General features: G+C 44.1%; 2 protein-coding genes across 2 annotated transcripts; one reads left to right on the top strand and one right to left on the bottom strand.

The window, feature by feature from the left end:
• The first annotated feature begins 15467 nt into the window (after positions 1-15467).
• On the top strand, positions 15468-40532 carry cers2 (ceramide synthase 2). Its single transcript, NM_001097273.1, is given in 11 exon segments — positions 15468-15553; positions 29185-29358; positions 30171-30288; positions 30827-30945; positions 32068-32125; positions 34169-34219; positions 34493-34585; positions 35340-35468; positions 36313-36419; positions 36592-36745; positions 37234-40532. Coding segments are annotated over 10 exon segments (1137 nt in total). The 5' UTR covers positions 15468-15553; position 29185; the 3' UTR covers positions 37369-40532.
• Positions 40533-43146: 2614 nt separating this feature from the next.
• On the bottom strand, positions 43147-69227 carry setdb1 (SET domain bifurcated 1). The gene is given in 22 exon segments (NM_001251835.1): positions 43147-43568; positions 43744-43832; positions 44063-44262; positions 44545-44710; positions 46079-46208; positions 46294-46322; positions 47966-48480; positions 48602-48771; positions 51330-51446; positions 52335-52913; positions 54062-54400; positions 54562-54688; positions 54897-55026; positions 55375-55565; positions 56890-56963; positions 57958-58159; positions 58328-58513; positions 60098-60176; positions 61246-61283; positions 62404-62561; positions 64639-64852; positions 69101-69227. Coding segments are annotated over 21 exon segments (3849 nt in total). The 5' UTR covers positions 64851-64852; positions 69101-69227; the 3' UTR covers positions 43147-43450.
• Positions 69228-72089: the final 2862 nt, after the last annotated feature.

The raw sequence follows: 72089 nt of genomic DNA, 5'->3' as shown, positions 1-72089 counted from the left end.
TAACCAATATCTGATGATCAGCTGATTGGGCAATGCTTGGCCAGCCTTAAAGGGGAACTTATTATTGCAGTTTAAAAATTGGAGAATTGCTAACTACCTTTGCTATCTTTCTTACCTATTAACGCTGGCATTTAATATAAATGTTACTGGCCAAAATATTAGAATAGAATAAACCTTTTCAAATTACCTCTTTGTTGCTGGACTACAGCTCCCAGCATCCCTACCCTGCCTTTAGAACCTCTAAGTTGCAGCCCAACCAGGGTTGGACTAGACTGGAGTAGCAGCCCCGGTTGGCCTCTCACAGCCCAGTCCGACCCTGATTCCAGGGGACCCCACACCCCCTCAGGGACCCCCAACTGCCCTCCAAACAGCTGCCAGCCCCTTCTCCCCCACTGTGTGTATACCTTATTAACTGTGATTGAGGGAGTCATGGCAGCAGGGAACGGCAGCAGTTGGGATCGGGTCTGGGTTTGCAGGCCCACTGTTCTTTTTCCCAATGTTCTGCTGGCCCAGTTCCACCCTGCCTGGAGTAGCAGCCACATTGGGCCTCTCACATCCCAGTCCGACCCCAGTCAAGCATAACATAATGTCTATATCTGGATTGTGACCCAAACAGGTTTAGGGCATCTAGTAAGAGGAAAGTCAGGCTCTGACAAATGCCACCCAGACAGCCCTTGTAGGTGAGACAGAGACTGGGCCAATAGTTCCCCTATAGGGCATAATGTATATAAGTCAGTAGAAGCCTGGCTGCACACACACACCAGTTCCCTGCCACACAGTCCAATCTCCATTGATACCAATTAGGCAGGGAGGCAGTCTGAGGGCTCAGTGCCAGCACATTCCAGGCCTGCAGCCCAGGGGGACAGAGCGGTAGAACCGGTTGGGCCACAAGTTACAGAACTCACACTCTTACCCCGTACAGTATAACCCACCTGCGGCTTAACCCCTCCACTCCCAAGTCTTTTGTTTATGGCTCTTTAAATGTGGCGCTGACGTTGCTGTCACTAAAAAAAGTAAACAAAGCAAAAAAAAGGTTATGCGACTGAAATATAAAGGAGCGGTAAAGCAGTGTTGGGGTTAAGTAATAAAAGGTTTGCCCAGGAGCAGTAACCCATAGCAACCAATCAGCAAGCAGAATTTACTGGTTACCTGTTTTAAATAGGGCCGTATTTATATATAAGCACCCATACAGAAGCACCTATATAAAAGATTTGCTTTCTTTTTAATTAAAAATTCTCCCAGCTCCGGCTAGAGAGTTTTTGCTGAAATCTGGTGCCAGAGCTGGGGGGTGTGAGGGGGTTCACTGAGTGCCAGTGTGACATCACTTGTATGGGACTGACATCACATGCGTGACACGTGTGATGTCACTTCTGCACCTGGGAGGGGCATATTTAGGTCTGGTGCCACCCTAGGTCAGTTTTCAGGGATTATTTAGGGTCCACTCCTTGTCTATTAGCTGTAAAAACTGCTGTGTATGATATCATCATTTCTGCATAATCCGGCCCACAAAATGGACGTATGGCAGCTAACTGGAGGGATTACAGCACAGCAGTAAAGAGAGGACATTTGATTGTAGCTGATACTGAGATAAACCAATTGCTGGCTTGAAAGAGATGTTTAGTTTTACACAGGTAACCAGTATATCTTACCTGCTGATTGGTTGCTATTGGTTACTGCTCCTGGGCAAACTTTGTGCTTTTTATTAAACAAATCCCTAAGAACTGTTAGAAAACCAGTCTATCCAGTTTTCTGTGGGTTCAGAAGTAGCAGCTTGTCATTAGACTTTGTTACCAGCAGGTGGCAGAGTTGCCTCACTAATTGCTCAGAGTACTTGGAAAGGGTTCTGATGTTTTAATCCCATCTCTGCAGGACCAGGATGAAGCTGGATTGTGGGTACCAGGGGAATAGAGAGTTTGCATCAGCAGTGACTGGTCAGTGATATCAGTAACAGAGGATGAGTCCACAAGGATGATAATATAAAAGTGCCCTTTGAAGTTCCACTCTGGAGCTCATTTGTAGCTTTACATTTATCTGTTTTATCAGGACAGGCCGGTTGGAAAGCAGTGAGTTACAGTAGGGTACTGGTGGGTAGAAAAAGAGAAAAGAAGATGTTACAGGAGATAAGAGTCAAGGCCTAACTATACCATCTGAACCCCATTGCACTGTGCCCTGAGTTACCTGTACCCTCAGATTGTAATGGCACAAAGACAAGGCTATGTAGTGAGGCTATGTACAATGAGCCCCTTGTACCAACCACCTTATCTGACCTAGTAAATCATAAATACTCCCATCTATGTTTTTACGGCATTGCAAAGTGATGAGCAGAACATTTTGCAGCAACTGTCAGTTTGGTATTTTTCTGGCGTACAAGCACATTTTCATCTACATGATTGTTATATCATGGGGGAGCAACTGCCATTTTTATACAACTTTCTGAGTGTGGAAATTTCTCAAGGGGGCAAATTCAACCCCTAGACTAATGTCACATGAAGCATTTCTGCCACCATCAGATTTGTACCTGTTGGCTTGCTGGTGAGAGGGGTCAGCACAGCCGAGGATGGATGGGGCCCTAAACCATTACCCTGCCTAGGGCCCCAAATCACTACCCTACATATGGTCTAATTTAAAAGGCATATTCATTTTAATAACAGTTTTTGGCTCATACCTAGACTTGCCACTAGGTGTCACTGTTTCCAATATATTTATGCAGCTTATCTATAGCTAGAGTGGAATCTTGCTTGTCTATCATCTATCTATCTATCTATCTATCATCTATCTATCATCTATCTATCTATCTATCTGTCATCTATATATCTATCATCTATCTATCTATCTATCTATCTATCTATCTATCTATCTAATCTATCTATCTATCTATCATCTATCTATCATCTATCTATCTATCTATCTATCTAACTCTATCACATCTATTTTATGAAGGTTTAATGGTTATTCTGTAGCCCGTCATGACTAAACATCAGACCCTTGTGCCAGTTATGAAACTGTAAGGACTAATGATCTGGGCAGATAAGTCTGTTTCCAAATCTGTGAGGGCAACTGGTTGGATCATATGATCCCTGTTGGGCAATTACAGGATCTCAAGGCTCTAAATGACAGTGAGGGTCACAGGGCAGATCTCACTCTGTATCACATGAAGGAAGAACTTGGAAAGTCGGCAAATACGATGCATTCCTTCTAGGTCCCATGCTCTCCATTCTCTATTCTTCATCTCATACTTTCATTCATTTCTTCTCCTACCCATTCCATTGCTGTTTGCTGCCTTATATTCTGCTTATTAAAGAGATATTATTCTGGCCGGACTTGGTGTAGTCTATTAGATGAACAGAAATTAAGCTGGGTTTAATGCCCCCCCCTTACTTAGGGAGTGAGACCAGGGCTGTCATCAAAGGGGCACGTGAGATTACTATTGGTGCCCCTGGCAATGGGGGGCTCAGGCAGAGGCAGGGTCAGACTGTGTTGACCCAGACCCAATCCCTACCTGTAGGTATTGTTGCTTCTCTGCTGCCTTCCCCCCCCTAAAGTAAGTTTAAGGTGAGTGAGGGGCTAGTGGGGCTTGAGCAGGTGGGTGTCAGGGACCCCTGAGGGGGTGTAGGGACCCATGGAGTGGTAGCCCCAGTGGTCCTTGGACACCCATTTCAATGCTAGGTGGAGTTGCCAAGGGGCACACCTGGTGCTGGCATAGGCAGGGTTTGGGATTTGGGTATTGAATGTGGATTGGGTGGGTAAGGTGCAAGGTGAAGCATGCTATATTATTAAGGTCCCATTTTATTTAATAAGCAGGACTCAGCACCCAGGCCCTGTTCGGGCAGTGAGCTAATAACCAGTACTTTCCCTAGATGTTTTTCTTACCTATTGTGTGAATGATCCCCATATATGTTGTCACTCATGGCTCCCAGCCAATGAAGCCTCACGTTGCAGATACATAGCCACACTTCCTTATTACAATCCATACAGTCAGCTTGTTTAGATATAATTATAATTGCAAGGTTAAGAGATGTATCAAGCAATGAGCTGGTATCTGTCCCGATGCCTATGCCCAGATAAGCATCTTGGAATCAGTGATATAAATCCTTGGCTAATCACAGGGGCCGATTTTATTTATTTACAGTGCTATTCGGCTAATTACATAGGTCGTAGAGGGCGTAATTATACCTTTCAGTGAGCTGAATACTGATTTTAACTTGACTAAATCACAGCAGTGCGCTTCATTTGAACGTACGAGAGGGGTGGGGTGTAATTAGACCTCTGTTATTTTATTACTTCGGAAGTGCCCAATTAGTGCCCGCACTATCAGGCCAATCATCATGATTCATGGAATTTATGGCTGAGGATCATCTTACTTGTCTTTCTGGAGAACATTTATTATGTGAAACCTAATCTTTCCTTGATGCATTGTTACGTTTGTTGGCTGCCCCCATCATAGCTCGATAGGGGTCTTAAACACTGCACTGCAGGGCAAGGTGCAAAGTGCAAAATGTGGGTGCAAACTGCCTCGTTTTTGCTGACTTGCACCATGCTTTCCTTTATTCTGATTTGCTGTAGCTCTTTGAGCTCCAAAATCCTCTTAGTGCTCTAGCACTTGCGTCCATGGTCACAGTGAAGAAGCACAAACCCACCCAAGTCATGATGGTGGTTCATGGCCACCAGATCTACTAGGTTGGGCAACTTCATGCTCTGTAAGTTAGTACATATAAGGGTGAAGACACATGGAGCTACTTAGTAGCAGCTACTTTTTCACGGCTACTAAACACCAGAAAATCCCCTGCCATAGACAAAACTGAGAATTGCCTCTGCTAAAACACATATAGAGACAATTATCAGTAAATGATCAGCATTGTCTTTTTTAGTAGCTGTGACAAGTAGCTGCTACTAGTAGCTCTGTGTGTATTTACCCTAAAGACACACACGGCTACTAGTAGCAGCTACTTTTTCACAGCTACTAAACATCAGAAAATCCTCTGCCATAGACAGTGCTGAGAATTACCTCTGCTAAAACACATGTAGGGACAATTATCAGTAAATGATCAGCATTGTCTATTTTAGTAGCCACAATAAGTAGCTGCTACTAGTAGCTCTGTGTGTCTTCACCCTAAAGGTTCCTGGGGGTAACATTAGCTGGGATTACAATGTTTGTAAATTGTTCATCTGGACAATGTCACCTAAGGGAGGTGGCACATGGGGAGATTAGTCGCCCACAATAAATCTTTGCTATTGCAGGCAACTAATATCCCCGAAATGCCATCCCACCAGCAAGAATGTAAATTGTTTTCCGAAGTCGCCCAAAGTTGTCTCGGAAGGAAAGCAGCTACTTGTCGCGGCTACTAAAATAAACAATGCTGATCATTTACTGATAATTGTCTCTAAAAAAAGTACTGTATATACTCGATTATAATCCTAGTTTTTCAGCACCCAAAATGTGCTGAAAAGTCCCCCTTGGCTTATACTCGAGTTGGGTGCCATGGGTCCCTCCAGACTAGCAGCCTCTGTCCTTTGTGTGCAAATTAGGCCAGCCGCAAGACCCTTGCGTGCCCTGGCCCTCTCCCAAATTCATCTTCATCTACCATCCTCACCGTCCCATTCTGCACTAGACATTGCACTTTATATTCTATATAAACTATATATAGTTTTGAAGAATTTTAACTCTGTGTTTTAGCTTGGTTGCTGTTTGAGCTAAGGGGGTAGTTACCGGTACCATTGTTGATACCATATTGTTTTTGTTGACCCTCTTCTCCACTTACAGAGCTAGTTTTTCTTTGAAATAAATATTTAAAACCATATACCCCACTGATGCCTCATTTAATGTAATTCTTTGGTATTTAATTTGATTATTGAAACTTAGCAGTAGCTGCTGCATTTCCCACCCTAGGCTTATACTCGAGTCAATAAGTTTTTCCAGTTTTCTTAGGTAAAATTAGGTACCACGGCTTATATTCGGATCGGCTTATACTCTAGTATATACTAGCAGCTCTGTGTGTCTTCACCCTAAGGATCAACACAGCTTCTCAGCTTCTGCATTGTGATCAGCATGATGGCCCTGGAAAGCTTTGCAGATAGTATCAGTCTTCCCAACATCTAAAGGGATCCTCTTTAATCGGCATGTAAGGATCCATAGGGCTTCTCTTGTTTAGAGAGCTTCTCTGGATGGTCTAGACCAGTGATCCCCAACCAGTGGCTCAGGAGGAACATGTTGCTCACCAACCCTTTGGATGTTGTTCCCAGTGGCTTCAAAACAGGTGCTTATTTTTGAATTCCTGGTTTGGAAGTTTTGGTTGTGTAAAAACCGGTTGCACTTGACAAATAGAGCCTCATGTAGGCTGCCAGTCCACACAGGGGCTACCCCTGGAACTTTTTTCATGCTTGTGTTGCTCCCCAATTCTTTTGAATTGAATATTTGTGGCTCATCGGTAAAAAGGTTAGGAACCTCTGGTCTAGAAGCACCACTGGCATCTCTCTGAATCTTAGGGATGAGTCTCTAGATGAGTGGAATAGATCAAGTTCAATGTGATTTTACTGGCATAGTAGATATGAGCAAGTTTGTTTTGCATTTAGATGTATGACTGCCATTATTATGGCCAGGTTAGTTCTGCAGATTTATTAGGCCTGTTGTGTTTTGACTGGAACTGAGCTCACAGTGCTTTTATTGATTGAGTGGGTAAGTGCTTTTGCTGCAGGTACGGAATTGAGCAATGCTTAGTGTTTACTAACTTGGAACTTTGAACAAATATCCCAAACAAATTTCTTTCCCAGATGTATAACCTTTGCAATGCTGTAAGAAGATATACAGAATCCAGTGTGGAAGCCTGGTCATACATGACCATATTTTGTTGGGCAGTTTGACCAATTTGGACCATAGTGCCCCACCATCTGAACAATAATCCTGTGATCCTATTGGATGAGAGATTATTGGGTTCTGACACAAGATTTCTGTTGGCTGAAAGTGAAGAAGAACTGACCCAAAGGAACAATGCAAATGTGGGCATGCACATGTATGGCCCCTTTATTAGCCTTTGGAAAACAGTTCTTTAGATTTCAATACCTTTAGGTGCAGGAAAAAGTAAAATAGTTCTATCTGCCATGGAAAACAGTGAATCAGGGGTCTGAAAAGCAGGTCTGACCTAAATACACAAATTGATCTCATTAACTATATGCCACAGACAATGGCCCAAACCCCACATAGGAATGACCACCAAGGGGCCACAAGGGCCACTGGATCAGTGTTTTAAATATAGATGGGAGGGAGAAGAAAGACAAGGAGACCGGAAGGATGCTTGCACACAAAAACAGTTTATTAAGCCAACATAAAGAGAACAACAACCATTGTATAGAACAGACAGGTTAATAAAAGTAAGCAACCTAGTGGCTTGGGAGGAATGGTTCAAGAACAGGCAAAAATACAAGCAGAGTGCAAATTAAATGGCAAGGAATAGGGTCTGGAATCAGAATCAAAAACCAGGTACAGTGATAGTGTGCCAAGCCGGAAAACAGCGACACGGGACAGGGTACCCGGCAATCGGGAACAAGCTAAGCTTTTGGGTGGTTGGAAGTCATCAAGCAGAAAATGTGATTTGTCTTTCATAGAACCTGATGCTACAATTAAATTGTGATGCAGAATGCACTGGTTTCTGAGCTGCCATGTAATGTGAAACCAAATTACTAACCGCCCTTGTGTTGTGATTTATATTCTGTATATACAGTATATGTACATGTACTGTCAATCAGCAGAAAAGAACATGGGGAACTATTGGGGGCATCTTTGGGGGCACAGATCTGCCCTGCTAAAGGGCTTTGGTTGCCTTGGGCTGGTACAGAAGCCAACACGTAATGTGCAGCATTTCTACCCTACTTCTTTAGTTAGGCTTTAGTTCTCTTTAAATAAAATATGAAGAATGAGTTTATATTTAGATTACTTTTAGAATCCAAACGTACATTTGTGCCCATTACGCCGGCGCATTTGACAGAGGGCATTGTTCCAGCATTACAGGGTGAGCTCACACAGGGAGGGGGCCCTTGCACTGATCCTGCCCGGCCTTGCTCACTGTATTGTTTCACGGCACTCTTCCCCTTTCATTCACGTTGCTTTCTAGACGTCATATATTTGCATGAGTAACCCTTGTTTTGGCATGGTGGCGTAACCACTGGGCAACCTGAAGCAAGCTGTCTCAGTCTCAAGCTTCCGTAGCAATGTAAATAGATGCATACAACTGCTCATCTCGTCATTCAGGAACCTCCATACACACGTGATTTATTGTATCTGTCAGAGAGAGAAGGAGAGGGGTTGGTTTTGCCTGTAGAACCGCCTGTGTTTTTATCTCTGACCTAGAGACAAGTCTGTAAACGTTTTAACATCTCAGGTGTAAGGTTGTAATTTTGTAAATAAAATTATATTGCAGACAGGTGATGTGCTTGGTTTCTGTTTAAAGGGAAAGTGTAAAAAAAAAAAAAGAATATCACTGGAAAAGTTGTGCTTTATATAATAAACTTACTGTTCAGCATAGAGGTACAGCAGCCCTATAACAGTAATGATCAATATGCTAATGGCTAGTAATGCTGTATTTTATATACTGAACTTATTGTACCCACCCAGAGGTACAGCAGCCCTATAACAGTAATGATCAATATGCTAATGGCTAGTAATGCTGTATTTTATATACTGAACTTATTGTTCCTACCCAGAGGTACAGCAGCCCTATAACAGTAATGATCAATGCGCTAATGGCTAGTAATGCTGTATTTTATATACTGAACTTATTGTTCCTTCCCAGAGGTACAGCAGCCCTATAACAGTAATGATCAATATGCTAATGGCTAGTAATGCTGTATTTTATATACTGAACTTATTGTACCCACCCAGAGGTACAGCAGCCCTATAACAGTAATGATCAATATGCTAATGGCTAGTAATGCTGTATTTTATATACTGAACTTATTGTTCCTTCCCAGAGGTACAGCAGCCCTATAACAGTAATGATCAATGTGCTAATGGCTAGTAATGCTGTATTTTATATACTGATCTTATTGTACCCTTCCAGAGGTACAGCAGCCCTATAACAGTAATGATCAATGTGCTAATGGCTAGTAATGCTGTATTTTATATACTGATCTTATTGTACCCTTCCAGAGGTACAGCAGCCCTATAACAGTAATGATCAATGTGCTAATGGCTAGTAATGCTGTATTTTATATACTGATCTTATTGTACCCTTCCAGAGGTACAGCAGCCCTATAACAGTAATGATCAATGTGCTAATGGCTAGTAATGCTGTATTTTATATACTGATCTTATTGTACCCTTCCAGAGGTACAGCAGCCCTATAACAGTAATGATCAATGTGCTAATGGCTAGTAATGCTGTATTTTATATACTGATCTTATTGTACCCTTCCAGAGGTACAGCAGCCCTATAACAGTAATGATCAATGCGCTAATGGCTAGTAATGCTGTATTTTATATACTGAATTTATTGTACCCACCCAGAAGGAACAGCAGCCCTATGATAAGTAATAATCCAGACCTTTAAAGTTGTCCACAGCAACTCCCCATCTTCTTTTTATTTCTAAATTTGGTATACAAGATGTAAGAGCTACCATACTACTTGATTAAGCACAGGCATTCTGTATAGACTCCATGGAACAGAAACCTCTTGTGGATAAAAGATAACAGCCCTGCTCTGTTGGTGTCTATTGAGAACAGCTCATCTGACTAGGTAAGCACAATGGCATCTTGTAATACAGACTTTAGAATGCAGAAATGCAGAGAAGCAATGTACTTTGCACACAATAACCTATGTCCTTGCATGTTACTGTATGTTAATCTAATAAAAGATAACCCTACTGCTTGGGTATATTTGGTGTATATTAGCATTATTATTCTAAAGAATGTTTCTTTTAAACTGGCTAGGGCTAGTAATGGGCCCCACAGCATGGGTTCATATCCCCCAATGCTTAAGAAGATGATCTGCCATAAATGTATTGAAACTTTGGGCTTATTTAGGGCCCCCAACAAGCTCTCTGTGCTCCTGGGTTTACTGTTTCTTGTTTATACGCGCGAGGGCTTCCTGGAAGTATATCAGTAGCAGCCCTCAATGAAACATCTGCCAAGTACCCTTCAGTTACTCAATTATCTATTGTGCAACGGGATAAGTGCCCCCTTACACAGTTCTTGAGTTCCGGCCAGATTCCCAGGAACTTATTTCACCTCTTCAACCCATCAGAATCCCTGCCAGCTATTCAACCACGTACATGCTATTGTATTGTGGGCAAATAGAGTACAAATCCTATGGCACTGAAAGCTGTCTAAGGGCTCATATACAATCAAGAGGTTTTCTTAAGTGCCCTTCAGGTGGAGGGGCACTATCTCTATCAATATTCTGCCTGATGTATAAATCTAATCCTTTAATTAAAGGTATGGGATCCAATATACAGAAATCAGTTATCCAGAAAGTTTTGAAGTGTAAAAAAAAAAATGCTAATTGATAGATTTGCTTTTTTTTTTGTTTGTTTCTGTAATGATAAGAAAATAATCGTACTTGATGACTATCAACTAAGTCTTGTTGAGGTGAGTATCTTAATAATTGTTTTTATTTATTGGGCAGATTTTTATTTGGGTTTCACGACTCTGTAAACCGAACAGACAGTTGAGACCCGAACAGGCCTTAGGGTCCCCTTTGACTGATTCGGCAGCTAATCGGCCCGTGTATGGGCAGAAACGAGGGGCTTGGCCGACCGATATCTGGCCTGCAATTGGCCAGATATCGATCGGCCAGGTTAGAAAATTCAGTCGGATGGGGGACCGCACCGGCTCTTTGATGCGGCCCCCGAACCGACTGCCCCTTGCCGCCAATATAATTCCATCGTTTGGCCCCAGGGACAAACGATCTAATTATTTTTTTTTTTTATAACTACATGCTCCCCGATATTGCCCACCTGTAGGTACCAGCAAGCGAGCGGATCTCAGCGTGTATGGGGACCTTTAGAAAAACCGAACTGTTTGGGTCAAAACCAAATAGGTGGCAACCTTAATCCTACATATGCAGAAGGTCTTCTCCTTGTAGTTGAATTTGGTGAGGGCAAGGTAATGAAACACAGAGCCTAGGTGCACAAGATGGCATGTCCTATACCGTAGCTCACTAAGATATGTGAGTGGATCTTATTGCTGGATATCTATTTCACTATTTGCACACACTATGAAATTACATACCTGTCTAACAGTTCATATTGTTCTATTATTTCATAACTTTTTGTAATCTTAGATTAATCTTCCTTCCTCTAATCCCCCTGCTCTGCTCATTATAATTCCTTAAGGTTCATTTACTAAACCAGGGCTGAGTGCAAAGTGCAAATAGGTACGCCCCTCTGGGAAGGGACTGGGGCTGTGGGATAGCAGGTATAGTAGGGAGAGATGGTGCCTATAGTAGCAGTGGGGGGATAATAGCCTCTGGGAAGGGACTGGGGCTGTGGGATAGCAGGTATAGTAGGGAGAGATGGTGCCTATAGTAGCAGTGGGATAATAGCCCCTGGGAAGGGACTGGGGCTGTGGGATAGCAGGTATAGTAGGGAGAGATGGTGCCTATAGTAGCCGTGGGGGGATAATAGCCTCTGGGAAGGGACTGGGGCTGTGGGATAGCAGGTATAGTAGGGAGAGATGGTGCCTATAGTAGCAGTGGGGGGGATAATAGCCTCTGGGAAGGGACTGGGGCTGTGGGATAGCAGGTATAGTAGGGAGAGATGGTGCCTATAGTAGCAGTGGGATAATAGCCTCTGGGAAGGGACTGGGGCTGTGGGATAGCAGGTATAGTAGGGAGAGATGGTGCCTTTAGTAGCAGTGGGGGGATAATAGCCTCTGGGAAGGGACTGTGGCTGTGGGATAGCAGGTATAGTAGGGAGAGATGGTGCCTATAGTAGCAGTGGGGGATAATAGCCTCTGGGAAGGGACTGTGGCTGTGGGATAGCAGGTATAGTAGGGAGAGATGGTGCCTTTAGTAGCAGTGGGATAATAGCCTCTGGGAAGGGACTGGGGCTGTGGGATAGCAGGTATAGTAGGGAGAGATGGTGCCTTTAGTAGCAGTGGGATAATAGCCTCTGGGAAGGGACTGGGGCTGTGGGATAGCAGGTACAGTAGGGAGAGATGGTGCCTTTAGTAGCAGTGGGGGGATAATAGCCTCTGGGAAGGGACTGTGGCTGTGGGATAGCAGGTATAGTAGGGAGAGATGGTGCCTATAGTAGCAGTGGGGGATAATAGCCTCTGGGAAGGGACTGGGGCTGTGGGATAGCAGGTATAGTAGGGAGAGATGGTGCCTATAGTAGCAGTGGGATAATAGCCTCTGGGAAGGGACTGTGGCTGTGGGATAGCAGGTATAGTAGGGAGAGATGGTGCCTTTAGTAGCAGTGGGGGGATAATAGCCTCTTGGAAGGGACTGGGGCTGTGGGATAGCAGGTATAGTAGGGAGTGATGATGCCTATAGTAGCAGTGGGGGATAATAGCCTCTGGGAAGGGACTGGGGCTGTGGGATAGCAGGTATAGTAGGGAGAGATGGTGCCTATAGTAGCAGTGGGGGGATAATAGCCTCTGGGAAGGGACTGGGGCTGTGGGATAGCAGGTATAGTAGGGAGAGATGGTGCCTATAGTAGCAGTGGGGGGATAATAGCCTCTGGGAAGGGACTGGGGCTGTGGGATAGCAGGTATAGTAGGGAGAGATGGTGCCTATAGTAGCAGTGGGGGATAATAGCCTCTGGGAAGGGACTGGGGCTGTGGGATAGCAGGTATAGTAGGGAGAGATGGTGCCTATAGTAGCAGTGGGGGATAATAGCCTCTGGGAAGGGACTGGGGCTGTGGGATAGCAGGTATAGTAGGGAGAGATGGTGCCTATAGTAACAGTGGGATAATAGCCTCTGGGAAGGGACTGGGGCTGTGGGATAGCAGGTATAGTAGGGAGAGATGGTGCCTATAGTAGCAGTGGGGGATAATAGCCTCTGGGAAGGGACTGTGGCTGTGGGATAGCAGGTATAGTAGGGAGAGATGGTGCCTATAGTAGCAGTGGGATAATAGCCTCTGGGAAGGGACTGGGGCTGTGGGATAGCAGGTATAGTAGGGAGAGATGGTGCCTATAGTAGCAGTAGGGGGATAATAGCCTCTGGGAAGGGACTGGGGCTGTGGGATAGCAGGTATAGTAGGGAGAGATGGTGCCAATAGTAGCAGTGGGGGATAATAGCCTCTGGGAGGGGACTGGGGCTGTGGGATAGCAGGTATAGTATGGAGAGATGGTGCCTATAGTATCAGTGGGGGGATAATAGCCTCTGGGAAGGGACTGGGGCTGTGGGATAGCAGGTATAGTAGGGAGAGATGGTGCCTATAGTAGCAGTGGGGGGATAATAGCCTCTGGGAAGGGACTGGGGCTGTGGGATAGCAGGTATAGTAGGGAGAGATGGTGCCTATAGTAGCAGTGGGGGATAATAGCCTCTGGGAAGGGACTCTGGCTGTGGGATAGCAGGTATAGTAGGGAGAGATGGTGCCTATAGTAGCAGTGGGGGGATAATAGCCTCTGGGAAGGGACTGTGGCTGTGGGATAGCAGGTATAGTAGGGAGAGATGGTGCCTATAGTAGCAGTGGGATAATAGCCTCTGGGAAGGGACTGTGGCTGTGGGATAGCAGGTATAGTAGGGAGAGATGGTGCCTAAAGTAGCAGTGGGGGGATAATAGCCTCTGGGAAGGGACTCTGGCTGTGGGATAGCAGGTATAGTAGGGAGAGATGGTGCCTATAGTAGCAGTGGGGGGATAATAGCCTCTGGGAAGGGACTGGGGCTGTGGGATAGCAGGTATAGTAGGGAGAGATGGTGCCTAAAGTAGCAGTGGGATAATAGCCTCTGGGAAGGGACTGGGGCTGTGGGATAGCAGGTATAGTAGGGAGAGATGGTGCCTATAGTAGCAGTGGGGGGATAATAGCCTCTGGGAAGGGACTCTGGCTGTGGGATAGCAGGTATAGTAGGGAGAGATGGTGCCTATAGTAGCAGTGGGGGGATAATAGCCTCTGGGAAGGGACTGGGGCTGTGGGATAGCAGGTATAGTAGGGAGAGATGGTGCCTATAGTAGCAGTGGGATAATAGCCTCTGGGAAGGGACTGGGGCTGTGGGATAGCAGGTATAGTAGGGAGAGATGGTGCCTATAGTAGCAGTGGGGGGATAATAGCCTCTGGGAAGGGACTGGGGCTGTGGGATAGCAGGTATAGTAGGGAGAGATGGTGCCTAAAGTAGCAGTGGGGGGATAATAGCCTCTGGGAAGGGACTGGGGCTGTGGGATAGCAGGTATAGTAGGGAGAGATGGTGCCTATAGTAGCAGTGGGGGGATAATAGCCTCTGGGAAGGGACTGGGGCTGTGGGAATAGCAGGTATAGTAGGGAGAGATGGTGCCTATAGTAGCAGTGGGGGGGATAATAGCCTCTGGGAGGGGACTGGGGCTGTGGGATAGCAGGTATAGTAGGGAGAGATGGTGCCTATAGTAGCAGTGGGGGGGATAATAGCCTCTGGGAGGGGACTGGGGCTGTGGGATAGCAGGTATAGTAGGGAGAGATGGTGCCTATAGTAGCAGTGGGGGGGATAATAGCCTCTGGGAGGGGACTGGGGCTGTGGGATAGCAGGTATAGTAGGGAGAGATGGTGCCTATAGTAGCAGTGGGGGGGATAATAGCCTCTGGGAGGGGACTGGGGCTGTGGGATAGCAGGTATAGTAGGGAGAGATGGTGCCTTCAGTAGCAGTGGGGGATAATAGCCTCTGGGAAGGGAATGGGGCTGTGGGATAGCAGGTATAGTAGGGAGAGATGGTGCCTATAGTAGCAGTGGGGGGATAATAGCCTCTGGGAAGGGGCAGTGGGTATAATAACATCGGCCTGTAAACAGTTTAGACTGTGGCTCTATTCTTCACTGCTGCTCCTGACTCCCCAAACAATGTAGCTAAAGCTAGGTGGGAGGGAGATCTGACTTCTGCTACATTGTTCCAACACAGAGACCAGAATGGGGCTTACAAACACTGCTTCCAATTGAAACGAGGTTTGAAAATAACTTTAAATGGGAAAGTCACTCAAAATACTATTTCCTACCGTTATACAATAGCAATTACTTTTCCCCCTATATCTTCCTATACTGCCCTCAATGGAGCATTCGGTAGGACCGGGAAGCTGCTGTAAGCGCTAGGGCAGCCGTTGCTGTGTACATAGTTCCCTAGCAGCAGATTCCCTATTACAGGGCCCCATATCAATCAGCAGGGATATTTAACCCGTTGTGCCCCGGCTGTGCACTTGCTGACTGTGCGCTCCCCGGGCGGCAGGAAGGTGCGGACAGAGGGAGGGTGGGGACACACAGGGAGGAAGAGGAGTAGCCGAGTGTGCCTTTGCCAGGATTTGCAGGGAGGGGTGGGGTGAACCCGACGTCACACGGTTCGATCTCCAGCGGAGAGTGAGGAAAGTTACCGGGGGAACCTGCTCACTGACTTGTTGGGATCAACTCCCGGCCGCGGAAGGAGCCAGTGTCCCAGCCTCGGAACAAGTGAGTGGCCGGGGTAGGGAGAGGGTAGGGAGAGGGGAGAGGAGGGTGGGATGCCCAGCAGGGGGTACAGGTACAGCGGTTTCGGATTCCCTGCTCACCCCAGGGGGTTGCTAAGTGTCGGGGGATACATGGAACGTTGGACTTTGGGCTCTGATATAGGGGGTTATGGCACAGGGCTGCGTCAGCCTGAGTTGCTGCCTTGGTAATTGCATTATACAGTTTCAGGGAGTGGGGGTTCCGATTAAACACTGTCTGGCTACTGTGTAGCCTCTCGCCATAGAGTCCCCTGTACGTTTAAACGCGGCGCTACCCGCTTGCACCTGTTGGGAGGGAGGACTCTCCCCTCCTGTCTGTGGGAAGGTGGGACTCCATGATTTTAAACTACTGGGTCATACCTATTTGCACCTGTCTATAGGGAGGGGGTTTCTGTGATTTCAACCTGCCTGACGGGTCCTGCCAGACTGCACCTTGCTGCTGGAGGATAAACTGGCAATGGAGGCTGTGTGGGGGTGGTAGTAAGCCGGTCCTTACTTGCCGTGTAGCAGAGTTCCCCCCGTCACAGGGAGCAAGTGTTTGGGGCCACCTGTTGCCACATGGTTTCTCTGTGGAAGGGCTGTACCATCTACATTATGGGAAGGGGCGCTGTCAGATTTCACTTGCTTGGGGGACAGTGTCTCTGCCTTATTTCTCTTGGGAGGGTTTCCATAGGAATTGGGTTCTGCCGGACCCCTGGTGCTGCTGGCTCATGTACCTGTCCCTAATAGTATAATGGGAGGTGCTGTGGCTGGCTGGGGAGAGATATTGCCTTTGGCCCCCACTTTCTCTTTAGTCATTGGGCTTCTGAGCTGTTAGGGGCTACAGGTGGGCCCTTGAGATTTTGCAGGCCTTCCCTTAACCAATGACAGGTGGGTAGGGGTCGGTGGGGGCATGCAGAGTATTTCTCATTTACACTAACTGCAAATTAAAGATGGCCACCACTTGGCCATTAGTGGAGCAGATAGGAAGATGAGGGGGGCACTCTTTAGAATGGGGTTTGGGAGAAGTCAACTGTAGGGCTTTGAGATCCAGGTGGGAAACCTTTTGGGAGAAAGCTAGGTTATGGAGTTTCTTGGTCCTTTAAAAAGAATCTCCTCATTAAGTTGGAGGTTTCATAGGGCCAAGGGGCGTTTTATCTTTCTGACTTTTGTCCTGTGTATGGGTCCGAACTATTCCCCCTCCCCCAAGTGATATCTGGCCAGAGATTGGGTATCGGTCAGGCTGGCAGGAAAATCAAGTTGAACGAGGATCACACTGGGCTGGGGCTGCTGCCGCACTCTGCACCGGGCCCTAATGTTACTGAGCACTCTGCACCGGGCCCTAATGTTACTGAGCACTCTGCACCGGGCCCTAATGTTACTGAGCACTCTGCACCGGGCCCTAATGTTACTGAGCACTCTGCACCGGGCCCTAATGTTACTGAGCACTCTGCACCGGGCCCTAATGTTACTGAGCACTCTGCACCGGGCCCTAATGTTACTGAGCACTCTGCACCGGGCCCTAATGTTACTCGCCTTTGGGCACAAATATGGGCACTAACTAGTTAGTCAAGATCCACAGGTCTAGCCTGTTTAAACCAGGTCTTACAAGGTATTGGTTTTTGGGCACGAATATGCAATTTCTTCTTTTTCTTTTATTCTAAAGCAGCGCCAGACAACTTTGTCCATGCAGCCAGATTTTTTTTTAATTGCAGTTGGTCTGACTCTAGTAGAAGTCACATGTGAGGGATCAGAGTGGCACCGCAGCCCTTGGATCTACTGATTGGTACTGTAGCCAGCTCATGGCATGGCTGCCATTGCAACAATGATCTGATATATATATATATATATAATATAATGTATGTGTGTGTGTAAATCAGTGTTATTGAGCACAATGGTGAGTGAGCACTTTTACTACACAGCAGGTAATAGAATCCTGAGAGAAATTTCCCGATTCGGAATACCAGGAATGCCTCATACCCAGTCCATGGAATGTTGGCTATTTTATAACAGATCTATTATGAACCTACTCCCACCTCTCGGGTGGGCTCGAGATTATCCAGGGGCCGTGATGATATAAACATGGCAACCTTTTGACAGCATTCACCTTGTACTAAGGGTAGCAGTTCAACATCAGTACAGCCACTGTAGGGTTAATTGAGTTCCTGCTAACCCAGAAAAAAATAGTAAGCCCATTTATCTGGTGTCCCTTGGCTCCTACGTGGGCTCTACCAGGTCCCTGGAGGGGTGTAAGTTGATTTAAGTTGCCATGGCTGATGTGTAAGGGGCTAAGGAAACTATAGCATGGGCTGTTGGAGTCAGATTGGGCACGTGTCCCTGGGACATCAGAAGTGGGGGGTCACAGTGATAGGCTGTCTCTGTACAGCCTGCCCAATCAGCAGTAGCGCAGGGTGAGCATTGTGCTATGGACTGGCTAGTATAGTTGGGGCAGTTTGTAGCCCCATCTGCAAGCATCTTGGATGAACCAGCCACATAGGACCATGCACATTGAATTTAGCTGATGTAATTGCTATTGAAAGTTGTATGTGCATGTCACTCCTGGTTCTGACTCTTGAAACATTGTAGCAAAGTCAGGTCTCCTCCAGCCAAGACAGGTCTGTTAATCAAGCATCAAAACCGGCAGAGCAGAAAATACAGTTAAAACCATTATCTGGCTCTTGCTTGTCACTTACGTTTACAGATGGAGAACTCACCCTTCTGCATGTGTCAGGGCCAGCAGTGATACTATAGACGCGGTAGTGACGGAGCCCCCACGCCTTCCTTCCTGCACACACAGAGTACATGCTAAGCAGTCATATCTGCCAGTGAATGTGCGGGCCACTGGGCTGTGGTTGCCTGAGTCACTGTGACTCTGGGCAATGTGTGCATATTGTGTTTCTAGACATGAGTCAGACAGACACACAGGGTCACTGGTATTGTATTGCTTGCTGCTTATTAGAGCTGCAGGGATTCCCCATTACAGGAGTCATGGATCTCTGGTGCTGGGCACTCCCGGAATAACCCCCAGGTTTCTCACCCATGGGTCCCCAGATGTTGCTGGACTACAACTTTCAGAGTGATTGAACCTTGATTACATGTTGAAGGATTGTGGGAGTTGTCGTCCAGAAACATATGGGGGACCCATGGTTAAGAATAACTAAAGGCACCCCCTTATTGCAGTGGTTTCAAAGATGTGGGGCTTAGCCTGAAGGTCATTTAGGGTGAAGACTTGGGGGTACAGTAATTGATTGCTCTTCTAGATACTCCTGCCAGCTCAGCTATGAAGGCAGTTAGGGCTTTCCTGAAACTATTATGAATGGCTGATACAATGATACCCTATAACTATAACCTTGCTATGAGCTGTGGGGGGGGGGGGGGGGGGGACCTTGGGACATTATTGCATACATCCCACACATTCACAGCATATCCAATGGGACACCTTATTACGTACCTCTGTGTTGGTCAATCACAGAATATCCAATGGGAAACCTTATTACGTACCTCTGTGTTGGGCAGTCACAGAATATCCAATGGGACACCTTATTACATACCTCTGTATTGGGCAGTCACAGAATATCCAATGGGACACCTTATTACATACCTCTGTATTGGGCAGTCACAGAATATCCAATGGGACACCTTATTACATACCTCTGTATTGGGCAGTCACAGAATATCCAATGGGACACCTTATTACGTACCTCTGTGTTGGGCAGTCACAGAATATCCCATGGGAAACCTTATTACATACCTCTGTGTTGGGCAGTCACAGAATATCCCATGGGAAACCTTATTACATACCTCTGTATTGGGCAGTCACAGAATATCCAATGGGAAACCTTATTACATACCTCTGTGTTGGGCAGTCACAGAATATCCAATGGGACAACTTATTACATACCTCTGTATTGGGCAGTCACAGAATATCCAATGGGACACCTTATTACATACCTCTGTATTGGGCAGTCACAGAATATCCAATGGGACACCTTATTACATACCTCTGTATTGGGCAGTCACAGAATATCCAATGGGACAACTTATTACATCTGTATTGGGCAGTCACAGAATATCCAATGGGACAAATTATTACATACCTCTGTATTGGGCAGTCACAGAATATCCAATGGGACACCTTATTACATACCTCTGTTTTGGGCAGTCATGGAAAAGCAAATGGGAAACCTTATTACATACATCTCAGTGTTGGGCAGTCACAGAATATCCAACATTTTTTTGCATACCGGGAGTCCTATAAATGTCAAATCTATAAATAGGTCCCTGAGACTGTAAGTTAAAGAACAAATCCGATAAAAATGAAGTCCATAGCCCGAGTAATAACTGTGGAATTAGAATCATTCTTCTCTCTGTGCAGTTGGGTGCTTTTTCAAGTGGCGCCGCTGCTGCCATATTGTGCTGAATTCCCAGTGCTCATGTTATAGTATTAGGATGTGCCGCTGGCGCTGATTACAGAGTATCCAGCTGCCGCACCATACTGTAACAAGGCTTAATGGCTTGTGTGTAATGAGTTAAACCTCCAGGGAAAGCGCTTGTGCTGAGCAAACCACATGCAATAACCCTTTCACTGCTGCATAATAGTGAGCTGTGTTACTTAGCGGCTTTCTACCACAGCTGTGTAATGTGTGCCTAGCCAAGCCCTGGGCTACAGCAACCACTGGCTGCCATCTGCTCTCATTGGAATGCTGGGAGTTGTAGTTCAGGTACAACCGGAGAGCTAAATTCTGTACAAAAGCAGTACAACCGGGAACCCCTCGCCACATAATGTTACTTAAATGTAATAAGTGTAACATTTGCTCCAGTTGCAGTAAGCTCTAGCAACCAATTAGATGCCTGCTTTTGTACATGAATCAAGTAAATGCTCCCTGCTGTTTGGTTGCTATGGGTTACTGTACCTGGGGCAAACTTTGCATGTGTTACATTTTCCCTTTGAGTTTTACACATGGCAGGGAACGGCCTATCAGGTTATGTCCCAGTGTCCCGTTTGCCCAGTCCGACCCTACATACAGTATCCATAAGCCCCCAGTGAGACCCCACTGCACCCTAATGTGTAACCTGGACCCTGGGTAATTGTTAGGCAGAATAAAAATTAGGAAGCAGGGTTTAGTCAGTAGTCAGAACTTACAGTTGTTAGAGAAAGAAACAGCGATTAACCCTTACAACAGTGACATTAAAGAGGGAGTCTGACTGCTTGGGGGTCCAAAGGGCTTGGTTGGAAACTGGATTTTTTCACCCTCAGCTGCTATGTAGCTATCGGCTAAACTGTGGGCAGGATACTCCAGGTCAGAGAATGTTAAATCCAATCGATACCCCCCACTCCGGATTCATGTGCATGTGATTTGCTGCTAATCCTACATAACTGCACTAGGAATGTCTTTCCGGGCCCTAGGTGCTTTAAAGGGCAAGCGCACCTCAGGAGAGTTGGCGTTACATTGCTTAAAGTGCCCGCCCCATATTCTACTGTTGTGCCCCAGTGTCATTTGGGGTGAGTATTGGATATGGGTACTATTAGCCCCCCATTATAAGGGGGAAGCAATATTATTTTTGCACTGACTCCTGTACCATCTGCAATGGGACCCCATTACCGGAGTAGGCAGCAATGATGGGGGCACACACAAGGTAAGTGAGTGTGGGCCCCTGGTGCAGAGGGGTGCAGAAATAGGATTATTTCCTCCCTAGGAGTGAAGCCTCTCTGTTCATGGCTGTTTCTGAATATTTAAAAGGGGTAATAATTTGTCCATATTGTGTGATTTCTGAGAGAGATCTCCCGCTACTCTGCTCAAAGCCTTGCCTTTGTTTTTAATCTCCCTGTAAGATAAAATGGGCCCTGCTGATTGGATGAGCAATTAAAGGGACGGCGCTCCACAAGCTGGCATTTATCAGTATATGGGACCTGTTATCTCTGAGCTCATGTACTGACGCATTCAAAATAAAGTTCAGTGGCCTTGTTTGTTTTGTGTCGGCCCAATCTCTTCTTCTGTCTTAGGGCTCTGGCACACTGGGAGATTAGTCGCCCGCGGCACAACTCCCTGTTTGCGGGCGACTAATCTCCCCGAGTTGCCTTCCCATGCCATCCCATCGGCGACAATGTAAGTCGCCGGTGGGATGGCAGACGTGGTGGGGCGATTTCGGGAAATCGCCGTAAAAGACTCGCGAGTCTTTTTCGGCGATTTGCGCAAAATCGCGCTGCCGCGTCTGCCATCCCGCCGGCGACTTACATGTTGCTTACCCAAGGGTGAAGACACACAGAGCTATTAGTAGCAGCTACTAGTAAAATAGACAATGCTGATCATTTACTGATAATTGTTTCTACATGTGTTTTATCAAAGGCAATTCTCAGTATTGTCTATGGCAGGGGATTTTCTGAAGTTCAGTAGCCGTGACAAGTAGCTGCTACTTAGCTCTGTGTGTCTTCACCCTAATACCCAAGAAATGGAAGAAAGCCATACTGTGGTACTCCTACAGTTACATCCTGTGCCAATACAGTTTTTTAGCCAGCCCCAGTCCCTGGGAATCAATTATAATTACTGGGGAACAACAAACATTTCTTCTTTAGGGTGAAGACACACTGAGCTACTAGTAGCAACTACTTTTTCATGGCTACTAAACTAAAAAACTAAACTAAAAATCCCCTGCCATAGACAATACTGAGAATTGCCTCTGCTAAAACACACGTAGAGACCGTTATCAGTAAATGATCCGCATTGTCTATTTCTGTAGCTGTGACAAGTAGCTGCTACTAGTCGCTCTGTGTGTCTTCCCCCTTAAGTTGCAGTGCACTCTGGCACAAGAGACCCCTGTATTTACACCTACCTTGAGGCAATCCCAAGGTGCTCTATTATATAGCACCCATAGGTGTTGCTCCTGTCACCCGTAGTACTGTAGTATCTGCAGACTGCCACTTCAGTCCAGTTCATTGACCAGAATTTTGCAGCATGAAAATGACCCTAGGGTGCTGAGAAAGAATGTAGTGAATTGCACTATTTTGACTGGAGGTTCTGGGCCCCGTAGCCGGTGACTTCTACATGTTCCAGGCAATGGTTAATAACTTTAACTGTGGGAAGGAAGATGTTTAGTTTCAGGGTTGCGCCAGTGCAAGTTATTTATGTGTGTATTCAGATAGGTGAGTAGTTTGCTTGTGGTTGGCATTGCTTAATCTTCTCTTTCTGATGAAAAAGCCTTGGGATCAGGTCAGTTCTTTGTTCTCTCTTTGTAATCTCTGCTAGCATTACTGTTTGGTAACCATATACACAGCTACCTGCCCACCTTTACTATTATGGGCCCCTGAGCAAACACAAACAGCCAGACCCACATAGCAACCCTAAGCCATGGTAAGCTTTTATAGCAAGCAGAGCCAAGTCCCACAGTTGGGCGCAACGGGCGGTCAGCCTGGATAAACACCCTGCGCTGTGGGGTAACTGCAAGGAGTCAATTGTGACCTCATTTGGCTTTCCTGCCTTAAAAAGCATTTTAGGGATGTTTGGTTTTAGTTTTATATATTTATTGTCTTTTGAGCAAAGTTGGGGGGGGGGGGTCTGAGACAAAGGCTGGATATGCAGGTCGGGGGTCATGGCAAACAGTTCTGAATCCAAAAACAAACAGTAGATAAATAGAAGGAGACTTTTAATGGTCTGCACAGCCCAGTTATGCAATGTGCTTCCTTGGATATGTATTGTGAAGGAATCTCTTTCATGTGTGGTTTAAAGGGGAAGTATAAGCCAGATTTACATTGATTAAAATCATCATTATGTAGGTTTGTCTGTGCACAGAGCCATCATTTTTTTTTTTTTTTTCTTTTTTTGGAAATTTCAGTTTAAAGCAGCCATGATTGCTCTCATGAGGCCATGTCTTCCACAGCCTCCAATGCACAGCGCCCTCCACTGGCCAGATTATTTGGAAACTGGTGGAATGCATGGTTACCCTAAGGGGGCTTTACATGGCCTTATCCTGTAATGTATCGCTCTATTTAGGTTGGGTCACATCAACAAATGAATGGGCAAAGTTCTGACTTTTACTCCCACACTACTTCCTGTTACAGTTGCATTATTTCCTGTCACCTGATCTCTGAGGGAGCACACAACCCATCACAAAATGGCGGCTCATGGGAGAAGATGTAAAAGGGTAGATCCAAGGTTGGCAGTTATATACACTGGACACTCAGATTGGCACCCCTCTTTGTTTTACAATTTTAAAGCAGTAGTTCACCTTTAGTATGTCCCATTTGAAGCAACTTTGCAATTGGTCTTCATTATTTATTTATTTTTTTAATAGGTTCTCTTCTACAGCTTTTTAGTTTTCAAATGGGGGGTCACTGTTCCCGGCAACCCAAAAACTGAGCTTAACATGTTATTATTACCTTTACTTTTTATTGCATATCTTTCATTTTCCAGTCCCTCATTTTAACCATTGCCTGGTTGCAAAGGTAAACAAGGCCCTAGCAACCAGATAGGTGCTGAAATTCTAAACTGTGGAACAAAAATCTGAATAAGGGTGAAGACACACGGAGCTACTAGTAGCAGCTACTTGTCACGGCTACTAAAATAGACAATGCTGATCTTTTACTGATAATTGTCTCTGTGTGTTTAAGCAGAGGCCATTGTTATTATTGGCAGTGTATTTTCTGGTGTTTAGTAGCCGTGTAAAGTAGCTGCTACTAAGTAGCTCTGTGTGTCCTCACCCTAAGTGAAAAACCACAAAAATTAAAAACTAAGACAATATGCAATTGGTTTTAGGGGTAACAACAACCCCTTTAAATAAGCACTATAGTGTACAGCCCATCATCCACTTCATCAGTTGGTCCAACCTGTAGAACTGTGCCAGGTTTTGGGCAGCTTTACTAGATGTGGCTTTGGTCTCAGGCACTTCGGTGGAATTGAAGCTAGGTATAGCAGTGTGGCCCTGTGTATAGATCATATGCTGCTTTGTATCACTTTGGCACATTATTTCCTATAAAAGTTTCCATTGGTGAGTAGGGACAGGGCAGCACTGAACATGGGCCCATGGAGGTTCCCGTGCACTTAAGGAAGAATTGCTGAGCAAATAAAACATCTTTTGTGTTCATAAGGACTCACTTGGTGCAAGCCGTGTAACTGGTTTATTGGGTGTGCCTGATAACTCCAGGACTTTCTGGCATGGTGCTGTGTCTGCGCCACTTTCCCAAGGGAACAGACTTTTCTACATGTTGGTGTGTGTGTGTGTGTGTGTGGGGGGGGGGGGGTTCTCTGTATTTAAGTGATATCCCCATCATAACATATTGTGCAAAGGAGATGGTTAGGGGCAAATACAATAAATGTATGTAATGAATATATTATTTCCTCTTTCAGCCCTCAACCTCCCCTTCCTTCTTCTCCTCCATTATCCTTATGCTCTTCCCACTTTTTCTCTCCCCCATTCTTCTCTTCAACCCTTTTTCTCCCTATATTCCTTACAACCCTCTTTCTCTTTCTGATTCTCTTTACCATTTGCTACTTTCAAGCCTCATTCTCTCCCCCATTAGTCTCTTCTCCCCCGTTTGCCTCTTCCAACCTTCTTACCCCATTATTTCCTCTAGCAAATTCTACTTGTCCTCTTCCAACCCTCTTTCTCTCCCACATTCTTCTCTTCACTCCTCTTTCTTTCTCTCTCCCCTTTTTTACTCTTTTTCAACTTTTTTTTATTCTCCCCCATCTTCCTTTTCCAGAATGGCCCTTAGTGCTCATTTGGGGAGAACTACTGTCTGGGCCCTGGCTGTGTTCTGCACCTTGTGCTGGCAAATTAGGGGGCATATGCCTATATTCCTCCACCCACCCACCATGAATACGGTGCTGCTCAATGCAGGAAGCACTGTATTCATGGTGGCAGTCAGCAGGTTTCTGCTGGTCGGCTTGGTGGGCGGGCCAAGCCGACCAGGTTGCCTAGGATGCTGCAAATATAAGAACTATAAACAAATAATGTCATTGTTAATGTCAAATGTAACATTTCAGCCGGCCAGCGCCTCCCATGTCTGTAGATGATGTAACCGTTGCGGAGAGGGTCAGTGTATGTACATACATTTCTGTGTTTGGTGTAAACAGCGGTTAGTTCTGAGCACACACATGCCCCTCGTCTGCCTTACGATACACTTTGCAGAGCAACTTTTTTTTAGTTTTCTCTGAACTGGGCTCTAAACTGAAATTTAAAGAGGCCTCAATAGGAACATAGCTAGTATGTAAGTGCTTATGCCAGGTCTAGTAACCCATAGCAACCGATCATTTGCTAGTTTCAAACCGACTGGTAAGCTCTACCTGCTGAGTGGCTGCTACAGCTGAACCAACAATCCTCCCTGTTTTACATCCCTCTGGGCTCCCAATTCTGCATTAGTGGTGACACCAGGCCTGGGGGTGAGGCAAAGGCTGGGCAGTATATCATTGCTTGCCCCCCCCCCCCCCCCCAAAGCCCTAGATCCCTGCTGAAGAGATATACAGGTATGCAGCAATGGTGGGGGAACTAAGAAATTAATTTTTTTTAAAAAAAAAGATTTTTTTTTTTTTTCCTTAACTGTGAACTTACACATTTGTTAAAATTAAGAAACAACTAACATGTCCATGTCCCTTTAAATACTGGTTACCCCCACGCATTTTTAATATGCAGGTTAGATTTACCAATATAACTTTAAGGGGGGAGGGGGGGGGCTCCTTTAAAAAGCCTTATGTGATATTCTGTCTTATGTGATATTGGTTTTATTTAATTTCAATGACAAATGGTGGGGGGAATGGGAGCACAGACTAGGGGTAGGCAACAGACCTACCTGCCTGGAGCCCCCCCCCCCCCCCCCATCGTTGTGCCCTAGGCAGGTGCCTTTTCTGCCTATCCCTAGTTCCGGCCCTGCTCTCTGGTTGCTAGGGTCCAATTTACCCTAGCAACGGGCAGTTGTTTGATCCCCTTTCTAAAAAGCTGGAAAGAGGCAGGGGAGTAAAGCAAATAATTTAGAAACTATTTAAAAAAAAAAAAAAAAAGACCAACTAAGAAGTTGCCAAGAAAAGACAATGTAAAGGTGAACTTCCCCTTTAAAAAATCTGATGCAGTATTAGCGAGTAAAAACACCTTGCTATGGGAAAGTGGGTTTCCTTTGCATGCTGCACTTCCTGTTTTGCAGAAGGGGAATGTGATTTTGGCTTTGAGCTGCAAGTCCTTTAACGACAATTGGAAAAATTAGTCCTGGGTGGTTACACATTTACCAGTGAGCAATAAAACTCTGGTTATCTGGGAGCATAGCCATAGAGAGAGCAGATCCAGCCCCCACTGGGGATCAGCATAGAACATCTTCAGCATTGTACAGGGTCTCTAAAAGGTCTGTGTGTGGCCCCTCGGGCCCTCAGTGAACAGATCTGCTGCAGAAGTGTTAGCGCTGGTCTCCTGTGGAACGGCACCTTGAACTCAATCACTTGCTCAGCCCTTATTCAAAGTGACAAAGGGGGGGGGACTTAGTTACTGTAATAATTCCACCCTCAGCAAGCTGAAACCTGCCTAATCCCTGCTGTATTCCGACTCCTGAGCTGGGAGCGCAGCGGCGCTCTGTTGTGCAGCAACACATAGTGCAGGGTATGAGAACTTGTGTGTGTATAGATATATAGATATGCACTCTTTAGGTTTGCTTTTTAAAGAAGATCTAAACCTGCTTACCCAATACAGGTATGGGCTCCATTATCCGGAAACCCGTTATCCAGAAAGATCCAAATTACAGAAAGCCTGTCTCCCATAGACTCCATTTTAATCAAATAATTGAGATTTTCAAATTGATTTCCTTTTTCTCTGTAATAATAAAAAAGAAGCTTGTACTTGATCCCAATTAAGATATAATTACCCCTTATTGGGGCAGAACAATCCTATTGGGTTTATTTAATGGTTAAATGATTCCCTTTTCTCTGTAATAATAAAACAGTACCTGTACTTGATCCCAACTAAGATATAATTACCCCTTATTGGGGGCAGAACAGGCCTATTGGGTTTATTTAATGGTTAAATGATTCCCTTTTCTCTGTAATAATAAAACAGTACCTGTACTTGATCCCAACTAAGATATAATTACCCCTTATTGGGGCAGAACAGCCCTATTGGGTTTATTTCATGGTTAAATGATTCCCTTTTCTCTGTAATAATAAAACAGTACCTGTACTTGATCCCAACTAAGATATAATTACCCCTTATTGGGGGCAGAACAGGCCTATTGGGTTTATTTCATGGTTAAATGATTCCCTTTTCTCTGTAATAATAAAACAGTACCTGTACTTGATTCCAACTAAGATATAATTACCCCTTATTGGGGCAGAACAGCCCTATTGGGTTTATTTCATGGTTAAATGATTCCTTTTTCTCTGTAATAATAAAACAGTACCTGTACTTGATCCCAACTAAGATATAATTAATCCTTTCTGAATGCAAAATAATCCTATTGGGTTTAATAAATGTTGATTTTTTTAGTAGACTTAAGATATGAAGATCCAAATTACGGAAAGACCCCTTATCCAGAATACCATTGGTCCCGAGCATTCTGGATAACGGGTCCTATACCTGTACAGAATAACTGCCAGTTCGCTCCCCAAAGCAGCCCTGCACCCTAGAACCTGCCATCATTACACAGTGAGGTTAATGGGTGCCCCAAGACTCCCTGGCACTAATCGCTGAAAATGAGCCACTCTGCCATATAAAATTATATATTTTTTTAACTTTACGTGATTTCAGTGCTAAATAAAAAGACCGTTTAGAACAGTTAAAGTCTAACCTTGGGGGTTAATAAATGCTGCCTTTTGCCCAACATTGCGAGGCAGCCATAAATAGCATTATTAAGAGTATGTTTGTTTTCATTTCCTGCTCGGTATGTAAATGTAGCTGTAGCCAAATGCCAACAGGAAGATAGCAGGGTAAACAGAACTCTGTTTTGTAGATTGTAAGCTCTTTTGGGCAGGGCCCTCTTCACCTCTTCACCGCTGCGGAATATGTTGGCGCTTTATAAATAAATGTTAATGTAATGTAATGTCCCATTGGCAGGAGATGTGCAGCGCTGGGGGTTATAATATGCACTGTGTATAGGAGTAGGGGAAGGCAGGGCTGACTGGGTGCCACTGACACTGATACATACTATATATACTATATATATGTTTAGGCCTCGACTTGGGGGGGGGGGGTGGAGTTTAATTCATAATGTATGAAGAGCAGTGTACCCCCTGACATTCATTGGCTGCTGCACAGTTCAAACCATCTTCATCTGCCTTTTCTTTGCTGAGTAAAACATCTCAACCTGTTATAGTTCCCCCCCCCCCTCCAAAACTTAAATGGTTTCCAGTTTTTCTAGAAGCCGGCCTTGAGGCTATCCCCGGTCTCCCTTATTTACATGCATAATGTCTAACTGAAGTACAAGGTGTTCACTGAGCTCTCACGCTGCCTGTGTGGGGCCCTTCTCCTCTATCGGTACCAAAATGTACATTAATGGCTGCTTCCCAGGGTCAGTGTCTTCCCAAGTTTCTTGGGGAGATGGGGGTTAGGCCTTTGGCTTCCATTATGTGCCCTAAAAGTGTCAGTGGGTCGGGACAGTTGCGCTGTGGTTCTGCCTGTGTATAACCCTCTCTTGGTTCTGTTCCCTAGGATGCTGCAGACCTTTTATGACTATTTCTGGTGGCACAGGCTGTGGCTGCCCGTAAACCTAACCTGGGCCGACCTTGAGGATAAGGATGGGCGAGTTTATGCCAAAGCGTCGGACCTCTATGTCACCATTCCCCTTGCCTTTGTATTTCTCATCGTGAGGTATATTTTTGAAATGTAAGTATCTTGAATCATTATTCCAACTGTACTGTACAATTAACTATGGGCCTGTTAGTCTTTCTAGACCAGGGATCCCCAACCTTTCTTACTCGTGAGCCACATTCAAATGTAAAAAGACTTGGAAAGCAACACAAGCACCATAAAAGTTCATGGAGGAGCCAAATAAGGGCTGTGATTGGCTATTAGGCAGCCTCTATGCATACTATCAGCTTACAGGGGCTTTATTTGGTAGGAAATCTTGTTTTTATTCAACCAAAACTTGCCCCCAAGTCAGGAATTCAAAAATAACTACCTGGTTTGGGGGCACTGAGAGCAACATCCAAGGGGTTGGGGAGCAACATGTTGCCCCCAAGCCACTGGTTGGGGATCACTGGTCTAGAGGACAATGACAAATATGGGTAATTAAGGCTTTGGTTTGTGCTCCATGAGTAGCTGTAGGACCCTGTATGGATCCTGTATCTGCCATTATCTCTGCTGATGCATGCAATATGGCAACTCGCAGTGCAGAAGGGTAGACTGGGTCATGTGTTTAATATACTGGGCTCTAATGTAGCTGTCAAGCTTTCATGACTAAATTGAATTTTAGTGCTTATGAGATGTACAACTGACTCTAATAGGGAAGCCCTAGACTGTGCCACTACTGGCTATTCTCAGCTTGAAACTGATCACCAAAGTGTGTTTGGGGTGAAAAGCTTCAGTCGGGGTCTCCCATTCAAGTCACCAGATAGTAACGGTACGGAACCAAAGGGAGCAATATCCCTTCCTTCATAGCGTTGCCCTGACCATTTGTGTTTCGTTGGTTTTGGCAGTTCTGTAGCCGGTCCACTTGCAAATGTCCTCGGTGTAAAAGATAAAGTGAGGCTTCGGGCAGGACCCAACCCTGGGCTTGAGAAATTCTACACCTGCTCATCGAAGCACCCCAGGCAGGTATGTTGTGTGTCAGATTTTGATCCGACTAAACCAGTCTGACCCCCATGGTTTCCTTTTTTTTAACTCTACATGCTGAGGTCATTGGTCAGCCTCACCCTTGGCATATGTTCCACCAGGGATGAAAACTCCAGTTCCACTCCATGTTGGTAGTGACAGGCGGTCGCCATTGATTTTACTTACTTCCGGCTCAGGGCAGAATTGGGCAGTATTGGTGTTTTGTCTACTGGCAGAACTTTATCTGCTTCCTCCACCACTATCTGCTGAAAATAAATGAAAAGTAATCTCTGCGCTTTTATCAGCAGAGACAAAAGGTTACACAGGGAAGAGCAGAGAAAAATGTCTGATAGAAGTGTCCAAGGTCCAAGGGGAAATAATGTTTGCCAATCAGTAAAACATCAAGGCTGGAGGAGGCTGTGAGGTTAATGTAGGACATGGAAACACTTCAGGCTAGAATGGGACCTAGGCCCAGGTGTGTCCCCCAAAATGATTTCTGCTGCCATTAAATAGGACTTCAAACTCCCATTTCCGCTTGCAGAGTGATCTGGAGAACCTCTCGAAGGCGAGCAGGCTTACGGTACGCCAGGTGGAGAGATGGTTCCGGAGGAGGAGGAATGAGGACAGGCCTAGTTTGCAGAAGAAGTTCCGGGAAGCAAGGTACGGGGAAAGCCCACTTTTAACTCTAAATTGTGACTTGCTATAATCTGATGTATGAACCATCGACAGTCATTTCCCTGGACAGTGGTAACAATTCCAAGGCCCTACAGTTCATATATTGATTTGAGTAAATACCAAAACTGAAATGGATGATTTTCTCTTTAGAAATGTCAGTAGTTTGATCGGTGGTGCCATGAGCATCTTTTTAGATCACTTATATGGCCATAAGTATTCTAACAGTCTGTCTATGATGACATGTAATAATACTAAATACTGCTCCAGAACCCATGCCCTACGTTCCCTGTACCCACCACAGTGCCTAAATAGCAGTTTGTGTGATGGTGCAATAGCCCCAGCCACAACACCCCCTTCTGGTATTTCCACCACTACCTGCCTAGAGGAGAAATAATGGGCTGTTGTTGTCTTCCATGATTTGGGCCAGGAGCCTACTGTGTGATAACTGTTTGGGGAGGTCTCTCTCCTGTTTCTGCACAGTAATTTCCCCATGCAAAAAGGCAGGTCCATACAAAATGGGTTTGCTGAAATGGAAGTGGGAGAACTTGACTGGCTGGCACAGAGCCCTGATCTCAACCCAACTGAAGGTGGGATGAATAGGAACTCTGCCCAACCTCACTATTTCTCTAATGGCTGAAAGAAAGGAAATCCCACCATCATTGTTCCAACATCTAGTGGGTACCTTTCCAGAAGAACAGAGGGTAAAAATGATATATAGGGAGGAGCAACTTCATATTTATACCATTGGTCTGGAAATGAGATGTTAGACAGGCAGGCGATCAGATTCTTTTGGCCATATAGTGTATTTGGGTTCAACCATATTGCTTTGTCTAGAAAACAAGTGGGTACCTGTAGAATACACTATGAAACACATAGCTGTGGGTATATTCAATGGTGTGCCAGTCCTTGCTTCGGTAGATTGCCTACCCCCAATGTGTTGCACAAGCCACACAGCCGGAAGGGCCCCGACAGTGAATGATGGGGGGGTGGGGGTGCTGCTGCAATCTACCCATGCATGTGGGTACCACTAACTAGGCTGCTAAGCTGACTTGTTCCTGTATGATGAAGCCTGGCCGCTCAGCCGCATCTGCCACTTTCTTTTTGCAGTTGGAGATTCACCTTTTATCTTATTGCTTTCATTGCTGGCATTGCCGTCCTTATAGACGTAAGTAAATTCCTTCATCCATCCACTTGTATTCAGCACTGTATGCTGCCTTAACACTCATATTCTGATTCACCCCATACCCTCTGTGCCTTATTTACCCCAACCCTATCTAATAACTCATTGCTTTACCCTAATAACTCATTTCTTGTCTTTGTGCTCCTCACAGCCTAACCATCCAGCCCTTTACTCCTAGACTTACCCAGACTCTTGCTTGTTGCCTTCTGTCTTACCCCTTCCTTCACTTAATGACTGCATTACCCTGACATTTTCCCAATACCGGTGCTTCGCCTCCCTGCCACTTACCCGGGGCCTTGCCTCCCTGCCACTTACCCGGGGCCTTGCCTCCCTGCCACTTACCCGGGGCCTTGCCTCCCTGCCACTTACCCGGGGCCTTGCCTCCCTGCCACTTACCCGGGGCCTTGCCTCCCTGCCACTTACCCGGGGCCTTGCCTCCCTGCCACTTACCCGGGGCCTCGCCTCCCTGCCACTTACCCGGGGCCTCGCCTCCCCCCCGCGTGGGTCATTTGGGTGATCACTTCCAAAAAATAGTTCTCTACCTGTACTCTACTTGTAATTCTAAAGTGATTTCTTTCATTGCAGTTGCACTGATTTTGCCGCAACACCACTTGATGCATTGGGGCATTATATTAACAGGGGCAACCATTGCTCTGTGTCTAGTTACCTACAGCAGCCAATCAGTTGTTTCCTTTCGAACAGCATATCAACACGTTACCTTCTCATTGGTTTTCTGGGGTAACAGTACCAGGCAAAGTGTCACTAGCAGCCAATCATATCAGAATTGCTGCAGCCGTTTCATTCTCCATGGTAATGTCTTAGTGGGGTATATTCATCATGCTGTGTAAAAAGTGGAACGAACCATTACAGGTGATGTTGCCCAGGGCAGCCAATCCGCAATTAGATTTCAACAGTTCAACCAAAGCAATGCATCTGATTGGCTGCTATGAGCAACATCACCAGTAAAGTTTTACTCAGCATGATAAATATACTCCTTTGTTTTAAATGGTGGGGAAATGAGACCAGACTGCAGGAAAGCTTATGAAAGGAGAACTTCCCATTATATCATGTAAAATGCTGCATGTGTTGCTATAGGTTACTAGATTCAGGGCAAAAGTTGAACCTGTTACTATATCGCTACCAATACTTCCCCTTTACTGTGTATACATGTGTATAGTCTGCTGTTAAAAGCAGTGCCACTAATTTGGCAGAATATCTGGCTTAGGACAGGGGAATGCCTATAGTGATTTAGGTTAATGGTAGCTCTCTGTACAGGCTATGAGCTTAGGGGGCTGTTCCTGCTGAATTGTACTCAGTATGGAGTAGAGTATGGTATGGTATCCCTGTGAGCAAGCTAAGAGAAAAGCTCTGAGAGGTGTCCCTATTGAGAGGAGGGGGGGAGGTTGCAATTAAATCCTGGGGAGGCCAAGGCCCCCCTTATGATTGAGAGGTTCTTGTTTTGTCCAGTTTAACTGGCTACATCACATCTGGCATCACTTTATGGCCCTGGACTGTTGACAGTGCTCTGGCTTTTAATAAGGGGTATGTAACACCATAGGAGGGCTATGGGAGGTTGCTAGCCAGTCATCATAAAGGATATTGTTATCCTAGCAAGGCTGAGCAAGAGAGAGCTTTAAACAAGGCAAGGAATAAAATAAAATGTACATACATAGAGCTTTTGGCTTATTTCCATTTGACAAATCAAAACAGTCTCTAATATTGCACATTGGGAGGAGGTGGGGCCGAGGTGACCCTGCCGTTCCCATTGAATTCCATGCAGCCATCCCTAAACTAACAGCTTCCCACTGAGATATAAACCTTTGCTTGCTTACATAACCTGGAACATGCAAAATGGGACTTACTTGAGTTATTCTCTCCATCTACAGAGAGGAGCCTGTGAGCTTAGGGAGAGGTGGGCTAAATGGAGCTAAGAATACAATGAAAAAAGCCTCTTCAAGTCACTGGTTTTTGCAATTGCTATAATATATTTGTACAAGATGTGACTAATTTGTATTTTGCTTTCTGCAGAAACCATGGTTTCATGATCTCCATGAGGTCTGGAAGGGGTTCCCCAAGCAGGTAATGTATATGAGTGTGACCTCACTGCCATTGGCTGCTTGCCAACCAATCACTAGCAAGCTTTTACTCTGTATGACTTTGCCTTGTGCAGCCCATAGCCCATAACATCTTGACACATAGTCACTTGGACTTCTCAGAGATGATTGGCCGTATGGCTACAGGGCAACCAGAGTCATCTGAAGGGTGGGAGGCAGGTTAACATTACTAATAGAGTAATTACAGTTACTGTACTTTACAATGTCCCCCCCCTCCATTTAATTCTTTCCTTTCCAGACAATGCTACCGTCCCAGTACTGGTACTACATGATAGAGCTGGGCTTCTACTGGTCTCTTCTCTTCAGAGTGGCATTTGATGTCAAGCGCAAGGTAGGTGATTTAGCCACTTCCATTATGTTGGCGCTTTAATGGGCTAGGATGAGTTCTGGGATCACTGCTTTAGTACAGAACCATTTTGGTTCTAGGGATCTGACTAGACAGCTTTTATGAGAACATTTATTGGCTATTGGGCTCATTCTTACTTGCATTTGTGGCCATCCCAAAACTGCCAAACCTGCAGCATTACCCATGGGTCAGGTGGGTTTGGCCAAACAAATGCTTTTTCATCGGGGTGGGTTGATGGCAAGACTTTGGCTACAGCCGTCTCTACCCATGATTTTAGTTTTCCTCAGCCCTTTCAGAGATTCTTCCCTATTGAGTAGGAGGCAACACTTTGATGTTCACTTGTGATACTCTGAATAAGTGCTTTCAACATTCAAATGCTGATGCATTGTATCTGATTGATCAAACAGGAATCCAGTTGACCCCCTATCAGGGTTCGTATGGATAGCACCAAAGTAGGCTTGTAGTTGACCTGGTTTCTTTATACTTCAAGCAATATAATGTTTGCTAAATCATACCTGATGTGTGTGGTAGCCCCCAGGTTGGCCAAAACCCCAGTGAAGTTTGGGTACAATGCCTGTTTGGTCTCATACAGACTTCTAAAAGCCCATATTAAATGTCACGTAGGTTTTAGGAAAGCACTTGTCCTCAATATTCCTATAATTATGGCCCAAGAGAGGCTCTTAAGAAATAGAAGCAAAATAGTCCTTCTGTGTCTTAATATATTGACTGTCCCAAACAGGACTTTAAGGAGCAGATTATCCATCACGTGGCCACCATCGTCCTCATCAGCTTCTCATGGTGTGCCAACTACATCCGGGTGGGCACCCTGGTCATGGTGTTGCACGATGCCTCAGACTACTTTCTGGAGGTAAGGTGGCACAAATCGGACAGCTTGAGGCACAGTTTACTCTGTGCATAGAACATGTATTTGTACCTAAAGGATAAGTAAACCTTTAAGATAAGTTGATGTAAAATTGATGAGAGTGCACTTTTGCAATTTACATCCATTATTCATTTTTTTTTTTTAAATTTAATGATATTAAGGGTTAAAAGTACTGTTAATATGAATGCATTTTGTTATAACAGCGCCCCCTGATGGTCACTTTCTGAATTGGAAGTAGTTGAGCAAGTTGTCTTAAGAAGGAAAGAGGGCTGCTCTGATGGTTTTCTGGCTAGAAAAAAAAAAACCTTTTCATGTCTTTCCTAACATCAGACCAGTACTTTACCCTTTATATCTTGGAATTAAAATAAATAAAAATCAATGTAAATTGCCAAGGAGTATAGTTTAAAGGTTTACTTAGCCTTTAAAATGGCAACTCCCACTCATAGGTTTACTCGACTCCCCTGACATCTTCAATAGAAGTGAATAGAAGCCATATTTCAATCATATACTACTCCTGTAGAAGCTTTGAGTTAAACATAGGAGGTCAATACCATTGACATTGCCACCCCCTGGTCCACTAATTCAGCCTCTGTTAGTGGGGGTATAACACAATAGGAAGGTTACGGGAAATGCTCAAGAACGATGAGTCATTGACTTCATTAAAGTTGGGGGTGGGCATAAAGTTTTATCTATATATATATATATATATATATATATATATATATATATATATATATATATATATATATATATATATAATATCTATAATATCCTTTTCTCAGGGCATATAGAATATATAAAATAATTTCCAAATTGTTGTCTTCTGCAGTCGGCCAAGATGTTTAACTACGCAGGATGGAAGGAGACATGCAATGGTATCTTCATAGTCTTCGCTCTGGTGTTCATAGTCACCCGAATCATTATCTTCCCTTTCTGGTAAGTCAGTGCCAACTTCCAGCTGGAATGATATAACAATGGCACCGGTGCTGGAATTTCCATGAATTCATTCCCGCTGGAGTTTTGTGCACAATGGTGTTTGTGTGTCTCTACCTTGTGATGTAGCAGCGACTAATCTATATGCAATTTGCTTGCCAATGTTCTTCCTTAGGATCCTGTACTGCACTTGGTTCTACCCCCTGGAGGTCTATCCAGCTTTCTTTGGCTATTACTTCTTCAATGTGATGCTCTGGGTACTCCAATGTTTGCACATCTTCTGGGCTTACCTGATTCTTGGAATGGCCCACAAGTTTATCACTGGAAAGGTATTCATTATTTCAGCAACATTTTTATCCAGTAACTCATTCAAGGCTTCTAATATCCTTATCATTTACAGTAGGGGGTACATTATCCCTTATAATACATGAGTGATACTCAGAGTTCCCTGTATAACTCAGCCTGCAGCCTTGTGCCTTTATATGGGCACAGAACCCCTCAGTGACTGCTAATATCCTTATCATTTACAGTAGGGGGTACATTATCCCTTATAATACACGAGTGATACTAAGAGTTCCCTGTATAACTCAGCCTGCAGCCTTGTGCCTTTATATGGGCACAGAACCCCTCAGTGACTGCTAATATCCTTATCATTTACAGTAGGGGGTACATTATCCCTTATAATACATGAGTGATACTCAGAGTTCCCTGCATTGTCCCTTTATATGGTCCCATTCAGCAGAAAAGCATACTCGGGTACTATAAAGCCTAGTGATGGGGAACTTTCCTGACTTTGTATGCTGTGTTATCCTTCCAGCTTGAACAAGACGAGAGAAGTGACCGAGATGAGACCGACATCCCAGATGAAGAGGAGGAAGAAGAACCTACCAAGAATGGAACTCTTTCTAATGGCCATTCCATGCAGAACAACAACCATCATAAAGCGGATTGACCACCGAATAGGAAATAGCCTCTTCCTCCACATTTAAATTCCTGGAGAAACCAATCAAGCAGGGGAAACACATTGAAAGAATCAACACTACTGTAAATCATGGCCATGATCTTGTGAATAGATGCCAAATGACTTCCCACAGACTGGTTGTATATATGTAACCTAAAACCTTCTACACCGAGCGTGAGAGGGGTCAAGCCAAGTGTTTCTATGTGAGGACAGTTTTTAAATACATTGTGTAGTGAGTAGATTGATGGACTTTAGTGGCCTTTCCATACAGAAACCTAAGAGTTATTTTCATATTTTGAACCCTCTTCCAACTCTTAATTGTGTTTGACTTTGCCCATTCCTTTCCAGTGATGACCCATTGCTAGGTGTCTGGATGTGAAACTTCACAAAGGAACTACCACGTTAGGGTCTGGTGACCTGGTGTCTTGACTCTCCTTCAACTTGCAGAAAAGAACTGTTAAGCTTTGACGTCCACCTCTTTGAATAAGCTAAGTGAGTGGATTGAGCGACGGTTCTTGGGCATGGACACCCTATCCTTGTGGCACCATAGCCTTGATCTCAGTGATGGTTCTTGTGTAAGAACAGCCTCTCCTTGTGGGAACCATAACCTTGACCTCAGCAGTTGTTCTTGATATGGGCACCCTATCCTTATGGAACCATAACCTTGATCTCGGTGATGTTTCTTGGGTATGGACACTCTCTCTCCATGTGAGAACCATAACCTTGATCTCAGAGGTGGTTATTGGGTTGGAACCTTCTTTTATCTCATCAATGTTTCTTTGGTATGGCCAACAACTCCTTGCGGAATCATAATCTCCATCACTGCGACAATTCTTTGGTATGGACACCATCTCCTTATGGAATTATAACCTTGATCTCAGCTATGGTTCCTTGGTATGGACAACCTCTTCTTGTGGAATCATGACCTTGATCTCCGACATCTACCTGTAACACAACCTGCTACTGTTCTTTGAAAGCCAAATGTTGCTGCTTCTAAATCTAAGTTATTGTTACGATGCATCTTCTGGTACCATCCCCTAGGAACGGATATGGCACCTCCCAAAGATAAATAGACCGGCCTTTAGTAATGCTCTATGGAGAACACTTTATATTTCAGGGTCGGATCACCTTTTTTATGAAAACTGATAGTTTGTAGGGCTTCTCTAGCTGTTAAAAACAAGCTGAAGATCCTTTTATTCCGAACTTATTGCATTTCAAACCCGTGCCGTACCTGCAGTGCAAGCAGCTGTTTGGGGGGGATGTTCTACTCCTTGCTCAATATGCTCCATTACGGCAACCGATGTCCTTACAACTTTTTTTCCAATAAATTTTAATTGCAATAAAGTATAAAAAAATATTGCCTAGAAAAGCAGCTTTGAATAAGTTTCACATTTGGGGGGAGGAATATTTTCTGGAAGAAGAGAGAAAACCTCTTGAAGGCAATATGGTTAATCATGGAGTTTCCAAATGCCGATCCAGCATGTTCTGCTGTGGAAATACAAGTCCCGCTCCTCCAGTAGATCAGTGAATGTAGACATGCTGGCAGTTGGGAGTGGCAGAGGCTGGTTGATGGCTTCAGACTGTGTGGCAGAGTTTTTCTTTCTTTGGTTGGTCTTTCAAGGAAGTTGTTGTAGACTTTGGGGACAGAGATTCAATACTGGTGCCTGGAAAAGTCAATATCCCTGTTGTCCAGCTTGCCATGGTACTTACCTCCGTTAAATACGACCTCCCAGTGCAGCACAGGAAACACATAATTAATGAGCTCTTGTCTGCAGGAAGTAGGATAAGTCCTCCATATGTGTCTTTTAGCCCCAGGTATGATGTGAAAGAGCTATGGCCATGGGGATGCTGAAGAGCTGTAGTCCATGTAGCGTTACCATGTTTGGGCAGTCATTATGCTAAGGGAATGGGGATATGATGTTGCAGGGGCAGGGATAGTCCCATTTCAGTAAGTTGGCTGGGTTTGGGGCATGGAGGGAGTGGGAACTGAGGCTATTAGGGTGGTTTGTAGGTGGGCTGAGGGCCAAACTTATCAGCAGCTTTATTAAATTTCAGTAAATTTGTAATATGGGCCCCAGCCTTGCTAGGCCAGGTGGCAACCCTATGTACATCGCTGCATGTTTTTGTTTGTAGGGGGAGTGGTTTATGTTTCATGGAGCAAAGTTCATGCCAAGCCAGTATGATCGCTCACTTTTCATACAACTTGTATACAGGAGAAAGCTGTGCCCTTGCACGTCAGCATCTATATTAAAATCACTGGGATATAGAATTCTGAATTGTACAGCATAAAGCTGCACCCTGGCCAATGGCAGATTAAGTAAGAATTGACCCCGTAATCTGCACTTGCTGTTAAATCTCTCCTGCCATTGGAGCAGATCAGGGGAGAGGGATGCCATAATGCTGGGCCACTAGTGTTTAATGACTGGCCAGTTAGGGGGAAGACACACAGAGCTACTAGTAGCAGCTACTTGTCACAGCTACAGAAATAGACAATGCTGATCATTTACTGATAATTGTCCCTACGTGTGTTTTAGCAGAGGCAATTCTCAGTATTGTCTATGGCAGTGGATTTTCTGGAATTTAGTAGCCGTGACAAGTAGCTGCTACTAAGTAGCTCTGTGTGTCTTCACCCTTACAGCTACAGTATTTAGAAAAGAAACAAACTGCTCGTAACTTCTCTTCATAGAAAGATAAGGTTTTTCCAACCTTTGGTTATTGTCCTTGTATTGTGGGTTGGGGACTGAGAGCTGGGGGTCAGTGCAGCTCCCTTGCTGTGATTGGCTGTGGAATTATTAGACACCGTTCATATCATTTATTTCTGACTGTGGCAATTAGCTACTCACTGTGCGCCGCGCCTATGTACGTAGGAATGGGAATAAGCTGAGCCAATGTTATGAGCGCGCTGTGAGCCATCAAGCCATACTGTACCGTTACCTCCAGGCAAAATGCAGAAATGAATTTGAATTTAATGGGGGCATTTTTTTTTGTCGAAGAGCAACTTCTATTTTAATGTTAGTGTGCCTTTAAGGTTGTTGTTGTTTTTTTTGGGGGGGGGGGGGGGCGGGGGAATCATTTTAACGTGCAATGTCTTAGTGGGTTTGTACTGAAATTCACCAACAGTTACTGGATGTAGCCAAATAAACATATATATTTGATCTTGTGTTTCTGAATCCTTGCATGGCCATTACTAGCACCAATTACAGGGGAAGTTTGGCTTTAGTGCCCTGTTTAACCCCCCACTAGATGTTGCTGGACTAAAACTCCCATCATTTAACAGAATATGAAGTGTTTAGCAAACTGGCTCCCCAAGGTTAAGCAGCAGGGTTTAGTTTAGTACTATGTTATCAATGGACCTATTCTAAGCTACTCTTTAGTAGTTCACTTATTTTTACTTTTTTCCTTCATTCCAGCCAGAAACCGAAACTATCATCTGGTTGTTGGGGTCACAGACCCTAGCAACCAATACAAATTGACTGTGAAGTGTTCTCATTAATCTTAATATTTTAAATGTATGCCGTTGATTCATATTGTATGCTGAGCCTGACTGCTGCCTGGTTACTAGGGAAATTGAGCCCTAGCACCCAGTTTCAGTTCCACCTGATATACAGATGTTGGTAAATAGGACCTAATCTTTTACACATCACTTTCAGTGTCTAATGCAGTAACTTTGGACTGGCCCACAGATAGGAAGGGATAAGGGGAGAGAGTTAATCCTATATTGGATCATAATGGTATAAACCGGTGCTGTTAGGAGTTGGGACCCCATAATCCTTTTTCATAGTTACATTCGCTTCTGCTACAAACACTAGTAATTAAAAGGAAACAATTATATACCAAATCCCAAGCAGGAATCTCATTTAGTTTGGATTCTTTTAAAAAAAAAAAAAAGCCCCATTATATTCCCAGAGGCAATGGTGCTTCTTACACAGACAAGAATTCCCTTTACTGAAGCCCTGCCGCACCCGGCAATGGAAAGCTAGAAGTGAGGGGATGTGCGTGTTCTTAAAGGATAAGTAAACCTTAAAAAAAAATGTAAGATTGCTCGGATCACTTTTGCTATTTACATTCATTTTTTTTTTTTCATGCTATAAGTTTAATATAATGAACTGTGTAACCACAGCACCACCTGCTGGTCAGTTCCTGTAACTGTACAATTAGAGATACTGTACCTTCAGAAGGGAAACAGGAAAGGGTTCTTCTCAGGAAAGAAATGGGAAAGGGCATCTGATCTCTTTCCTGGTTACTAAATTCACTTATTTTAAGATACTGTTTAGAGACAACCTCCTCTGTATGGGTTTTTTCTAAATGTTACAGAATAGCTGCCCATCTTTGATCTTGTTATACTGCACATGGTCAGTGTTCTCCAGACTGCCAATGAGAAGCTAAGCTCAGCCTTATAGTGTGGCTTTTATATTCTAAATACTGTATACAGTATAGTGTGAGTGGGCCCCTAAGCTCAGGTAAGTGCTAGCAGCACAGAGTATGGGAAGTGAATCAGCAGAAAAGAAGATGGGGGGCTACTGGGGCATCTTTGGGGGCACAGATCTTCCCTGCTAAAGGCCTGTGGGTGCCTTGGGCTGGTACAGAACTGCTTTATGTAATAATTCCTGGTGGTCACCTTTTAAGCAGTAAATTATTTACTTGATCCCTGCTGAAGTCATTCCGCCCATACTGGCTGGAGTAGAATGGGGTGCGTTTATTGTTAGGCTACTGAACCCCCTTAGGCTACTGAACCCCCACGCTTCCTTAATAAAGGAAACAAGGAAAAGCCATATTTATCGTAGTATAAGTGCATGCCAACACACTATTACTTCTCATAAATGATCTGCAGGCTGACCTACAGCTGCTGCACAATTACAGGATAAGCCAGTTACCCCTATGAGTAAGGGCTAACAGCTGAAATGCATCAGGCCTGTTGAAAGGGTGCAGGGAGTTCCATAAAACCGACTGTACATTTTATTTTGCTTTGCTCAAAGCAGGTGAACTTGACTGAGGGGCGGAATCCACATGTCAGGGTCTGCAAAAACACTTTTATATACAGGTATAGGACCTGTTATCCAGAATGCTTGGGACCTGGGGTATTCCGCATAAGGGATCTTTCCTTAATTTGGATCTCCATACCTTAAGTCTACTAAAAAATCAATAAAACATTAATGAAACCCAATAGGGCTGTTCTGCCCCCAATAAGGGGTAATTATATCTTAGTTGGGATCAAGTACAGGTACTGTTTTATTATTACAGAGAAAAGGGAATCATTTAACCATTAAATAAACCCAATAGGGCTGTTCTGCCCCAATAAGGGGTAATTATATCTTAGTTGGGATCAAGTACAGGTACTGTTTTATTATTACAGAGAAAAGGGAATCATTTAACCATGAAATAAACCCAATAGGGCTGTTCTGCCCCCAATAAGGGGTAATTATATCTTAGTTGGGATCAGGTACTGTTTTATTATTACAGAGAAAAGGGAATCATTTAACCATGAAATAAACCCAATAGGGCTGTTCTGCCCCCAATAAGGGGTAATTATATCTTAGTTGGGATCAAGTACAGGTACTGTTTTATTACTACAGAGAAAAGAAATCCGTTTTAAAATTCTGAATTATTTGATTAAAATTAAGTCTATGGGAGACGGGCTTTCCGTATTTCGGAGCTTTCTGGATAAGGGATCCCATACCTGTATATACACCGAACCATCATTATATCAGTCTACTGAACCCCAATCACAAGCAGCCAATCACCAACGCAAGGCGAAGGACAACTCTGAGCGCGAGTACTAATTCCAGACAGTAGGGGATGCCACCCTTTTATTACATTTTATTTATACATGGAAAAATATCAAACATAAACACCTAAATCTACATAGAGCGGGGGGGAAGAGTTCTGTGCCAAACATCATAAAGTTTCTATACAAGACAGAAGGGTAGTCCGGTGATTTAGGGGGGGGACATTTCATTTGTCAGCCATAATTTTACAGAAAAAAAAAAAAAGATGAGAAATGTATGGTTAAAAGGAGAGGCCTCTAACCACGGATGAAGTGTCGTAAACTTTAGCTGCCATCTTTATGGTGGGTTTATAAGAGACGGCCACGACATTCCGTGGATCCGCAGCAGCACAGCAGTTTCTTTCCTTCTACACTTCCCACCTCGTAATTGTAATCCCAGGTGAGCTCCGTGCCGGCGCGTATCCTCCTACGAGACAAGAGCCAACTGTGAATCTCTAGGCCTCCACTCCTAATAAACTGCACAAACATAAATGGCTGTACAGGGACATCTAGTGGCAGGGAACGGCATTACATTTCTGGCTGCTCCTATCTTCCTAAATGATGGGGCCTTTTATAGAAGGAATGGTGGGACAAGTACTTACTTGCTGGCAAAGAAGGCCACCCAAGGGAACCGTAGATCATGGGTATCCACAAACACATTCTGTACAAAGAGGTTGGGGCTGCAGCTATGCTGGAATGGGATACAGAAAGAAAGTGATTACTTACTAACATTACTTGTGTGTTACAATGTGAGCTGTGCCTCCCAGCAATAGCAATGGTCTGGAAGAACTATGAGCTTGGCCTCACTCCATCTTGGAGAGAAAGGATACCTAACAGCTCACAGCCATGTTGGGCTGAGAAACCCTTGACTTTTAATTTCCATTATGCCTTCTAAGGTCTAGGCCAATTAAAGGGACTTACATTCAAGTATCGGCCCAAGTTGCCTTCAAGTTTAGCGTCAATAATGTAACAGGACTCCTCCCCATCAAAGAACTGTCGTGTGTTCCGCCGTCCGGTACCACCCTCACCCGACGCCATGTTGGTTTTCACAGTGATACCGTGTGTGGATTTTAAGGCGAATCCTCGGGTGGATTTTACAGCCACTTGTCTTTTGACAGGCCCTGCAGAGAGAGAACAAGAGTGAATACTACCATAAAACATTCAAAATAATCCCCTGGCAATTCCACACATTCTGCTGCCCTCTCGCGAGTAAAGATCTTACATGGGATTTTGCTTCTTTTTGTACATCCTAGGGCTGAAATACCACAAAGCCGTTAGCATGGTGAGATGTGAGCAGTACAAGCACAATGAGGGGATAATAGGCAGTTACACAGCAGGACTGCCGCATCCTATTGGCTAGCAAACACAGCAGTGTAATGTATGGCTCAGATTGCCCCACTTACCCGCAGTAGTAGCTACGTTCTTCTTCTCCTCTTCCTCGTCAGACCCAGATGAGATTGTCTGGATGTCATCGCTGTCATTCGCTGTGGCCTGAGCGGCGGGTTTCTTGGTCCCGTTGGTCCCACTTCCCACCTCACTCTCCGAGCTGCTGGATAAAGTCAGGACTTCCTGATGGGAAGAAAAGAAAATCAGTGGCCAAGTAGTTATCATGCATGGGAGCTGCACATGTAAAACATCATGTATGTCTTTTAATGGCTCTGAGACTCCCTCCCAGAATGCCAAGGCTTTCAGAACCCAGAGACTATTGGGAATAATTCAACAGCCATATGAAAGGAACTTGCATTCTAGTAATGACCCACGGTGCCTTCAGGCTTTGCATCAATAATGCACGTGCCGTACATGGGTGACTTCAGGATAATATGTAGAACGGCACTGATCTATCGCATGTAATAGACACGTGATCAAAAAACCAGTTACTGCCTCTTGGCGTGCTACAACATGTGATCCAGGCCCGGAAAGGCATCACCAGCCTATCTATCAATCCTTAGCAGGGAGCTCCATCTGACAATTCAAATATATAGGGGGTTATGTAATAAAAGGCATTATGTTTGCCCAGGAGCAGTAACCCATAGCTACCAATCAGCAGGTAGAATTTACTGGTCACCTGTTTAAAAGGTCTTATTGGTTGCTATGGGTTACTGCTCCTGGGCAAATTTTTATTACATATGGGGGATGGTCTTTTATTCACATAAAAGACATCACGGAGATATGACTGGCTTCTCCCAATAAAAAAATAAAAGCAAGACTAACTTGTGGTTATTGGGAGAAGCCAGTATATGTTGTATATCCCAGTATATCCTGCCTGGATGGTGCTCCCTCCTATCACATGTAATAGTAAGGGTAATTAATGGTTAAACATAAACACCCAAAGAAAAGCAGTAGGAATAAGCCATAAATGTGCATTTGCTTCCAGGCTGCGCAAACAGACGTGTACCTATCAGTATCCCCTTCCAACAAGAACAAATTGCATATATATTATATATTATATATATATATATATATATATATAATTGCTTAAGGTGCTTTTCTATGCACTTTTGCAATTTACATTATTTTCTTTCAGATCTGTTTTTATTAACTGCCAAAATAATGAATTTTGTAACAACAGCACCACCTGCTGGTCAGTTCATGAAACATCAGAAACACTTCTGTTTTCCTTCTGAAGGTACATCTGACTGTACAGTTACAGGAACTGACCAGCAGGTGGTGCTGTTAGAGAATTCATTTTATTGGCAGTTAATAAAACCTTATAAAGCTCTGAAACTGAAAAAAACAAATAATGAATATAAACTGCAAAAATGGGTAGACAAGCACCCTGAGAAATTTCATGTTATTTTTTTTGCTACGGTTTGCTTATCCACAGTTGCACCCCATGCCTTCCTTTATTCTGGATCATATTCTTCATATCATTCTTTATTCTAGAAACCTGGGGCATATATTAAAGGGCACATTTGTGATTGGCAGAGGTTTGCTTACATCAGTGGGCTGTGCAGAGTTTGACTGGCGCTTGTTCTGGTGCAACGCGGTTTTGCTAACAGGCCGTCGCACACCGTCTTTTTTGGCCGGGGCGGGGTTGTAACCGTACATCCTGTTTCCTTCTCCGAACCTACGCCGAGGGAAGAGAGTCAGACACACAGCACAGACAGCTTTGGCACTAACTGTAGACTGTATATGTCTATATGTATACTTACCCTGGGTATTTGCTGGCCTCGTCTGATTCCTGAAAGGAGAACAACAGTTATGATTTTTATTTTTACGTCATTCTTTAGCCAATAGCAATCAGAGTTAAAATAGTATTAACACAAATTGAGACTTCTCTTTCTGCCACATAACATTGTGTGCTGTTCATGGGCACCAAGCCCTTTATGGGATAGAGGATCAAAATATATTTTATATATATATATATATATATATATATATATATATATATATATATACATATATTGGTCTCTCTCCTACCTAAGCCTGCCCCCCCCCCCCCTCCCCAATATGAAGCACCCAGATAATAACTAGAAGTTTTCCTTAGCATGGCCAGCATAGTTTTGATTGGATAAACACAACAGGCTACAGGGGTTAGGTAACTAAGAGGGAAACTTTTCTACAAGTCTAGTCAGCCATAGCAACCAATCAGCAGACAGCATTTACTACGTAGCTGTTTAAAAATAAGCATGGGATTGGTTGCTATGGGTGACTGGACCTGAGCACTCTTAGCCCTGTTTATCACATATGGGGAGGGGGGGGGATATAATCAGCAGAACCCCCTTTCTAGTAACTGCCCTATAGGCCACTGTAATGGTATTGGAAGAAAGTCTTTGGCCTCAAATCCGATGCCTGAACTCTGTTGTGTATTTGTTTTTAATAAGCAAGAGATGGAGGTGGGAGACCTAGTGAACTGAATTCTTATAGTTAAAATCCTTCATATTATGAAATTTCCCATACAGCAAGCTGTGATCATCTTCAGTCTGTATCTTAAAGGAGAAGTAAACATTAAAAATAAAGTGAATGAAAATTTGCTTGGGGTGCTTTTCTAAGCACTTTTGAATTTAACATTAATTTATATTATTTATTAACTGCCAATATAATGATAACCATGCCACCTGCTGGTCAGTTCCTGTAACTGTACAGACGGAGAGATGTACCTTCAGAAGGGAAACAGAGGTGCTCAGGAAAGTGAACTGAAGCCCCAGATGCCTTTTCCCATCTCCTTCCTGACTGTACAGTTACAGGAACTGACCAGCAGGTGGCGCTGTTAGAAAACCCATTATATTGGCAGCTCTGAAAATAAAAAATAGCTGAAAATAGTTCTGAAAAAAAAATAATGAATGGAAATTGCACCTTAAACAATTTTACGTTTTTTTTTTAAAGGTTTACTTATCTTTTAAACTGATACACATTCTTATAGCTAAAACCTTCCTATCCATCTTCACCAGTGCTGCTTTATTATTATGAAAAATCACATACAGCAAGCTGTGGTCATCATCAGTCTGTACCTAACTAATCTGCTTTTTGGGGGTGGAGACTAACTGCCCAACCATGTCTATCTTTTCTCAGAGAAAACAACATGCTTGTGGCCTAAGGCTTCAGATGTTTCATGGTTTTATGGTTACTCACATCCTATAGAAGTTACTTACCAATGACTAAGGCTAATAATGGCTCGAGGCTTATTGTACTTATACAAACAATATCAATTCATAATGTTGCGTTTAGGAATCTCTTTAAGAGCCCCAAAATGCATTTTATTATTAGAACTAGGACAAGTCAATCTGTAACCTGTAAGCCACTTGAGAGACTAGTTCCTTGCAGGTTGCTGGGAAAGGTTGGCTATGACCGCAACAGACTGGATCCATTAGACAAAACTCTCACCTTTGGTTTATCGGTCTCTGATGCGTCTCCCATCTTTAGAGAAGACCTGCTGTCAGAGTCCATAAGAGAGTCCGCCATGGTGTTTGAACTTAACCAGGAAGCCACCTTGTTCTTGGAGGTCTCCTCCGGCAGTTTGCAATCCGTGGTTTCATCCTGACTGGTCTGCCTGGCCAGAGCCGAGTCCTTGGAAGCAGTCTCTGATGTTCCATTCTCCTTCTGGCCCCGTGTCTGTCTGCGGGTGGCGTAACTGCGCCACACTGAGCTGGTCGTGATGTCCTCGTTCTTGCCGAAATTGTCATCTGAACTGTCATTGGACTCGTCCTGGTCTTCGCTGCCAGTGTTTTCCTCATCGTCGTCTTTAAGGTCTACGCCACTGCTATCGGAGGAAGACTTGGCGTCACTCTCATAGCCTTCCTTATAGTTCTCGACACTTTCAATGTGGTCCAAGTTAGCAAAGTACTCGTCCCCCATCTCCAGGCCCTCTTTGTCCGCAAAGTCGTCTGTGAGGATCTTACCTTCAAGAAATGACATGAAAGCAATGTAAAGGATGGAGCTGTAATAAACAGACAGCTGTAAAACTATGCAGCCAACCATTAAAGAGTAGTGTTATTTCCCCTTGGCCGAAGCCCAGCGTACCTGCATAGATGCAAACAAAGGAGCCTTTCGCTATATCATCCAAACACCGGATGCCCCAGCCCTTGTTCTGGGTTTTGAAGAGTTGGAGGCGCACCTGGAGCCCATGTTGTACAAGGCGGTTGTTGCACATATTCGCACTGCATTTGCACCGCTTGTTGCACTCGTACACACTGAGGGGAAAGGCAGAAGGTTTTTACAAATTGACAGCAACTGATATAAACAAAAATCCACCACGTATGTATGTAGATATATTGTGAGTGTAACATAGTGGTCTGTCTTTAATTGATTTTATAATGATTCACAATAGAAATCTGCTTTGATATAGGAACCAAATCTTAAGATGGCCATACACGGGCAGATTTAGGCTGCCCATTTGGGTCCTTCAGACTGATTCGGCAGCTTACCATTAGCCTGTGTATGGGCACCCCTGAGGGGCCTACCAACTGACATTTTGCCTAAAATTGGCCAGCTCTTGATCGGGCAGGTTTGATTTTCCAGTCAGAACAGGGGCCGCATTGGATCATTGATGCGGTCCTGGGTCCGACGGACCATATACCCACTGTTTTAATTTGAACATTTGGCCCTAGGGCCAAACGATCGAATTAGCATGATATTGCCCACTGTAGATGTTCTGTTCATTGCACAAGTCAGCACTTGGTATATGGGGGTTTTTTAAGAACTCTTATATAAAAAGGGGCCTGCAACTTGTGTTAGTAGCTTCGCCTAGTACTCTTGAACGGGTGGGTGTCAGGACATTTCGATCGTCGCTTGGTAATTGGGAAGCTGAAGGTCTTGCACCAAAGGTTGTGGGCCTCCCCGATTGTGCTGAACTGGCTCTGCTTGTCACTTTAATCATACAAGATAAGTAAATCTATTTAATTCTATTATTACTAAAGTTATTGCTCACTAACAGTTCCTCAGAAGATTTGATCCTGCATGGCTTTATTAATATATAGGTATGAATTTTAATACAAAATTACTGATATTAATAAAGGTTCATCCCCTTTATTACAATGAGCAAGGCATCAGGAGACTGCACCCTTTACTAGAACTAAACAGTTGTTGAGGTTTGCGGTTGGAACTACTCCCTATACTGCAGCCGCCACTGGAACCTTTATTTTATTTGCATTTGATTTGACTTCTGTGAAAGCTAACATGCTGGCCAATAGGATGCTGGTCAGTTCATACAAGTGCAGTGAGGAGCTTGGAGGGTGTGCTATGGCTTGGAAACGTAAAGGGGAAATTAACTTTTAACAGCAACAATTGGCTTTGTACGGTTTGAATTATTAGCCACCCTAATTTTAGACTGAAAATGAAAATGCTAGCTGTCAGGAGTTGCTGAGCACTGCAACCAAATAATAAGCATCTAAGCCCTCTACTATCCATCTTACAATTTGACTGCAAAATTGCTGCCTGGATGGGTCATTCCACAAGGAAAGTAGAAAACATTACCCAGCAGATATGGGTTAGGACTACAAAAACACTGTGCCCGAGCCAAACTTGGGTTTCCTTTCCCAAACTGGATCTGGGCCACTCAATCTGTCAGGAGAGACAGAAATTGCGCTTTGGGACACTGCAGTACGAGGCTAATAGGATTATAATAAGTCCAAGTGGCAGCTCCGAGAGCTTTTGCTGGCAACGGAACAATAAACTGAGCCAAATTCGCCATTCCTGAAAGTCCCAGATAAATCACATACACAGGCACAGGTCGTTCCACTGAAAGCCATGGGATTTATTAGGCAGAAACCTTTCCCCTTGAAATCATTCACTACAGTTTGCATGCACGTTTATAACCTTGATATAACTACTATTATTCACAGAGGTTTTAGGAAAACCAGGCTAAAATATTGGTGCAGAATGCTGGAAAACGTGGGGTATAATATGGGAAAAAACAGTAGAAATGCTTAAAAAAAAATGAATGGGACCACAAAAAAAGTGTATAAAATTAAGGTTTGACTATGTATGTGTAGCATAATACACAATAAATATTCTACTTACTGTTGTAAAATACGGGGATATTAGAAGTCACCTCAGAGTCCCATGACCTGTATATAAAAGTATATGGTCACAGAACCCCTCAGTGACTGCTAATATCCTTATCATTTACAGTAGGGGGTACATTATCCCTTATAATACATGAGTGATACTCAGAGTTCCCTGTATAACTCAGCCTGCAGCCTGCAGCCTTTATATGGTCACAGAACCCCTGAGTGACTGCTAATATCCTTATCATTTACAGTAGGGGGTACATTATCCCTTATAATACACGAGTGATACTCAGAGTTCCCTGTATAACTCAGCCTGCAGCCTTGTGCCTTTATATGGGCACAGAACCCTTCAGTGACTGCTAATATCCTTATCATTTACAGTAGGGGGTACATTATCCCTTATAATACATGAGTGATACTCAGAGTTCCCTATATAACTCAGCCTGCAGCCTTGTGCCTTTATATGGGCACAGAACCCCTCAGTGACTGCTAATATCCTTATCATTTACAGTAGGGGGTACATTATCCCTTATAATACATGAGTGATACTTAGGGTTCCTTGTAGGCTGGCAGAGTCATTGGCAGAGTCATTGAGACATTCAAACCCTCCATAACTTTGCTCTAGGAGAGACGTGGAGTCCCAGAATTTAACCCTTACACAAAAGAATGTTAAGCCTGTACCATTCTGAGCATATTTGTCAGTGAAACGTTCAGCTCTGTAGGGCAGGGCCTCTGCTTACCCAGTGGGAAGGCATTCTTCCAAGCGCTTGTGCTGGTATCCGGCCATGGGGTTCAGCTGTGCCCCTGGAGTGCAGCCTGTGGCTTGGATTGTCAGCTGGTGACAGGCACATTTGGATCTAGAAGCAACATGCAAACATTCCCATTACTACAAAGAACCCATTTGATTGAGAGCAGATTCTTTATCTGTCTAGGCCACAGATTGTTGTTAAAAGGCTGACCCCAGCAGCCAAAAAACTATTGCTCTGTGAGGCTACAGTTTTATTGTTACTTTTTATTCCTTATCTTTCTATTCAGTCCCTCTCCTATTCATCTTCCAGTTTCTCAAGTAAACCACGGCATGGTTGCTAAGGTAAGCAAGACCCTAGCAACCAGATAGATGATGAAATTCCAAAGTGGTGATCTGCTGAACAAAAAAAGCTAAATAACTGGAAAACAACAAAAAATAGAAAATAAAAACCAATTGCAAATTGTCTTACAATATCAATGTCTATGTCATACTAAAATTTCTTTTAATGGTGAACAACCCCTTGATCAGTAGCAATATAATCTTTAAATGAAAATGAAATAAAAGGGACAATTGCTACAGCTCTAGCTCCTAAGGATTAGTATTCAGTTAAGAGGAACACTAATGATGTGGTGGTTAGCCAGACTGGAGTGCGCAGGGCCCACCGGGGCTACTGGCCCAGGGGCCCCACATCTCCCAAGGTGCCCCTGCCGTGTCCCCTGCACCCCCATAATCCCCCGCCACCTGCCTGACGTCCTCCCCTGAGGGAGAAACTTACTTTCAACACGTCAGGGGAGGGACACTGGCGGCCAGGGGAGCATCAAAAGTATTGGGTCTGGGCCAGGTTTTTTCCCGGTGCCCCCGTGGCCCAGTCCACCAGTCTGGTGGTTAGAGACTTATTCTGAGCAACGTTTCAATTAGTCTTTACTAACTATATATAACCACATTATTTTCTCACTTCTTAAGAATATAACGATCAAAAATGGCTGAAACCACCTACTTGTCCCTACAGCCATCTGTGCAGTCACATCCCACAAGGTACTCGGCGCCGGTATTAATAAAGACACCTTTCCCAGGGATGCGCTCCTTGCTGTAGGCCACTTGTGGAGGTGGGGTCCTGTCTATTTCATTGACACAGGAAAGTGGAACATCTTCCTTGCCATATGTGATGTCTGGGATGTAGTAAAAGGGTTTCTGAGGCTGAAATTTCCGATCCACCAAAACGTAAGGGTCCAAACAAAACATTTCCAGGAAGAGCATTCTGCATTCCACCTCAAAAAGGTACCGCTCAATTTCCGGCATTGTGCGCAAGCTCAGGCCGCAGGGAGTCTTGTAGATGACGTGGAAACCCATTTTGCGGTTCACCCGCCGCCGGGCGGTCATTCGCCGGAAGTCATAAAGTAATGGAACCAAGAGGGGGTTCTTGCCACGGTGGGAGACGGGGCGAATGCGCGACAGGCAAGTATAGTTGCACACATGAGGGAGGTAGAAAAGCTTTTCTTTGGGGGCCTTGTAGGTGGTCTCTGCCGGAACATTTTCCGCCTGTATTATATGGATTTGTTGAATAGAAGTCACAATCCTGTAAGAAAGGGAAATCCAGATTACAATCAGGCAATTAAAGAGATAGAAGCACTCATGATGTTTGAAGTTCGACGAGAGCCACCAAAGCAGCACTGTAAACATAATTACTATTGGGGTGAGAGTGGGTTTGTTTGTGCTTCTTGTTTTATATATTTCTCTTACTCTGAAACATACACCACCTATGATTAGAAGCTGTCACTAGCGCCATCATGTGGAGCAGTTTCCTTTACAGACCTCAAGTCAAGGGCTTTCCCCTTAAAGGAACACTTTACATGGCAGAAGTACCCGTAAGAGTTAATATTAAAGTCTTAACTACAAAAGACTGATTCGTGGCTTGTGGAGGTTTATTGTAGAACGTTGGACAGGAGCCATGTGGTACGTGGTGTAATTAGAAAAATGGCATCAAGAATAATGTATAATACACTGAAGTCAGGTCATTTATATTTTATGGCATTGTGCTGTCTCAGCCACCAAAATACATGGCTTAAAGGATAAGTAAACCTTAAAAAACAGGGTGGTTTTCTAAGCACTTTTCCAATTTAAACCCTTCTTTTTTCACTTTCAAAGCTATTTATGTTTTTATTAGCTACCAATATAATGAATTTTGTCACAACAGCCCCACCTGCTGGTCAGTTCCTGTAACTGTACAGTCAGAAAGTGTTCTGATGTTTCTCTGCTCAGGAAAGAGATCAGAAGCCTCAAATGCCCCTTTCCCATTGCTTTCCTGAGCAGAACATCAGAACCCTTCTGTTTTCCTTCTGAAGGGATTTATCTCTGACTGTACAGTTACAGGAACTGACCAGCAGGTGGCACTGTTAATAAAAACTGCAAAATAGCTCAAAAAGTGAAAAAATATAAATGTAAATTGCAAAAGCGCTTAGAAAAGCATCATATTCATTTTTCATAAAACTAAGGGTGAAGATGCATGGCGCTACTTGTAGCAGCTATTTGCCATGGCTACAAAAATAGACAATGCTAAAAATTATGGATAATTGTATCTATGTGTTTTAGCAGAGGCAACTCTCAGTATTGTCTATGGCATTTTGTAGCTGTGACAAGTAGCTGCTACTGAGTAGCTCCGTGTGTCTTCCCCCTAAAAGGACAATTTAACTTTTCCCTGCAATTCCCAATGCACAATAAATGTACCTGTTTCCTTGGAGAGTCTGAATTGTCTGCAGAGGCTGAATGGTTTGGATAGGCTGGAGAGTCTGTATGGTTTGAATTGGCTGGATAGCTTGGATGGTTTGAATGCCTTGAATGGTTTGGATGGTCTGTATATTCTGAATGGACTGTATAGACTGGACAGGCTGTACAGATTGGTTGGACTGGAAAGGACGCTGAACAACAGGAGGTGGAGGTGGTGGTGGCGGCGGCACTGATTCGCTGGGGATGGGGGAAGACTGACCGGACCCCGCTGATCCTGGACGAAATGAAGTGCTTTTTTTAGCCACTTGCTTCTTGGACTGGGCCTGCTGACTGTCAGAGCTGAGTAAAAGGAAGCACAAGTTCAAACAGACAGAAACCTGCACTTTTTAAATCCACCAACCAGATGAAACTTTGCCTATTTGAGGTGACATGCTATTGTACATACAAACATGTACATAAAATTACTGGCAAACAATGACTTGCTAAAGGAAGGAACTTACTCTGTGTCAATCAGCTGGGGTGATGGGATTGACAGAGGAGATGGGGGTGCAGCAGGTTTGGGTTCAGGCTCACTGCCAGTCAGGTCATGTGTGTATTGTACTACAGGTCCCTTGCTCCTAATGGCACCTAGCAAAAAAAACATGAAATGAACTTTTATCAATATCTGGAAACTATTTGCCTTGGTACAGGTAATATTTCACATTAACAGCAATAAAACTGTTGATACACTGCTGGGCCTTTTACACATCATGGGGTCAAATCCCTTTTACTTGCAAGATGTCTTTTAAGAAGCATAAAGCCTCAGAGGCTAGCTACTAGTGAATCAGAGACTTACCCACATTAGGACGCGTCCGTTGCTGCCCAGCTTGCTTCTTCTCTTGTGTTGAGGCCGTGGAGGTCTTCATGCTAAACATGGGCTCCAGGCGTGTAGAACCTCGGTAGATCCATTCACAGCGCTTGTCATCCTGAAGAAGAAAGAAAAAAGCCTCACTCACTGTAGGGCGGCCATCAGAAATGATGCTATATGTCTGCGCCCCCCATACATACAAGCATTTGATACCAACATTTTGGCCACCTCCCTTGTATGCGCTACACAAAAGATCAACTAACAGGGAGGTAGGTAGGTAGGTAGGTTTTGCTACGACATTTGAACTTGATCAAGGTGGGATATTTTAATAACAAACTGACCAATCATTTTGCTAAACTATAGAGAGAGAGAGAGAGCACACAGCCCACAGGTTATTGTATCAAGCAAGATTCCATTCTATGTTTAAATGTTAAATAGCTTAAATAATTAAATGGTCATTATTCACCAGAAAAAGGATTTTCACCAGACTCCCATCAACTTCTTCCACCTTGGATTTCCACCACGTTCCTTCCCACTCTGTTTTAATCAGCTGGCCGCTCTTCAGAAGAACCATTGGCCTATTGGGGTAAGCGTTGACGTATTCCTGAATAAAATCACGGCAGGACACGTCCTCGATGTCCTCCCATGAACTGATCACTGGAAACAGATAAGATGGTTTTAGTGACTAAAATTGGCATTCATTTTTTTTTTTGTTATTTATTAACAAAATGTTTTAATTACAAAGGAAAAAGTATTTTACATAAAAGAATAAATCATTTTTTGTCTCTCTAAAATGACTAAGTAGTGCCCAGAATAACATACCTTTCTCCCTGCATTAAGTTTAATTCTGTTTCTATAGCAAAAGCAGCTTATTTCAACTACTTCCTGGTCTAGCATGAAGCCCCGCCCCCTTTTCTTTGCTGAGCTCTCCTCCTCTCTTTGACTGGGCAGATGGTCGAAGAGGTGCCTTTGATTTCCATTGGAGCAGAGACAGCAAAGCATGCACAGTAGGCACCTCTTTGACCATCTGGCTAGTCAGGAAAAGTGATTTTAAATAAAGATATTCTGAGTTCTGGAAAAGTAAACATAATTTCAAGCAGCCCTGCAATATACATTCATTTAAAACTATGCAGCCTATTCATGATTTTGAATGTAATATGGTTTGGAACAGTTCCCTAAGCCCCGCCCCCTGTTCCCCTGCTGATCTGGCTACTTTGAGACTCAAATAAAATGTAACAGTAGTCGACTGTCCTCAGCCTGCCTTCAGCCTGCATCCTCCCAATCCCACAATTCCCTGCACACGTGATGTCAAAAACAAAAGGAGCATCACAGTGCAATGCATGGTGGGCTTTGTAGTTCCTGCATGCTGTCTGTAAGGAGAAGTTATTACAATTTGTAACATCAATGTTTCAGTCCCTTCTCTCCTGCCAGGATTTCAAATGATGCAGAGAGAAAAGAACTGTTTTGCAGCTGGATTTCAACATATAAAAAAAGTTATGTATTCATACATTTTGAAGGAACAGATTACAGTGATAGGTTTATTAGTGGTTTCTATGTTGTGTGCCCCCCCATTAATTGATATTGTAGTATACTACTGATAAGAGTCTGAGCAATTTGCCACTGGCCTTATTTGCCATCACATTCTGCCTCTCTCCAGCTTGCAGTTAAAATGCAGAAAAATGTTAACTTTGAGTACTAAAAAATAAGTATATCCATCTTCCCTCCTGACTTTCAAATTGTTCCCAGGTTTTTGGTGTAATTAGCTCTTAGCAAATTGATATTTTAAACTCCAAGCTTGAGGGCTGCGGATTAAAAATCTTTCAAAAACCACAGAGTATAAACTGTTTACACCACACTAAAATGGTAAATTGAATTTCAGCTCTACATTTAAAGGAAACCAAACCACTGATGTGTGTACAGTCTCAGGATACAGGTTGTTTACACATTACAAGAGACCATGAAATACACGAGTGCTACTCACAGGGCCTGCAGACAGGATACAGTTCTGCGTGGGTAACATAGGATGCATAGCCATCATCAAAAAAGATCAGATACCTACAAGAAAAGACGTAAGTGTTATGGTGCCTTTAATAGCAACTGAAATAATCATGGCTGGTTAAAGAAAGATGAAGGCGGTACTGAGTATTGATGTGAAATTCTTTAACCCATGCCGACCCTATCCTGAAATAACTCAACCCTGACCAGACCCAGCCCAACATCTGGCAGCACTTCTTATACCCAGGATATACCCAAGCCCATTCAGGCCAGTGACATCAGAGGTAGCTGGGGAATTTGTGGACATGTCACCGGAGGGGATGCGTTAAGTAGGGTAATGTCATTGGAGGCAGGGACAAACCGGAGAGTCACCAGAAGGGGCTGGCTGGTAAGAGCTATTAGACCCACCACTCGCCTGTACCCGGTGTGTAGCATGCTGTGTCAGCCTGAATCTGAGGCCCACAAGACACAAAACATATTGTTCCAATCTATGACTGCCCAGCTGACACTATGCTATACCCCCTAGCAGGCTGTTATGGCAATATGGGAGTTGTAGTTGAGTAAAGGTGGCCATACACGGGACCGATATCAGCAGCTTATCGGGCCGTGTATGGGCACTATTAACAGGCCTGCCCGACAGACATCTGGGCTGAAATTGGGCAGATCTCGGTCGGGCAGGTTTGATTTTTAGTCAGATCGAGGATGCCGAAGCGGTTCCCGAACAGACTGATGCCTATACCCGCCGTTCCATTCGAATCAGCCTGATATCGTCCACCCGTAGGTGGGGATATCGGGAGAGGATTTGCTCACTTGGCGACCTTGTCAAGCAAGTGGATCTTAGCTTGTATGGCCACCTTAAGTCTCTCTTTAAAGAACAGAGGCTGAAAAAATCAACCTTTTACTGTTCCTTTAGACAGGACAGAGGACTCATCTGCAAGAAGTCAGCAAAAGCTACACCCTATGGTGAAGTATCTGGTGAGGTTATCCTTTCCTTATTGGTTCATTTATGGATAGCACCCCAGGCCAAAAGCCCATAGCTAGGGCTAAACCGTACCTCATTTTATTCTTGTTGCTTGGAGGCTCAGCAACAATTCCAGCATAGAGCCACACCTGGTTTCCATCTTTATACTTGGCTACTACTCTGCTACCAACAACCAGATTTTCAGGCGGTGGGTGGTAGTCATAGGCAATGTGGTTACCGGACAACAGGCTTTTCCCTTTGTTGTCAAACTTGACCTTGTACTTTTTCCCAGGACCTGAAAATAAAGGGTCCATAGAATTAATAAGGGCTATTGTAAAAAACACTGTTGCAAGCACTTTGTAACAGGCCACTACATGGAAGCTAATAGAAGTACTCAAGGGCCAATCCAGTAAGTAGTGCTTTAGAACTCTGTTCTTGATTATGATACATTTGCAACACTTACCCACACACTGTATAGAGATCAGAGTTCCTTTATGCCAGGTTTTGGTCCTCTTCTTGCCCAAGATACGCATCCCCACGACAAGGTCTCCATCTTTGCTCATATCATTTGAGGCACTGGCCTGATTGGAGCCACCCACAGAGCTTGTTGGTGAGGAGGGATGAGAAGAAAATCTAGTCTGGGGTCCATCTACATTGGAAGAGAATAGAATGATTCAGTGGAAATTTAGATTCTTCACTGTAAGTAAGTAAATTAACTACTTTGAGCATCTGTACAAAGATTAATCTATGTAACTAATAAGTTAGCCAGTCCAAGCACTGTAAGCCAAGACAGAACCATCTTAATGGCCAAACATCTTTTTTTCTGCTGTTGCTTAAATCTCCTTTCCACCAATGGGAAGGTGTAAAAGTCTCTGGCATATTCTGAGGAAAGAAAAGATCCTGTGCTGGCCCTTCATATATTCAAACATTTTTTGCTGTTTACTATTGTACAAGAGACTTTATTTGGCAATTTCCAACTTGACTACTAAAGCATACCTTTCCAGTTATTACTATTATGTTATTTTAGAAAGCATCAATATATTCTGCAGCCCTATAGGTAACAGAACAAATGTCAGCCTGCAAGGGTTTAAAGCTGCATTGTGCAACATTTATATGTAAGGGGCCAATTATTTGTCTTTAGATTGTAAGCTCTTGCTATGGCCATCTGATTCTATTTTTTACTCTGCAATTCTTGTTTGTGAAATTATATGTCCATTATAAATCATGTAAATAATTTGTCATTTCACATAATCAAGGGCATAATTCAATTAAAATGAATTCTGCATGGCTCTAAAGCAGGCTGTAGAGCATAAAGTCTTTTGGAGAGCCAGATGCAGTCTTGAGACCTCCACTTAGACAGCCCTGATTGAACAGGAGTAGGGTTAAGAGAGACTCAAGGCCAACGAGGATATAACTGTATAGGGTCAATAAGTTCATGGCACTTCAAGTTAAGGTGAGCAAGATTTCTCATGGGGAGAATGAATAACTTTGCAAGGGCGCTAGTATGAAATAAAGATGTAAATATGCAGGCTTGGTCGAAGCGGGGAGTTTAGCAGTAATTATTTAAAATGACTGCAGAATTGGGAAACTGTACTGGTGAAATCCTATTAGTGTACATGTTAGGGTTACCAAGGAGCACAAAACTCCTTGGTCATTTTAAAGGTTTTTTTTGGAAATAAGGTCTGTGAAGTAAACCAGGCACTGTTGCAAGAATATTTATGGTATAGAGTCAGGAGTTTAAATTCAAGATGAGAATTTAACTACAAAGAATGTTCTACACATGAGAAGCTCTGCTCCCAGAGGCAATTTTGGGTACCTGGAGTCGGAGTCGGCAAAAAATTAACCGACTCCGACTAAATTTAAATGGGAATAAAAAAAAAAAAAATAAAGCAAGTTTAAATGTCCCAATTAGCAAACAGTCATAATTAATCACTTCTCTGCTACAAGAATAAAGCCCAATGCACGCAGTGCATAAACGAACACGTTGAGCGACCATGAAGCATGCTTTTCATTGACTGTATGAATGTATAAAAGACATTAGCATATTAAAAACAGAGGAGTCGGAGTCGTGGAGTCGGAAGTATCAGAAACCGAGTAGTTGGAGTCGGAGAATTTATCTACTGACTCCACAGCCCTGAGTTAAAGTAACTTAAATGGAGAGAAATATTTTGAAAAGGGTATTGTCTTATGCTGAACACAGTTAGTAGAACCTGCCTTCCACCCCATGTCATACCTGACTTCTTTTGGATTGCTTCTACAATGCTCTGCACATCTTGTCTTGATCTCTTCATAGCAGCCATTGCTTCTCTTAACTAATACAGTGCAAAAACAAAAATAATGACAAGACAACTCTACTTTTACACAATAAGGGCAAAGACACATGGGGTGATTAGTCACCACAACTTTTAAAAAAAAAGGCGATTAATTGCTGTGCTACAAATAAAAGACATATAAACCTCTATAACTTCTAACAAATTATTTTTAGAGAGAAAAGGAATTAGCCATCTTCATTAGTTTCTCCATCGAGTAACAATTCCTTACCGAATTAAAGAATTATATAATAGCAATTATGACACACATTAGGATACTCTTAGAATGATCTACTCCTAGCAACTTGTTCTTCAATAGTTTTTATTGTTTTTGAATTATTTGCCTTCCTCTTCTACATTTTTCCAGCTTTAAAATGGGGGTCGCTGACCCTGGCCACCGGAACTATGATTTTATTATAATTATACTTACAATTGTATTATTGTGTTACTTTTCATTATTTATTATTCTATTCAGTCCCTCTGCTATTCAAATGCTAGGCTCATATTCAAACCACTGCCTTGTTGCCAAGGTAAACAAGGCCCTAGTAACCAGATAGCCGCTGAAATTCCAAACTGGAGAGCAGCTGAACCAAAAGCTAAGAAGCTGAAAAACCACAAAAAACAAAAAATGAAAGCCAACTGCAAGTTGTCTCAGAATACCAAGGTCTACATCCTACTAAAAGTTAATTCAAAGGTGAACAACCTGTTTTAGTCATCGATAATAAAATTAGGCCCTTTATATATGGAGTAGTGTTTCAAATCTCCTTATACAAGCCTGATCTGTATACCCACGATATAAACTTAAACATGATATATTCTTAGAAAGATTACACATTAAGCAAATTGGAAACAGACATTTCTGGACCAAACTGTGTGCTTCATTTGAATACATCAGGTGTTTGGTCTCTTAGGATTTCACTAGTATTTAAGTTAACCCCCTCTCCTCAATATACTTGAATAATATGTGGTTTCAATAGCCCAATATCTGGACTGAATGTAGGAGCTGCAATATACACACAACTCAGTGTAACCACAAATCTGCTAGGTCTAAGGTTATATAATATAAACTTACCAAATGTTTCTCTTTTGGAATCTTACTCACAGCTTCACCTGGGGAAAAAGAGAAAATGGTTTTATCTTAGATGCTAGTTAGTATAATCTAGTGACAGGTTATGTACCAATTAACTGAAATCAAACAAACAAAATCAAATCTGATTTCAAACTACCCAGACCCATAAAGATGCATAACTAATACAAGTTAGACCCTACCTGCTATAGGGGATGCAGAGAAGTGGGCGACGAACTACACACCTGGTGGACATGGCCCCAAATATCAGTACTCTGGAAAGACATCTTCAGACCCATAAGCCAACTACTGCAGAAAGAAATTCAACCAGACCCCCAGCTTGCCCTACTACTTCGCAAACCGGAAAACTTAACCAAGACTGAATTCAAATTATGCTCTCAAATTTGCCTGGCAACCAGATGCAGAATAGCTAAAAAATGGAAAGCGGCACCGCCATAACTCCCTGAAATAACAGCCAAAATCTGGTGGATATCTACAATGGAAAAACTGACTGCACTTATCCATCACAAAACAGAAACCTACAAAAAGATGTGGTCCCCCTGAATCACATGGACTGAAAGCCAAAGCATCCAACAACCTAACCAGACTTGGACAACTCCAGGAAACAAACCCAGGCATCACATTCAGAACAAAAGAAAAGGATTACATCTATAATGTAGAGAGTCCATGATCATAAAGGTCCCAACTGAAGGTATGGTTCATTAAGCTGAAATACTTCTACAGAGCTTACTACATATATATTATATATGTAAACCCTACTAACTGCTATAAAAGTTCTTTAATTGTGGAGGCATTTTGCACCTAACCTGTTTCTGCAGCCATATCTCAGATTGTGGGATGCAAATTCAATATGCCAATGAGCCCCTGGCCATGCCTTACACATAACCAAAAGGTTTGCTTATTAGACATAGCTGATGAGGTCACTCCAAATCTAATAACTTCCTAGCAACTGTTGCATTAATATGCAACTCCCAATATTTAGCAGCCAACCGCAGGGGCATTTAGTTATGCCAAAATTTAAGTCTATGCTGTTTAGCAGTAATCTTTTGTTGTACCAAAACTCCAGGATCTTATCAAAATTAAAGTAAAAATACACAGCTTAAAAACACATTAGAAGTTCTAGATTTCAATGTCATTACCAACCTGATCCCACACTCATGACGTCATCATCGTCTTCATCAGGGATCTCAATAACCTCCACTGGTTTTGAAGATCCTTCATCTTCAGAGCTGCTCTCCTTGTAGGTCATACCTATTTGGTTGTACAGACTCTTTACCAGCATCTCACAATCGTCCACGGCTCTGAAGTACATAAATATTTGGGTTTGTACAATATGTTCTTTGTAAGCATCTACTTCTAGGTTTCAGTCTGCTGATTTATTTATTTTTCTTGGGATTTAGACCAAAGTAATGTAAACAGTTCTATTTGTATCAGGACATATGGAATAAGATTAAAGTAAGATAGACCATTTTTCTAAAACCTCTCATTTATGAAACCACAAATGTACTTAAGTTAGAGATGAGTTTCTGTATTTACAATAAAAAGAGAGCAAACAAAGGAAAAAACAAAGCAGCATCATCTAACCTGGACAAGGATGACCAAAGAGAAAAGCTACTGGTACATGGGGTGTCTCATCCCACAGTCCTCCTCGGGAGAAAATTGTGGCCATCAAAACTCCACGGCCCTCTCTTGGGAGCTTTTGATGTACAGGTATGGGATCCCTTATCCGGAAACCCATTATCCAGAAAGCTTGTCTCCCGTAGACTCCATTTTATTCAAATACAGGTATGGGATGCCTTATCCGGAAACCCATTATCCAGAAAGCTCCAAATTACAGAAAGCCTGTCTCCCATAGACTCCATTTAAATCAAATAATTCAGAATTGTAAAACTGATTTCTTTTTTCTCTGTAGTACAAAACAGTACCTTGTAATTGATCCCAGCTATGATATAAATAATCATTATTGGATGCAAAACAATCCTGTTGGGTTTAATTAAAGGAGAAGGAAAGGCTAATAAAGAGTTAATCTCAAAATGCAGGCTTACCTTCAGTTGTCTCAATAGTGCCCTTAAGTCTCCCCATATATCTCCAGTTCAGATGATCAGAAGCAAAACAGGAAAAAAAACCTCTGAGCTGGGTAGAAAGATTCCCATAATGCATCGCTCTTTTCCAAGACTTGGAGACTTACTTTTAAAGGCGGCGCATGCGCACAAGCAGGCGCGCTCCCCCTAGCGTCTGGTTATGAGACGCTATTTGCCATTAGAAGCAGCAGCTGGGGCCATTATAGGACGCAGCCGGCAGGGGAGGAGAGGCAAGCGAGGAGAGGAGCGGGGATGAGAGGATGCAGGTACAGGGAGTGGGAGAGGTGAGCAGGGGTGAGGAACTGTGTCGGCTGGCGGTGCTGGGGCGGAGATGCGAGCGGGGACCAGAGGACGCAGGTGCTGGGAGGGGGAGAGGTGAGCAGGGGTGAGGAACCGTGTTGCCTGGTGGTGCTGGGGCGGAGCGGTGAGCGGGACAAGAGGACGCAGGTGCAGGGAGGGGAGCGGTGAGGACTGACAGGTGTCAGCTGACAGGTGCTGGGGCGGAGAGGCAAGCAAGAAGAGGAGCAGGGATGAGAGGACGCAGGGAGGGGAGAGGAGCGGTGAGGAACGGTGACAGCTGACAGGTGCTGGGGGGGAGAGGCAAGCGGGGAGGCTAGTGGAGCGCCATGTTTAAAACATGGCGGCGCAGACAAGGAGAAATAGTGTGTACTTCGGGAGGACCGTACTGGGCAAAGGAGCATTTTTAGAAGAAATGATTTCAGCGTTCAGGTAGGGGCAGGGGCCCTCTATTACATACTAAAAAATGAGTAAAACCTTTTCCTTCTCCTTTAATGTTTTATTGATTTTTTAGTAGACTTAAGGTGTGGGGATCCATATCTGTAGTAATAAAACTGTACCTTGTAATTGATCCCAACTAAGATATAAATAATCCTTATTGGATGTAAAACAATCCTATTTGGTTTAATTAATGTTTTATTGATTTTTAGTACACTTATGGAGATCCAAATTACAGAAAGACCCCTTATCCGGAATACCCTTGGTCCCAAGCATTTTGGATAATGGGTCCTATACATGTATTTGATTTGAAAAATGATTTGCCTATAATACACATTATTAAGTCACTTTGTTGTTCCAGACTGCTTTCTGACCATAAGCTCAGGTGTGTCATAGCGGGTGATCTATTTTAATGAATGGAAAGTGGCTGCCAGTGGGAAATCAACCAGAACTGCTAAATGCTGACACGTTAGTAGCTGCGTTCCTACAAGTGCTTTTTGTATAAAATACCTATTGTCAGGATACAAATCAGGTGGTCAGGTCGATGTGGTTTTGTTCTTACCTTGTGGCATTGTCAAAAAGCTTGTCTACATGATCCACTTCTGCCTCTTTTTGTTTCACCAGTTGCTCCAGTTCCAGTAGCTGAGCTTTCCGCTGCTTCACAAACTCAATCTTTTCCAGCTCTCTGTCTATCAGTTCATGCAGATCATCCATGGAAATGCCCAGCTCCTTCACCACCATCTGCTCCAACTCCATGGTCTCCTGCGAGTCCATCTCTGGTTTAAAAGATAAAAAAATAAAATTTAAAAAGGTGCCCATAATGTCAATTTAGTTCCTACCTGTACCCTGGCATAAGGAAAGGAATCCCAACACACGTTACATTATTGTGCTAATATTTCTTAAAGGAGTTTTCACCTTTATGCTAACTTTTAGGGCTCTGGCACACAGGGAGATTAGTCGCCCGTGACAAATCTACCTTGTCACGGGCGACTAATCTCCCCGAACTACCATCCCACTGGTGAACATGTAAGTCGCGGTGGGATGGCACACGCTGCGCAGGCAATTTCGGCAAATCGCCGAAGTTGCCTCGCGAGGCATTTTCGGCAATTTGCCAAAATCGCCTGCGCAGCGTGTGCCATCCCACCGGCGACTTACATTCTCGCCGGTGGGATGGCAATCCGGGGAGATTAGTCGCCCGCGAACAGGGAGATTTGTGCCAGAGCCCTAAAGTTGGCCATACACGCACCGATATTATCGTACGAAACCTCGTTTCGTACGATAATCGGTGCGTGTATGGTATGTCAGCGAGTCGACCGATATCGCAGGATCGACCGATGGTCGTACGAAACATCGTCAGATCGCCACGTGTATGGCCAGCTTTAGTATGTTATATATTGCCCTGTTCCTAGCACCTACTCTTTGAGGCTAAAATGTTATTGTTACTTTGTATTCCTTATCTCTCTATTCATTCTCCAGACTCGCAATCAGATTACCGCCTGGTTTGCTAGGCCAAATAAGACCCTAGCAACCAGGGTCGGACTGGGGGGTGCAGGGCCCACCAGGGGCCCTGCAGGTTCCCCAGCTGGCCGCATCTCTAAGTCCCACCCTCCCTCCCCCCCCACAGGGGCCCCTCTAATGGCCTCCCCTGAGCATGCATACATTTAACGCATCAGGGGAGGAACGGTCAGGCAGGGGGAGTGCCGCAAGAGTTGAGTCTGGGCCGCCGGGGCCCACCGGGATTTTCCCGGTGTCCCGGCAGCCCAGTCCGACCCTGCTAGCAACCAGATTGCTGAAAATACCTAACTAAAAAGCTTCTACACAAAGGCTAAAAACTAAACAAACAATAATTGAACACTGACTGCAAAGCGACTCAGAATAACAATGCGTACATTATATAATATTATTATTATTATCAACATTTATTTATAAAGCGCCAATATATCCCGCAGCGCTGTACAATAAGTGGGTTTCATACACTGGACATACAGAGTAACATACAAAGCAACCAATAACCGATACAAAAGGTGAAGAGAGCCCTGCCCAAAAGAGCTTACAATCTGCAAAATGTGCAACTGAAGTGCCATTGCGGCAATGGTGGAAGGGCCCTTGACCTAACACAGAGGAAAATACGGTGGATAGCAGCTAATTAAAAAGCCATGTATTCTGAACAACAAACTAAACAAATACGATTACACTCTAATCTCATCTTTGCCAGGGGTCAATGCTCAGCTCATACAGTCAGCCCACGGGGACCTGCTAGGTGAGAGCTACATTAAAGCCCTAGACCAGGGGTGTCAAACTCAATCACATAAGGGGGCTAAAATCTAAAACACAGGCTAAGTTGTGGGCCAAATTTTTCATTAATATACTTTTTTCATTAAGATACTAAGGGGTATATTTATCACAATGTGTAAAAAGTGAAGACAGACATTACCGGTGATGTTGCTCATAGCAGCCAATAGATGCTTTGTTACTGTTAAAATCTGATTTCTGATTGGATGCCCTGGGCAACATTACTGGTAATGCTTCACTCCACTTTTTACACAGCATGATAAATATACCCCTTTAGCTGGCCATACACGCACCGATACTATCGTACGAAACCTCGTTTCGTACGATATTCGGTGCGTGTATGGCATGTCGGCGAGACGACCGATATCGCAGGAAGCTGCTCGCCTATCGGCCAGGTTAGAAAATTTTGATCGGGCGCCATAGAAGGCGCCTGACCAAAATCTGCCGCCAGGGCTGAATTGGCAGAAGGAGGTAGAAATCCTATTGTTTCTACCTCCTTATCTGCTGTTTCAGCCCTGACTGTGTGTGGCGGATCTGACGATGTTTCGTGCGATGGTCGCACGAAACATCGTTAGATCGCCACATGTATGGCCAGCTTTAGTCTTAGTAACTATGTGAGCAAAATGGAAATTGATCAGGCTGGATGGTCAGACACACTCACCAAGGGCCACATAAAACAGCCAGGTGGGCCGGATTGTGGCCCCCGGGCCTTGTGTTTGACATATATGCCCTATACTCATGGGACTTTCAAATCTGGCCAACTATCTGGCAGCCTGTCAAAAAGCAACATATACATGGGCCAATAAGCTTCTGACTCTGCGGAGGAAATTAGTGATACTGACACTAAAAAACGACTCCTCAAAATATGAATGTACATAAAAAGTTGCCTGTAGGGCATGTTGATTGATTTTTGCTGAGAGATTTGCTTTTGTAAATAATTGTTACTTGAAGTTCCTAAACCTGACTGTTTTGCCAACCTGACTGTCCCTTCTCAGCCTGTCAGTTACAGCTTCTAATGCTAACGGCCTCCTGCTGCACTAATATGGCCGCCCCCTTATAGGGGAACATGGGGGATCAGACAGGTAATATAAAAGCATTGGGTAAATACTTTTATGGCAAAAATGAAGGTCATGCAAAGACAATGTTATGATAGATGTAAAAAAAGGTTTAATTTCTGGTGTCAGTATCTCTTTAAGTTAATTTCCTCTGCGCCTAATCAAGCCCGGGGCACTAGCAGCGCAGAACTCCCCCAACAAGTTCCGTACTATGCATATGGCTTCCCATGGCAGTACAGGGCATACCTTCTATATGGCAATGGCATGTTCTGCCCAAAGCAAAGCAGTGCCAACTAATGCAGGAAATGGTTAGTCACCGGGGGCACCTTGAAAACGGGCACCACCCAGCTATTGAAAGCAGAACTATGCCCTGCACTGCTGGTTCTGACTACAGCAAAACCATACACTTCCCACAATGCCTTCCACGCTTCTGTTATTCTCCCTTAAGGGCCCTGGCACACGGGGAGATTAGTCGCCCGCTATTTCCCGAAATCGCGCCGCCGCATGTGCCATCCCACTGGCGACTTACATTGTCGCTGGTGGGATGGCAGGTGAAGGCAACTTGGGGAGATTTGTCGCCCGCGAACAGGGAGATTTGTCGCGGGCGACTAATCTCCCCGTGTGCCAGAGCCCTTAAGGGTGAAGACACACTGAGCTACTAGTAGCAGCTACTTGTCGTGGCTACTAAAATAGACAATGCTGCTCATTTACTAATAACTGTCTCTACGTGTGTTTTAGCAGAGGCAATTCTCATTATTGTCTATGGCAGGGGATTTTCTGGGGTTTAGTAGCCATTAAAAAGTAGCAGCTACTAAAATAGACAATGCTGCTCATTTACTGATAACTGTTTCTTCATGTGTTTTAGCAGAGGCAATTCTCATTATTGTCTATGGCAGGGGATTTTCTGGGGTTTAGTAGCCATTAAAAAGTAGCAGCTACTAAAATAGACAATGCTGCTCATTTACTGATAACTGTTTCTTCATGTGTTTTAGCAGAGGCAATTCTCAGTATTGTCTATGGCAGGGGATTTTCTGGGGTTTAGTAGCCATTAAAAAGTAGCAGCTACTAAAATAGACAATGCTGCTCATTTACTGATAACTGTTTCTTCATGTGTTTTAGCAGAGGCAATTCTCAGTATTGTCTATGGCAGGGGATTTTCTGGGGTTTAGTAGCCATTAAAAAGTAGCAGCTACTAAAATAGACAATGCTGCTCATTTACTAATAACTGTCTCTACGTGTGTTTTAGCAGAGGCAATTCTCAGTATTGTCTATGGCAGGGGATTTTCTGGGGTTTAGTAGCCATTAAAAAGTAGCAGCTACTAAAATAGACAATGCTGCTCATTTACTGATAACTGTCCCTACGTGTGTTTTAGCAGAGGCAATTCTCATTATTGTCTATGGCAGGGGATTTTAGTAGGTGCTACTATTAGCACCTAAGGTGTGTTTACTGGCAGAACAGGCACTTCACAATGGGACGTTGTTTAGAAGTAAAGGTGAAGGAATGGGATCAGTAAGGGTGTGAGTGACTGAAGCTGTGGGTCCCAGCACACTGATGTGTTTCCTTTCTCCCTGGCCCATGCACTGGCTCCTGTATTGCACATGTGTATAGAGCCCTCATTCTATAATGGCCGTACAGCTGTTACACACGCTTCCTGCTGGCTACAACATAAACCATACCGCCCAACGATCCCGGTTTCCTCAACGCAGCCCACAATCCCGGGTCGCTCTTTAAAAGTCCCGCAGCGCCGTTAACGTTGAGCGCTTTGCCTCCCTACATCCAGTCAATTCGTACGTCACAAATCTCATCCCGCGATAACATGACGTCACACCGAACCGATATAAGGGCGGGGGCGGCGAACGGAGGCGTCACTAGGGGAGTGATGAGTGAGGAGAGTGGTTCATAGATGGAAAGCTGCTTCGCCTTACACGATGAGAAGGCAAAGGCAGTATTAGACATAAAATAAACGTTACTTTAGGACTGGTAATAACACTTAAGTGTGCAGGTTTCCTGTAAGTCTTGCAGCAGAAAGTTCTATCTATGGTTCAAAAACGGGTGTCGGTGAAGACAGGGGTTTCCCTCACATGGAGCTGTCATTCACAGTTCCTCATAAACATACTGCTGTCGTTATTAGTTTGTGGTCAGCGTTTCTGTGAATACTGGCCATTATTTTTCATAATATATGGGCAAAGTGTGGGTAACTTTGATGGGTGGAATGTACCAACTGCAGCGTGATGTAAGTGGGTGAGATTAACCAATTGGAATCGTTCATGGTGGCACCACAGGGTCGCTACATTCTTGTGCAAACAAGGGGCACTTTATTTTTTTGTACAATTTAGGGACAACAAGGGATTTATTTTGGAGACTACAATGACTGAAATTGACCCCATTTTTAAAAAAAAAATCTGGTATCAGGGTCGCTAGGCTGTCATGCAGTCTTACCATAACCCAGGGCTGGCCAATACGTCGGCCACGGTCCAACAGTCAATACCCAGTGGATTTCTGGTGGACCGCGATGAAGCCGGGGATGCAGAAGTGCTGCGTTGTGTACATACGCATTCACGCCGCACTTCCACATTCCCCAGTCACAGAGATTAACCAATTGGAATTGTTAATGGTGGCACCACAGGGTCGCTACATTTTTGTGCAAACAAGGGGTAGTTTTTTTTTTTCAAATCTGGTATCAGGGGGGTCGCTAGGCTGTCACCCAGTCTTACCATAACCCAGGGCTGGCCAATACGTCGGCCACGGTCTAACAGCCGATACCCAGTGGATTTCTGGTAGACCGCGATGAAGCCGGGGATGCAGAAGTGCTGCGTTGCATACGTACGCATTCACGCCGCACTTCCACATTCCCCAGTCACAGAGATTAACCAATTGGAATCGTTCATGGTGGCACCACGGGGTTGCTACATTTTTTTGCAAACAAGGGGCAGTTTTTTTTTTTCAAATCTGGTATCAGGGGGTCTCTAGGCTGTCACCCAGTCTTACCATAACCCAAGGCTGGCCAATACATTGACCGCGGTCCTCCAGTTGATCCCCAGTGGATTTCTGGTGGACCGCAATGAAGCCGGGGATGCAGAAGTGCTGCGTGAATGCGTACGTATGATGCATCCTGTACGTACGCATTCACACCGCACTTCTGCATCCCCGGTCATCAGTCAATTGCGGAGGAAAAACGCTTGGCCACCCCTGCCGTAACCACTGTAATTGAATATACCAACAGTTGTTAGGGTTTTATTTTTTCACAGTGGCATTGGAGGGTCACAAGTTTGCTGTCTGTTCCAAAGCAAAAATTAGGAGGACAATGGATGAAGCTGACCAAAAGTCATGTGTTTAGATTATTTTTGTTTTAATATTCTGGCTTTAGAGGGTTGCTTTTGTTTTTGTTCTAATTTTTAACTTTTACAGGTTACAGGAGTGCACCTACTGGGGATTCCCATGGTAGCTTGCAGGGTTTATGTGCAAAATATACAACCTGAACTGATTCAGGACAGCTGCAGGATGACCGAATTGACAGTTATGCAAACTGGCACCCTTATTTATACCCATAGCTCCAGAAGAGGCACTTGCCTAGTGTGCATTAGTGGGGGGTGTTTGGCATATACCATTTGGGTTCAGAAGCGAGGGGGCCAGCCTGATTGCCTAGAGCAGTGCTGTCCAACTTCCGTGTTACTTAGGGCTGGAATTTTTCTGGCCAAAGTGGTGAAGGGTGATAATGAAACAGTTTTGACCACTTCTACCCATGTTATCACAAGAGGTTTTAAGAACATCCCCACATTAATGGTGATAGCACACACAGGCAGAGTATGGCACACACAGTGTCACGATCGGTATCCCAAAACTCAGAACAGACTCCAAGGGTCCGGTCTCGGTTCACACTTCTGCCTATAACAGCCGCCTTTCACGTCGGGAGGAGCCTTCGCTACTTGGATGCCGCCAGGACTTATTGTGAGAGACCCAAGGAGAGAGTTCTGAGCAAGCAAGGGAACCAATCATGTGGCAGGAAGGTGGGGAACACTTCAGAGTAGTCAAGACAGGCCGGGGTCAGCAACAATCGGGCAACACAGCACAGAGTCAGGATCCAAGAGAATAGTCAGTCAGGCAATGGTCGTTCCAGGCAGCAAGCAAGAAGGGTCAGGAACAGGCAAGGTCAATACAGGCAGCAAACAAGACAGGTCAGGTACAGGCTAAGGTCAAACATGGCAGGAACAACAAGAAAATCACACCCAGGAACTCACAGGAGGAAGAACCTACGTTGGGCAGGGATTACAAGCAACAAGTGCCCTAAATATTTTAATTTTGCGCCATAATGACATCACACACGCGCGGCAAACCGATACGCGAGTGCGCATGCGCCGAACGCGCATGCGCGTTAAAAGGCAGCGCACCATGCACGCGCGCCTAAGAACAGCCGGCGGTCGCCCCCACCACCCCACTAGACCACCAGGTACCTTTACACACAGGTAGCATGGGGCAGGCAGAGTATGGCACACACAGGCAGCATAGGGCAGGCAGAGTATGGCACACGCAGGCAGCATATAGCAGACAGAGTGTGGCACACACAGGCAGCATATAGCAGACAGAGTGTGGCACACACAGGCAGCATAGGGCAGGCAGAGTATGGCACACACAGGCAGCATAGGACAGGCAGAGTATGGCACACAC

The sequence above is a fragment of the Xenopus tropicalis genome, chromosome 8 (genome assembly GCF_000004195.4).
Source record: "Xenopus tropicalis strain Nigerian chromosome 8, UCB_Xtro_10.0, whole genome shotgun sequence".
Classification (NCBI taxonomy): Eukaryota; Metazoa; Chordata; class Amphibia; order Anura; family Pipidae; genus Xenopus; species Xenopus tropicalis.
The sequence above is the reverse complement of the archived record's forward strand: the minus strand, read 5'-3'. Positions and strand labels throughout refer to the sequence as shown.